This window comes from Chelonus insularis, unplaced genomic scaffold (genome assembly GCF_013357705.1).
Source record: "Chelonus insularis isolate UGA/USDA-ARS -01 unplaced genomic scaffold, ASM1335770v1 contig_10_pilon, whole genome shotgun sequence".
Taxonomy (NCBI): domain Eukaryota; kingdom Metazoa; phylum Arthropoda; class Insecta; order Hymenoptera; family Braconidae; genus Chelonus; species Chelonus insularis.
In genome coordinates, this window is record NW_023276350.1 from 103,419 (window position 1) to 175,507 (window position 72,089).

Genomic DNA, 72,089 nt, shown 5'->3' on the forward strand with positions numbered 1-72,089 from the left:
CAGCTCCATATTTAGCAGTACGTGTGCTCTTACAACTGGTAGAGGATGAAGGTCATAAATTCCCTCTTGTAATCAATCCACTCACACATGGAAGGTACGTCGATGATATCTTCGGAGGCGCCGACACACTTCCAGAGCTCCGAGAAACAGCAGATCAGGTGTCAAACCTCTGCATGGCGGGCGGGTTCCCGCTTGCAAAATGGACTAGCAATTACCTGAAACTTAACCAATGCGCTCAGGCAGAAGCAAAAGGTAAATTAAAACCTTATGCATTCACGAACTCAATGGACACTCATGCATTTACTGACTCATCTGAAAGCAGCAAGAAGGTCTTAGGACTACATTGGTCACCAACATCTGATCAATTTTTCTTCAAACTCAAGCCATCAATTAAAACTCAAAAACTCACCAAAAGACTCATCCTCTCAGAGATTGCTCAAATCTTTGATCTTCTTGGGTTTATCTTACCACTCACAATTCGTGCCAAAATATTCATGCAGGAACTTTGGCTCGTAAAACTAGGCTGGGATGACCACTTACCACAACAACTGGCTGATAAGTGGTCAGCATTAAAACAAGAACTCACTCAAATCCCCACTATTCAAATATCAAGATGGATAAAATTCACCACGCGCTCACAAATAGAAATCCATGGATTCGCCGACTCATCCCAACAAGCAATGGCGGCAGTTGTGTATATCAAAATCCACTTACCTCAAACAGGCACTCATTCTACTATAATATGTTCAAAAACCAAGGTAGTTCCTGTCAAGCCACTCACTATACCCCGCTTGGAACTCGATGCTGCTGTTCTGCTAGCGAAACTCATAAATTATTGCCAGGAGACACTCAACCTTACTCATGTACCAACATACTTGTGGACTGACTCATCCGTGACGCTTACGTGGCTACACTCATCACCGTCACGCTGGAAGAATTTTGTTAGGAACCGAGTGGCATAAATACATGAACTCGTTCCAAACGGCCGTTGGAGATTTGTTCCTGGCAAAGCAAATCCAGCTGACTGCGCATCAAGGGGATTTGCCGTATTCGATACATGTAACGCCAATGAATAAATAAGTATAATTCTTCCATTGCATTTCAGATGTGCTAGTCACACTTTAAATCTCAACACCACAACAGATGCACTAAGAGGCATTAAATTATGTTCACGATTGGAAAACATGCATGATGAAATGATAAGTCGATGGAATGTTCTCTTAGAATGACAAATTCACTGAAAAAACGTAAAAGTATGTTGAAAATTCTTCGAGAAGCTTTGAAATATCCAGTCATGATACGCTGGAATTTAATGTTTGATTCATTGAAAGAAATTTTCGGCTACGAAAATATTTAATATAGATGTCGATGATAAGTTAAAAGGAATCGACTTTCAATCTATTTAAGAATACTGGATGTGTAACCGGCCTGTCGCAGACGAAATTAACCTGTTTCGAGAAGAAGAAAAATGTCATTTTAGATATTTGCTTCCTACAATAATATCCATAAAAAAAAAATTTATTCGATGGTGTAAATCATTAAAGCAATGCTTGATGGGCTAGACAATCGATTCGAAAAAGTTTTTGATGTCGGAGTCGAAGGACGTATCGGCGCAGTTACAGCAGCTACGCATTCAAACTTCAAATTGAAGTGGATCAGTTGTTTAACGCGAGCCGCTCAAAACGATGGCTATGAAAGAAACGATCGGTCCGATTCTTGGAACCAATAGTGAAGAGGTGGAATATCAATAGTTTCATTTATGTCATATAGTTGGTAACTTTTTTTCTGTGAAAAAAAAAACCTTAATAGAACACAAATATGTTGCGTAGATTTTATTTTCCATTCTTTATAACAAATGGAATTGTTCTAAACGCAATAAGTGTGTTTTTATTCATTTGATATGATTAGTTACTTCATTTCAATAACAGAAAAAATTGTGCTTTACAAGAATTAAAATATACCTTATAGAAACTTTTTTTCATCATTTATAACAAATTTCATTGGTATAAACGGAAAAAGTATGTTTTTATTTATGTCATACGGTTGGTAAAATTTTTTTAGTAAAAGAATGAATTATGCGTTAAAAATACTCATATATATAGCATGGATCTCTATTTTTATTATTTATAACAATTTAAAACTGATCGGCCATGAGTCATTGTTGATCACATATTTAATTGTTATTAACAATATTTATTTGTAAAAAATAGTATTTGATTATTATTAACAATATTTAATTGTTAAAAAAAGTATTTGATCATTATTAACAATATTTGATCGTTAATGTCAATATTCAGTTGATATTGATAATATTCGATGATTATTAGCAATATTCAATTATTATCAACAATATTTAATTATTATTAACAATGTTGAATTGTTATTAAAAATGTTTAATTGTTATAATGAATACTCAATTGTTGTTATCAACATCTAATTGTTATTGTCAAGATTTAATTGCTCTTAACAATATTCGATTGTTATTACCAATGTCCAATTGTTATTAGCAATATTTAATCACTAATGATGACATATATCAATCGACGAATCATTTGATTATTAGAATTATTCATCGCGATCAATAATTAATTTTTCTTAGTATAACATTATAAATTCATCATTAATTAAATAATTTAAAATTTCAGAACTTAAATTATTAATTTTCTGTCAATCAGTAATTTTGAAATTTTATTATCTAGTGTCAATTTTCCTATGATTTCTGAACTTTTATTTTTTGTTGCTTGTCAATTAGCAATTTCGATCATTTAATTTTCGATTTTCCAGTATTTTTCAATATGAAATTTCTGATTTTGTATTGATTTTCAATTGACATTCTTTACTTCTCAACTAAAGGTTTCTGAGTAAGCTATAATTTATTTTGAAGATATTACGAAAAAAAATATTTTTGCCTATCACTAGGTGTTACCCTTCTCAGAGACATGCTCATAGTTACTTATCCCCACTTTGTCACTTACTTAAAATTTTATCTTTTTCATTTTTTGTTGAACTTCAAGTTCATTGTTATAGATAATATGACGTAATTGTTTCTTATTGGCTGAAGTAACATCAATCAGTTTCATTTTGATGGTCCTATGTTCGCTATTATTGTATGATGTCATCAATTTTGATAAGATGTCTATTCACCTATAATTACCTCGCGACGTAAATTGTTTTCAATTGATCTGACTTATGTCAATCGTTTTATTTTATTCTTCTTTCAGACGTTTATGATGTTCTCGTAGTGATCCAATATGTTGTTCCATGTGAACATCAATGATTTTGATTCTTTCTTTAACCATTCTTATTGAACTTGACACAGTTTCAGCAACATTACACAATCTCTTATGAACCATATCAAACTGTAGATCTGCAGTTATTTTGAATCCTTCACCAGGAGGACCACGAATAGTACTTTTCACAATATCTTTCGCTAACTGTCGTCCGAAAACGTCAACACTTATTTTTAAACTTTTCACTTTAAGGGTTCTTTGATGAATGAGTAGCTGTACAGTATATCAGATTAATAAATGATTTCAGCTTCACGTAATTCTTCTTAAACGAAGTCGATCTACAATTTTATTGGGATCATCTCAATAAATATAATTGTAGGATGATTTTATTTATGATTAGTCATGTATAGTGGTAAACTTTCCCCACTTTTTTGTATGAATTAACTCATTATGTCAGTAAATTCTCTCAAATTCCTATCTACTCTGATACTTTTATCGGGAAGATTATGCTTTCAATAGACGTTTGTCATACTGAAAATTCTATCATACGTGTTTTCATCTTCTTTTGTTATTTTTGATCGATTATGTGAATTCATAAATAATAATTCCAATAGACCCGAAGTAGTATTGTATTTTTTATCACCAATATAAATATGAGTATTGTTGAATCTGATTTCAGAATCACCCATTATCAGTCGATTAGCTTTCAACTTTCTTATGCCATACTTTGTATCTCATTCCTTGGACGAGAGCTTAGAATCGAACATCTTTAAATATTTTACTGCAAGGATATCTTTAATCAGAGTACTTTGATCGGTAATTGTTGCTATTGTAAAAGATTTATTATCCGTTGTTATATGATCAGGTGTGAAGCTTTATTGCTTGCTTTCAACTTTTTCTTTAGGCTCATCTTTCTTTATTTTCATATCTTGCAGTTTCTTTTTAATGAGTATTTTATCAGCTTATTGTTTGAGAGGAGTCACCATAGGTTTAAATACTCACTCATGGTTTGTTGAGTTATACTTCTACCAAGTTTGATCAACTTATGCTTTGACGTATTGCATCACTAGCTTTCGCTATTTGATGCAATATTTGTTTTTCTTGTTGCAGCTGCATATTTTTTATGTTGACACTTTGACAATTACTTGAATAATGTACAGTTTAATAGATTCATTGCAAATTATACTCATGAAACAATCGAATCCTCTTCTGTATTATCCATGTTGGATTCTCTGAATAAAAATGAATCTTATTTAGTTAATATTTTGTTTATTTTATATCGTAGCTTTTTAAATATTAAATTTATGGTTAAACTCAACACTTAGTTATAAACATATTTTTAAAGAAAAGAACCAAGGCCCAACCCTGTTTGATGACTTCAGATACTTGGGTCATACAAAAGACCCTTTTTTTAATAAGTTTTTTGGTAATTTATCTTTAGAGTATTGCATGTGTTTTATTTATCATAACCATCTGTAATGTTTAAATAAATAGAGAAGAGGCTTAGATTTCTTCGCCTAAAAAATACTTTAGTTTAAGGTATATAGTCAGTTCTGTATGACTATTTGTAATGTAAGAACGTTTTTTCTAAATGCAATCCGTGATAATAATTAAGAACTAAGTTATAAATTATTAAATAGAAATTCAACTTGTACTTGATTCTTTCACAAATACCCCTCCTAACTTTCAATAGTCTACCATTAAAATCACTCTCTTTATCAATTACCGAAGAAGCCATATTTACCATTATTCCAGAGCATTAAACATGTATCTCGAACATGAAAATAAGTTATGTCAGTTTACATGATGATCGGAAATGTGTTTTAGATTCATATCGTCTTGCTTGAAAATTACAAGAAAGTTTGTGTTGTCCTGTACCAAATGTTTAGGGATTTTTGTATAAGTTTGACAGAGATAGAAACAGTCTACATCTCTATGCCCTATACGGAAATAGGCATGCATATTATCTTGCTTTTCATATGCTACATTATAATTGAATTAGGTTTTGCTGTATCAGGCTTCACTACTTTCCTATGCTTAGTAAAAGCATAGAAATCAATACCTTTGATTGGTTCAATTTTTTTTTTTATATAAATTGATATTTAGGTTTATTGAATGATTTTGACTAAAGATATATATTTTCAAATCTCAGGCTATTTGGATAAATGATTACTGCTAAAAGAGCGTTTATCTTATCACAATTTGATGGACCACAAATAACAGCACGAACGCTATTAGGTAAAAGTTGTCCATGACGTTTGGAAGTTGTTGTTTGTGGTATGTTAATGTTTCATAACAGGTAGCGTCATGTTTTGTTGTTTGAACTTCATCACGATAAGCAATGATATCTTAACTATGAATTCGCACCTTTTATCGATGCCTAATCAGTCTTCCTTGAACAATGATAGTGCAAAGACCTATCAAGAAACGCGGGAGAGGTGTTGTTAACACATTGATAAATAAATTGCCATTTGAACTTTACATACCGGATATCAATATTGTGGTCCAAGAACTAAATCAAAAGAGAGGTAGGCATTTGGGGATCTAGGAATCAACCCCCTAGACGCCGCTTGTAAAGAACACAACATTGCATACCCGCAAAATTAAGAAAATATTGAAGCGAGGAACGCAGCCGATAGAATACTTTAAAATCTTTAAGACGTGTTTTTGCAAGAGACACAGATCTGAGCAAACGACTTGCTGCTCTAGAAATTGCCAATATCATGAAAGTTAAATCGAAACTTGGAATAAGCCTGAGGAGCAAAAAAGGCAAAGGAGTTAAACATTTGCAAAAGTTGTAAATCCAGCAAAGCTCATGTTGAATTTTAGTTCAAATCCTATAAAATCTGTATCAGCTGCTGCGAAAAAAGTGGTTCGTAATGCTGGTAGAAAAAAAAAAAATAAAAGTTCCTCGTATTATACCAATGCCACCAAAAGTAAGAGGTATTTTACCTCCTATCCCTCCTTATGCTAGTTTGGGTGCGGTTGGTGCTATAATCTGTCTCGTAGCAATTTCACAGAATTGTGCAGTAAACTTACGGTTTTCAGACTAAATCAATATCAGTCGTCTCAGTAAGTGTCCCTCGGACAAAAGTGAACGCAAATCGTTAGTCTCAAACGGCAAGTAGTCCAGGAATAGCAGTAGTGTGTCTTTGAGCGCAAAATTGTGCTGGCGTCGACGCCATAGTGCCTTACGGACAGTCACACGTACAGCACACCCCCGAACAACTCCGTTGTATTGTGTGCCTGTAGCTACACGCGGTCTGAGATAGACAACTCATAAATATTTTGTGATTAATTACATAGATATTTATAGCTTGAGTATTTTCGTTAATAAAGACTAAAAAACCGATATTATTTGTGTTTCTGAAAGTGCTTCCCTGAACCTTCTATCATCCAACCTCTTGAATTAATCCTACAGTCCACTTAATTTGATTTTTGTTTATCACGGCCGATCCGAAGTCAGAATAGATGTACTATGGTAGTTTTGGTAATTTTGACCACCATCGAAGCTGATAAAATATTTTCATGTTGATGAAATAATGTATAACCTTGACAAACATTAAGATTGTAGAACAGACAATTGTGGACACTTGTGTTTAAAATTTTTACATCAAAAAGTATAAAAGGAATGTACAACTTCTAATAAGTATCAGTCATGGACGATTTATTCACGTCAACATTGTCTGGGCGTTCGTTCATTCTAAAAGCATTTTATTGTCCACTAATTGAATTATCACCATCTAAAAAATATACGTTAGGGCTTGTAGAATTATAACGTTCAATTCCGTCCCGAATATTGACAATGCTAACACTAAATTTTATTATACAATCAATGGTAAAAATAAAATTATCGGAATATCAACAAGAAGCTTTAAAATTGAAGATATTAAAAGTTATTTAAAGAAAGCTGATGATCGATTATCAATTTCATTCAAGCTAAATAACAATGAGTTGCGCTTTGAAGTATACAGTAAAAATGCTAGAGTAAATTTTGTACCACATCATTTTATCGGTAGTTAGTTCGGTTTTAATCCACGACTTTTTTTTTTAAAGCTAAATCACACATCTGATGAACCAGTATCTATATTAGAAATCAACACATTGAAAAATGAGTGTAGTATCACCCCAAGAGCATATGTATATAATCAACTGGTGCATACAATTCACGAATTTTTTCCATCAGTTTCACCCGGATATAAGATTATTAAAGTGTCATGAAATGTCATTTACATGCCAATCACCGTATAGACAATACATTATTTATTACTGCAAGTCATTGATCAAGACGGTCAATTAGTTAATATATGTGGTGAAACAATAACAATACGTTTACATGTAAAATCAGTATCATGATGAAAATCGTTTATAAACTAATAGTTGGAGGCAGGCTTTATTACGGGAAAATCTACAAAATCCGACGGTACTGCTGTTGCATCAACTTCGATATTTGTGAATATGGCTGTATGCCATATATTTGAAGAAATACGATATGAATCGAATGGTGTTGAGATTGATCGTAATAAAAATATCTGTCTTACAAGTTTTATGAAAGGATATACATCTCTTTATCCAGGTCGAAAAAATTACTTAGATAATGCTTGTTGATAGTTGATGATCAAGATCTATTTGATGCCAATATAAACTTTGATGTTTCTATTCCGCTACATATGTTATTAGGATTTGCTGAAGATTATGGTCGTATAATTGTCCATCATAAACATGAATTAATACTCACGCGGTCAAATTCTAATCTTAATGCAATTAAACAAGCTGCTGCAAATCTACGGGAAAAAGACACTCTCGCAAAAATTGAGTGGGTAATTCCTTCCATCAATGAATGAAAAAGGTGAAAACGCTAAGCTATATTGCAAAAGATCTACCTATTTCTAAGAGTTTTAGATCATGGGAATTATATGACTATCCAATGCTACTACGAACGGCAAGACATGTATGGGTTGTAAAAACAACTCAATTGAAAAACTCCCGCTATGTTATATAAGGATTCTGAACTCCACGCAGGAATAATGCTATGACAGATTTAAGTTGTTTCGATCGTTGCAATTAAAGAAATTTCAACTTTTTCTCAATTCACACTACGTTTAAAACATTAATAACGAAAAAGATTTATGTATCGCGAAGACGAGAGTTGATTATAAGTCAGTGATTGTAATTTAATAATATTATTTCACAAGTGTAAATTTAAATCATCTTTTTTTATTTGAAAGCCACTTTGATCAGGATTTTATGTTAACGAATACTTTTGATGTTCGTTTTAATATTTTACGATTTTTAATCGTTTTTGATGATATGAATCCGTTTATTTTACGAAAAACAATACGATGAGCTCTTCTGAATGATAGTATCAACGTTAAAGATGCGTGAAAACGGCAATCATCAGATTGTAAATTTTTGACGTGACAACTTCATATATATATATATATATATAATTCGATTGAGCCGGCTGCACGCACGAAATAACATAACTCATGCGGCGTTACCTCGCCCTGAGGCGTTCCATGTAAGGCTTGAAGTGCAAGTGAGAGCGCGGAACGAGCGACAAAGAGGCGCAATCGGCCTTCGCGTTCGGCCGCGTTCGACATCCGTCTCTCTTCTACTTGAGTGAGCGATGCGTCTGTGTGGACAGCTGCTATACTATAGCACATTTACATGTTTTGGTCGAGTATCAAGACATCTTTAATGTCGATTGTGCATCAGACGTTAATAACTCAACAACACTAGGAGGCACCACCATCGATTTGACTTTTTTAAGACACATTAAACTCGAAACACTCCCTTTCATTTCCTACTTTTCCTATCATCGTCCTATTCTCAACAGAATAACACGGATTGGAGGAAATTTAATATTACACATGTTAAAAAGTTTTAAAATAATTGCTCAACGCACATTTATACTTGTAAAAACTATTCAATAGTAAAAAAAATTGACATAATTGTATTTTGCGTATAAATAAATCTAACTTGATCAATTTCATTCTGATTTCAAATTACCTCCTTCTCTATATACATACAAATCTATTGAACAAATGAAATTAAAATTTTCTTCTGAAAAATGCTGCCATTCTATCAGAATTTTCTTGAGACGTTGTCACGTCCAACTATCGTCAGTAAACTGACTTTACAGACAACCGATTTCTTTAAGCTAATAATGCCCATTTTTTTGAATCGGAATCATGGATTATCATCCCAGCATCGATAGCAGTTTTACAATTTTCCAACATACATTTGAGCTATTTTTTCTATGTTTGTTCCACCTTAGGTCAATTGATGTGCCGAGCGTTTTAGTTGTCGAGTAGACTGTACTTTTCTGAATTTTTGCTTAACACTATCGATACTTAAATTATTTTTCTTACCACTTCGGCAGTACTCAACTGCTCGCCATTTATAATCATGACTTAAGCTCACTTTATCAGTAGCAAATACCACATCAGGCACTCTTGGTTAAAGGATTGCAGATGTATATTCTTTGTCTTCTATAATTTCTGGTTCCCGATCCTTATATAGTTCTTTAAAATGCAATGAATTCTCAGCCATCATTTCAATATCAGTATACCCATTCATTGAATTCAAAAATATCTGTTCAATGTGATTCTTCAATTGTATTTTAGCATCATTTACAAGTGTCTCCATAATTTTCGTTGGTTGTTAAAAGTTACCGAATAACATTGAGGGGGTTAACTTACATCTTTAACTATTGAGTGTTACATAATTTTAAGAATAAAAGATAATGATATGTCTATTTCGAGCACACGATTTTGTACACATATAAAATAATGACTATTAATCAAAATTAACATGAATGCAAGATGCGAAAATGTTCATTCACCACAGTATTAAAGATGAATGTGGAAAGATGATGTTTCAATTTTGTTTTTAATTGCAAATAAATGGCCTGAGATAATTTCAGCATTAGTTAATGTTTTTTGAGCTACGAATAACGATAGCAGATGAGCTACGCCGTAGGATGTGGTCAGGAGAGTTGCGCACACACTAAAGACACTTTTCTTGAGCTTAATTATCAGTTTTATTATAAAAATAAAGTGTTTATTACTTTGACAGAGCGTATTAACGATGTTAGAGCTTAACTAAACTTTATTTAGACTGAGCAGAATCTATAAAGAGCTTGAAGCAATTAGGTTTTGCGAAATTAAAAAGAGCGATAATCGAGCACGTGTACACGAGCGTCGCTTGAGCGTTAATGGCTGCAAACACGTTGTAGTCGGCACCGGTAGACCTAGCACAATAGTAGGACAATTATCATTGGCTATGTTGGAGGAGACGAGCTGTAATTAGTTGAGCGCTAAAAGAAGAGCTGGGATAGGGGAAGCGGATCGGGTGAGCTCAACTGAGCACGAGCTGGGACGAGAGCGAGTCCAACTGAAAGGTTGCGATTAACCTATCACAACAAATTTTTTAAGTGATCGAAATATGTCACATTCGTTAAAAATGCTAGCATCGAATAGTCCGTATATTACAATCACAGAAATAATTTCCCTTAAAACAAGTTTATCAGTGACTGCCGTAAGAATTACATCTATGTTTGCTCATGTTATGTCCGACTAAATAAATCCTCGTTTACTCTGTCCTGAGAAGGACATTATATTTGAGTACCTCGCCTTATAGGGCATAACTCTAAAAATGGCTCTTCTTCTAGTGACGGTGTTTCTTTGGACGTAATCTTCTTGCGACTTTAGAAAGGCACGAGGATACACGTATCTAGCCCAAGGCCTAGCAACATACCACTACGAGTCTAACATTAATTGACCGAAAGCACCCGGTTCTCCGCATGTCGTTTTTCGACTTTGCAGCCCCAGAAGCAAGCTTGGATTTTGGTCTCCCGTCGTAGCAGTTTTATCCGCTTTGGTCGGCGGCCCCAGTTGTTTATAGTGTGAGGGGAGCAATATTATATTGTCAACAGCTGAAAGAGAATGTTTAGTGTCAGGTGTTTCCTGAAATATATGAAAATTTATTATTGTTATTGTTATTGAAGATTGTTAAGTGTCGTAAAGTGAGGTGAATAATGGAGAATAAAATCCCTATATGTCTGATCCACAGGTCACAGGTGTTCTGCAAAGGTTGGAGGATTCTGTATGTTGGGCATTACTGATTTCGTTCGCGCGACCCTCCTCTTTCCTCTTACTCCCTCGCGAATTCTTTTGATTTTCTTATCTACGACAGAGGAACCGTTGCTACTGCAGTTTGAGCACTGCAGTCTCTTGGTTAAGACGTTGTCGTATGGTATTAATTTTTCATGTGATTGTTATTTCATTATTGATTGAATCAAGTTATATTTCGATAACTATGATTGTATTATTCATCAGATCCGTCGTAAGTGGGTGAAATCCAACAACTCATCGAACTGAAGGTACCGATTCTACAGTGCACATCGATGAGACGAAGATTAGCGGTCATCGAAAGTATAACCGAGAACGGATGCTTGTTGGGCAATGGGTTTTCGGGGGTATCGACACCAGGACGAAGCAATGCTTCATGCTTCCGGTTCCGGACTGGCCTAGTCGTATCCATATAAGAATAATACAACGACATATCCGTCCAGGAACAATAATCATGTCAGACTGCTGGCCCGGCTACAGCCAACTTCGAAGACTAGGATGGCTTCATTTGACAGTAAACCATGAGATAAATGTTGTAGATCCCATTACAGCTGCTAATACTTAGAACATTGAGCGATTGTGGAGAGATTTACATGATAATATCCGGACATATGGTGTCAGACGCCGTAATTACCGGTTATACATAGCAGAATTCTTATTTAAACGTCGATATTCCTGTACGAAACGGATCGAGAGTTTCTTTTAAAGCGGTCGTTCAATTTTCCTCGCTTCAGCTTGATAATTTATCACATACGTAATAATTGCGTATTAAAATGATTTTTTTTTTTGTTGTTTTTTTTTCCAAATTTATTTTCCACTTTTTTACGAGTCCATAAGGTACTACTAACTCTAATATGATCCCACAAAACTCCCGATTGATTTTTGAATATATTGGAAATATTTTTTTTTTCAATCTTAAATAAAAAGGCGCTCAACGTTATATTTTGCCAGAGCGCCCAGAATGCTCGATTTTTAGCGCGCCTTTGCAGCGCTGTACATTTTTACCTGTCCACGATACACAGGTGCTCTCACGGATTTTTTTTTATATCTCTTACCGCTCTCGCTACGTGAGCGATGAACGGTGGGAAAACGAAATTTGCCAAACTTTGACACTCGATAAACAATAGAATTATTGTTTCCGAGTGTTACGTCCTGACTAATAATCCTGGAATTAACCAAATTTCAAGGTTTACGAAGCTTTTACGAAATATAAATTGAGCAGGGTATCTGTTTTTCAAAAAATTCCCGTGTTAACTTGCTTAACGGTTGTGAAGCTGCCTATAATACACCACTCTCACTTTAACGCATTGCAAACTATTTTACATTCTATATGCTATTTATTCTGATCGTTTTATATTTATTGTTTTTGTACTTTGTTGTTGAAGGTTTCATCTATATTTCAAAAAACCATCACTGAATATTTTAAATTGGAAAAAATATATAGTACCATTTGATTTGAATATTTGGCTATCAATTGGTTTCTTGATTTTGCTGATGAGTATTATCGTTTATTCCACGAAGCGATCTAAGACATCGACATCAATCAGCTCCTCAGAAAATATCAGACAAAATGTTATTGAATACTGCAACAATGCATTTCAGATATTTGGTGTTTTTTGTGGACAGTGTAAGTATATCACTTATTCAAACACTTTATTACATGAATACATATCACATATTGAAGCAATTTTATCGTGAAGTCCATAAATGCGATTCAAAATTAGAATTCTTTGACACATGATCCACCACTGGTGTAATTTAATTATGTTTCCGATAAACGATTTTACTAGTTGTTATCACTCTTTATTAGTATAACAACTGTGAAAATATCTCCTTTTCAATATTTTGAGGTAGTTAAAAAAGTAGGAATACCCTACAGCAAATATTATCATTCATTTATCATCATGATTTATTATGATAAGGGCCACAGATGAGTAGTAGTAATATTTACATGGATAAAAAAAATTAATACAAGATAATGTAAACATGAGGTACGTTGTGATAAGTCATTCATAGAGAAATGTGCCCTTAGCAAAGACTTCATCAACGTCGTATCTCGTGAGCACAATCAATAAAATAAGCAATCAGAAGCAGCATACAAAACATTCACGACCTTAATTAAGTCAGAGATTAGGGTCAAAGTCTATCATTAATAGCTGAATCTTTAGTTGAAAGAGTCTGAAAGTAAACACCAAACTTCGGTATTCGAAAACTAATCATTTCGAGCCTATGAGGACAGTCAAGTTGACTCCTGATAATCTTAAGAGCGAATTACACCAGAGAACTGTATCTTTAGCTACTGAGAGAAAGGAAACTCGCCCTTGACCATAGTAGTGAGTAATCAGGCCCTCTCTCAGAATAGTTGCCAAACTGCTTCCAATGTAGATACTTGATGAACTTCTTTTGTATGTTGTCTAAGCTCCGCGATTTTAGTACCTCATATGTAAAATTTTGATTGAACAATTATACTATCTGAAAGGTCAGAAAATGGTCATGAAAGGTCAATCGGTTTGATTAATTGGTCAGTGATAGAAAAAATTTTAGTAAGCATCAAACTTTTTCAATGTCAATTAATAATTTTAGCACCTCATTTCTCACAAATACCAAAAATGACGACTCTAATCGATAGAGAATGATCTACTGATAATCGGTCACCCAAATTAAATTATTGGTCAGATCAATTTTATTTTATAAAAATTAATTAGTAAAGTATAGTAAATAATTTGAAAAATATTATTTAAAAAAAATCATTTTTACTTAAAATGCATACTACCTATTTTATCGTTTGTTACATATTGAAATATTGGAATGGTAACATACAAGACTTTATTCCAAGTCTTTTCTTAATGAAAACATTTATTTATACATTTTTATTCACTAATTTATCATCCATATAGCATTGCAATATTTTGCATGCCAATAAACACTTATTTTGCTGAAATAAATATATAAAATGATTTTGAATTATTTAGTACATGCCTAGATTTTAATTCTTTCAACGTGATAACCGTGCTTGTTATCATTTTTTTTATCCAAAATTTAGAACAGTTTTACTTTTATGATCATCACAATCGGTATTGATCTATCTGATAGACTATCCTAGAGTTTCCATCGTCTACTGCTTCTACTGCAGAAGGCTCTAAAGTTTCCAGGAGTATGAGCAACTACTTCTCTTAAGCTTTGAATGACAAATTTTTTTCAGTAAACAATAGTGATATGTTATCAATAAAATCATAGCTATAGCTTTAATATTAATTCTCTCCAGGAAAATGTATAATTACCTGAATTGATTATTGTTCACTGTAAAATTTATACTTTTCTTCAGGTCAGACAGTTTACAGCATAACAACTCTGATTTCAAATCTTTTCTTAATTCTAACTCCACAAACGAATAGTGATTATAAACTCTACTGACGTTTCGAATTTGATAACATTTAGAGCATGGAGATAAAAAATTAGTCGATGTTTGCTGTGAGTAGCTTCCCAGTGCTCCATAGCCCTCCTCACACAGTTTTTTTGGAGATATTATCCATATTGTTGTTACTTCAGTGGTGTATTGGCCACAACTCTCACAATTATATATGTCGAATCCACTGGGACATTCTGTAAAACATTTCGACCAAACTTCCACTAATGTAGAACACATATTCGATCTTTGTGGAAAAAGTCGACATGCTTCTTTCGATGAATTTAATTTAATGTTTTCTGGAATGATAGGCACTAATAACCTTGCTCTTTCTTTATAGATTGAGTCCATTTTAAAGGTTATAATGTAATTGATCATAAATTTCATTGTTTTCGACACACTCAATTTAGCGAAGGAATGAAAGGATGGGTCATCTACAGCTGCCGTAGCAATTATTTGAATAATTAAATCGAAAGGACAACTATTTTCTACGCAATAATTCGTATTGTTGATTAACACGGCTCTTAATGAGTTCCTATTCGTTAAAATCTTCATATTTTTCGTAGTCATATTTTGCATCTGCGTTATCGTTAACAAAAGAAATACTAGGTTAACTTTAAAAATAGAAACCCATTTTTTTTGTTTTATTTTGTTGCCTTCTCTAAAATAATTTTTTCTATAGGCTTTTCTCCGATTATCATAGGTGTTGGTGTCTTCATTCATGGTTTCATTTGGTTCATCCATTGGACAATTTTCCTCTGTTTTACTTTCGTGTGATTCTCTTTTAACTTCTTGCAAATCGTTAAGCAAATGGATATTTAATATGGCTGATCCTCCTTAATGATCTTGAAATCTGTTCTGACTTGGAGGGGCCCAAGTCAGTTAGTCAGGAATAATCAAAATTTCGTAATGCCGGACTTGTCCACCGGCGCTTCAGTCAACTCACTGGACCAATCATCGGGAAGTATTTCCCTCATAGCCCAGAAGACAACTCTACGGCCCTAGTGACGCCAACAAGCACGCGGTCGAGCACTTGTGGCGTCAGTTAACTCCCGGCAAATCACGCAGTCATCTCTGTACAATAGTTCGCAGTCGAATCGCAGATTTTTCAGTCAGCTCACCTTTTGTAGTTACAAGTACGGTCAAATAGACTCAGACAACTCTCACGAAGATACGTGAATCATCAAATTACTCTCATCAGTGCCAGTGGTCCAGTACATTCAGTTTGTAGTGCCTTTGGGCGCGAAGCTGAACTGGCGTCGACGCCATAGTGCCTCACGGACATTCACCTATACATCGCTCCCCCGAACAACTCTGGTGTATACTGTGAATGTTGCTATTCACTGTTTTTTGAGACTATGTTATTTGGTGAAAAAATAACCATTGGACAACTCATAAGTGTACAAACAATTATGGTACAGTCAACTCAACTATATGTAGTGATTATTAAATTCTATTGAGTATGTTAAGTGTTATTGTTGAAAAAAAACTATAAAACCCAAGCAATTCAGTGTTAATTAACTATATTTTAGAACCTTCTAGCATCCAACCTGTTGTTCTTATTCTGCTCTTAATTCATACAGTCCACTAGTTTTCAGTTTGCTCAGTCGGCCGACTCGAAGTCAGAACAAAATCCAATTTTTGAAAATTTGTCCACCCAGATAAGATTTTCATAATTCGATAGAACGGGATTTTCCTTATCATTGAATTAAGCTTCAATATAACTCGTTGTTGCGGGATCTTGTTTGCCGGGTAGACATGCTGCAGATCGCAGCGGAAATTCTAAAGCGATGGTTTTAAAAAAATCATCTATGAAGCTTTTGTTGTAAAACCCATTCACCTCTGTACCTTTTTGATCGATTTCTCCAGCTGCTTCTCGGTTCCTGTTAATCCAATTTTTAATACTCGAGCTGGATTCATCGTTTGAAATTTCTTTGAATTTTTGTTCAGCTTCTTCTGGATTCATTGATAATACTTCATCACTTAAATTATAAGAAAGGTCACTGATGATATTTTCTAAATCCTTTCTAACCTTTATTACACTCTTCCAGCTTCGTAAAGTTGAATCACTGTACTAGTTCAGATACACAACACATAGATTTTTTAGTATCGTTTCCAATTAATTTATTATCTGTGCAGCAATGCTACACAAAACAGATAAAACTTTCTAATTTGATAATTTTAATCGTCTTAATGCACTGCCAGTTAGCTATCATTTTGATGAAGTAAGCAACATCTAATCTTAAGTAGGTTGAGATTGGTGGACACATTTTACTTGATGGATTACTAATTATATTTAAGAAAAGCGTTTCGATATACTTTTTTATATTCTGCTCATTAAAAGCCAATACCAGTGCATTGATCAATGCTCTAAAACAATCACAGGTTACCTTATCCGGTTTTGGAGCACCCATGCGAATCCAATTTTTCAACCATAATTCAATTAATATGGTGATTTGATCATCAGTTAATAATTGATATACTGACAAAGTACATTGACTAAAATTGATAATAATTGCATATAAAAAGATATGACCACTTGTGCAACCATTGTCGTATACAATTTTTGTACATATGCTCCCTGTACCATTGATGGCGATTGATGATTTTTGTTTTTCTATTTCCATCAAATGATGGTACCGCTTGTATGCATGCAATTGTACATAAGAGAAAACATTAAATTTATCTTTTTTTATATCGCGAATGAAATTATTAAATTCGTGGTTATACCTCATATCGTCAATTATTTTTATAATATCAATTTTGTCCTCTTTTTAACACTAAGATCATTGTCTCGAAATTCACTAACACTCTTATGGTAGCAATATTAGTGGAATTTTTGGAAGTCCTGGTGACAAGATCATGTGTTCTCAGAACTGCTGTAACTATGTTGTCCACATGAGCGTTGAAATTCAGTGTCCTGTCATAAAGTAGTCAGTAAAAATCGGGTTTTTGTTTTTGTAGAAGGGGACAATTAAACATTCTTAGTAGTTGATTCCTAGTTGATTTGTTTTACACTATAACTTAAGTTAGTTTACTTTTCGTTGAAGAGCGGAACAGTCTTCCCCAGAGTTAATCCTGAAAAACAGCTTAGTATCATCAGCATAGAGAAAAGACTGAAAGGAAAGTTCCCTGAAGACGTCGTTGATGAAAATAACAAATGAAAGCGGTCCCAGATTAGACCCCTGTGGAACGTCGGCATTGAGGTACAAGGTGAAGACAAGTATCTTTTGAAGCTTGCATAGTTGAAACAATTTCTTAGATAGAAGGCCAGAACTATTTGTTGTTGTCCAGGAATGCCAAGATTAACCAACCTTTTCAGTGGTATGCTATGATCCACTGTATTAAAGGTCTTAGAAAAGTTAATATAAACCACAACTACCTGGCTTTTTCGTCCTAAAGACTTTTTGAATGTATTGAGTTAGGCAAAAGAAATTAGTCTTCGTATATACCCATGCTGCAGAAGGCTAAGAGAAGGTTGAAAAAAGAAAAAAAGTATCTCATAAAGTATAGTCTCAAATACTTCTAAAAAAATGGATATCGCAGCAATGCGTCTATAATTAGTAACATCAGATCTGTTGCTTTTATTGGAAATAAGACAAATCCGTAAAACCTAATCGTCGTAAAAACGCTATGGAGATATGTGGAGAAATTTGATAACAATTGATTTCTTTATGAAATAATGAGAGGGAGAGAAATAAAGGCAATGAATTCTAGCTCTTCTGTCACGTAAATTCTTCTTTCAATGAAAAAAAGTTCCTGACCATGTAACCCAATTAAATGTTACTGATTTTATTTTTATTACGTATTCACATGTATGTGTTATAAACTATACGATCATGTATTCATGTATAAACTAGCAGTTTTCTACGACTTCGTCCGCGAATAACCCAATTCCGAAAACCAAATGCTGTGTGATCGAGTTAATGCATAATATGAGTAATATGTACATAAATACTTAAAACGAAAGGAATTAATCCGAATTTTATCGTAACACTTAATTGATGCTCCTTTACGAAGAATTCAATTGTCATAAACCAAAGTAGTAGGCTTCGATACACTTTGCATAGTTTGTAACTTAATTCTTGCAGAAAAAAAAATTACGCGTTGGAAGAACTGAAATATAACAAATAGATCTCGTTTTCTATTGTTTATAACAAATTTTATTGCCATAAACAATTTCAATAAATAAAAAGTAGTATATATCCTTCCTTACAATGTCATCTACATGTTTGCAAAATTTGGTTGCAATAAGATCAGCTGTTTCGGAGATTACCCCAAATAGACAGGCACCAGAAATTTATGCAGTTGTACAGATATTGCGGCGAACCAGGTATCTTTAAATATCGGTAATAATTCGAGTCAAGCTCATATTCGAACGACTCTAGAAGATTTAAATTCGATTTCGTCGAAGAAACAAGAAAAATAATTGATATAATCTCCCTACACCAAGTTTTCTTTATTATTATTATTGTGGAATTTATGAACTCACTGTAGTATTAGTGAATCATTTTTAACAAATTTCGAGAATGTTGTTAAGCACTTAATAATTACGGTTGGAAACATTTACTAATTTCGGCTCAGATATAAGTGTGTTGGAATGATTACTACAAGGAATAGGTCGTACAATAATATGCAATTTATTTGAACACTAGTTTACAAATTAGAATAATCACTTACTTGATGTTTATGTGTCCATGTTTCGTTGGGTTGAATAAGTGTGCGTTAGTATAAACACCACCAACACAATGCTCTTAGATTCAATGAAAAATAGTTCACGAAGATAATACACTGAGTGAGTTATACACGAATGTTGTAGGACACTTGCACTGATGCTTCAATTGTATTAATTTCTGCATCAATTGCTAAGTGTACAAGTGATCGCGAGTAACCTGCAAGATCACCTGTTGACGCTTCTAAATGTCTCTGAGTGGTTTTTATTCAGTGTAGTACTTATTTTCTTGAATTGATAAGTTTTTTAATGTTGAGTGTCACAAAAACGAATGTATGTTCGAACGTATTCACTTGAGTATAGGGAATAGCGTCATGCCACTAATTTAAAATTTCATGAAGTGCAGATGGCTCTCGACTAAATATCAAACTATCGAAGTCTTTTACCTTGATATGTGAGACGAAATTCGATAATGCTCCAATTATGCCAGAGATTAAATGATCTTTTTTTTTTTTTCCTACGCAATTGGCAGAATGCTTAAATCGTTCCGTTTAAGGAAGATTTGTTTGAAATTGACTGAAAATACGTGCCATCTAAATGAGGCCGTCGATTGGATTCTGCATGTATTTCACTTTCGACGTCCTCTGAATGTAATTTCGCTTGAGACGATCCAGATTTTGATACCGGGACTTCATGTTGCGAGAAGTGAGATTCTGATCCTCGATAAAGTTCGCATTGAACCAAACATACGTCTGTTCCTTGAGAATCTCCTCTCAGTGACTCTGGTAAAAGAGGTCTTTTTGATGAATTATCTCCAAGCTCAGATGACATTTTTGAATAAGAACGTCTGGAAATAAACATACAGAGTTCATGCAATAACTAATCTTCACGAAAGTTCTGTAATAAATACTATTACAGTACTATTAAAGAGTTTGTAATTCTAGAATGTATGACGAGTTACAAAAAATAAATAATAGAATAAATAATTGAGCTCTCTTCAGGGACTGTTTTATGTGTACAGAACCACTTTAATATGAATTTACTTATGACAACTCGAACGCATGCGACTTAATCCTATACCTTAACTCGCTCGGGTATACTGATAGAAGATATTAACATAGATTTATTAGCTGTTAAAAAATATTTTTTGTACTGTAACAAAACTATGTTTTATAGTTAAGATAGAATCTCATCAAAAACAGCCCCCTCTTTCTGGGCTGTACAATAATGTGCGTTATGCATAAATGACACTGATAGAACACAAAAAAAACTAAAATAATTGAACGCCACGTACCTACATCTAAAAATTAACAATATTTGCATTGAATTATTTTTTTCAGTTTTTTTTTAAAGTTTAGTACGCCTTATGACACAATCAACATAATGACCTAAAACTTGGCGTGACTGGTAACAGTTCAAGAGCAGTGTGAATTTCCTATGCATTAATTTTAGAAAAGCAGAAAAAATGTTTCGATGGCGGTTTCTTGTAGAGATGAACGAGATTAGCATCTGTGCTACATGTCATTGTTTGAAAATGATTTCCACCATTGTTTATCAACAATTGAAATTTGGCAAAGTGCATTTCATGACCTTTTACTACTTACGCAGCGAGAACCGTTCGTTTTTTCGAAACGAATGTAGCTAACATTTTTGTAGAAAATCGAATTTTTTACAAAAAAGTCTGCGAGAGCATAGACTTACTTGTTACAGGTAAAAGGGTGCAGCGCTCTGTACGCGCGCACCAAAACCAACCTTTTTGAGCGTTCCGACGAAATTTGCCGTTGAGTGCCTTTTTAATGAATTAATTGAAAAATAATATTTGTTTTCTTTTCAATAATTTCAAAAAATTATGATATACATGTATATATGGGAATTATGTATATATATATATATATACAACAGCCATACATACTGCTACAAAAACCATAACCTTACGTATTATCACGACAGGCATACACACACCCTCAGCTATACATACAACAGCTGTCTATACAACAATTACAACAACAATCACTATCACAACAACAAAAACAAAAGAAGAAAGGACATGGAGCTTATCCTTAAAAAGTAAAGAAAATTATTTAAGAATTTTAAATTATTTAATTCACTTCATTTTGTTCTTGAAATTATCGTTATAGAAAGAATAGGACATGGTGGAGGCCGGTCGAGGCCTCAGTAGAGGGCGGCAAGAGGCCAAAGTAGACGTAGCAAGAATGTGAGAAGAACAACTTACCTATATTGCCGCCTCAATTTGGATGAATAAATTAAAAATGTAAATGCATTACGAAAATATAAATAAAGAATGTCTGGTAAACTTCCAATAAGCCAATCCCTACGATCCTCCAGAATCAATGATTAATGTAGTTGTGAACAATTTTTCTCGACAAATTTATGTCAAATTTTGCATAATTATTGTCTGAACCATTAGCTGTAAATAGATAAATTTTTGAAATTATTTACAACACGAGAATACCAAAAAAAATTGATCCAAAATGAATAGTTCTAACATGTACAATCTATTAGAAACCACTTTTATGTTTCAATCCACTTTAATTAAATTTAAATGGCCTAAGAAAATCTTTCAAAAACTAACACAATACGTAAATATGTATAATAATAAGTAATGACAAAATTTGAACTAAATTTCAATATCATTTAAATGATATTCTTGCTTGTACGTGAAAAATATTGACATTTCTTGGTTATGGCGAAGAAGACTGTGAATAATATAGCAACACAGCTAAGGCAAAAAATGTTAGGGAAATTTAAGATAGTCCATTAAAAGTTTCATATTATATTTGAAAATTATAGTGTGCATCATATACATATAATGCGTAAAGCGCAACGTTGCTACGATCTTCCGCAAAACGGTTTAGATGTGTAGGTATCGATTATTGATTGAATAAATAATATGTATGTGAAAGAAGAAGAACTGTACATGGAAAAAAGTCGTCAAACAATTTTTGTACATAATTTGTTATTATCTTTCTACAAAAACTTTCGGTGTTATAATATTTCACAACAACTACCTTACGAGTAATATGACAATATAAGACTGACATCGTGGCCTGAGTGGTAACGTACCATCCTAGCGCACTATGGGTAGCGAGTTTGATTTCCGACCGAGACAAGACCCATTTGTAATATACTCTTTTCTCTGACCACAATGAGCGAGAGGCCTCTCAGAGGACAGTCAAAGGCGTAAACTATGGTGCTGATGACTGAATAGTACAAAAAGTGCTATTACCACTACGATGCCCTTGGGGAACCAGGCGCACAGTTTTCTTGTGGAACTGGGACAACCTCTTAAGTTGACACCAGGGCTACAGATCTCTCCTACCTAAGGCTGAGAGAACCGAGGGGCCGTGGGGCTTAGCAGAATCTTCGGAGGCGAAAGATAACGGTCTTTCGTACAACCACAGGGAAATCGACAGGGACTGTTCCGGGGCGCAGAAGAAAACCAAGGCAACTTGGGAACCTAGATAACCTGCAGACCTAAGACATAAAATGACCGCCTTTTCTGTGCAAACGGACCTTGAACAATGGCCCCGTGGCTCAGTACAGTAATGTTTGATCGTTTATAACAAAATTTAATTGTTAATATCAATATTTGGTTGTTTTGAACAATATTTGATCGTTAATGTCAATATTTAATCGTTTATAACTATATTTAATTGTTAGTAACGATTGAATATTGTTAATAACAATGTTTGATTGTTAATAACAACGTTAGATTATTATTAAGAATATTTGATCATCAATGACAACATATATCAATCGAAGAATCATTTTAATAGTAAAATTATTGATTTCGATCAATAATATTCAATCAGTTTCTTAAAACTTAGAAGCTTGGTTTCTAACATTCTCCTTACTTTCAATTTATTATCAATTTCTTACTTACTAATAGTCTTTAAATTTTCTAAAATCAGCTCCACTTTATCATTCAAATTAATTTTACCTGTCTGCATTATATCTGAATCTTTTACTACCTCCACTTTCACCAGAGACAACAAAACTAGTATAATCTCTATTCATTTCTACAATCTCATCATGATAGATATCGAATACACCAACAGGATTAATAGCTCTATGCTTTCTCTTCATACAGGTCCCATGAAACAGCTAATGGCAAGCTCTACATTCACTAAATGCTGCATTTAATTTATGTTTACACCCACCACACTTGATATTATCCATGGTTCAGAATACAAATTCAACTACATGCAGATAGTAATCCAATTTTTAACATCAGTATTATAAAGATATTGAAAATCTCCACTTCCAGCACACGAAAAATAGAGGTTACTTTAATGAAAGTAAATCAATAACTCAGTTATGTTACAGAAATATGTAAAATTAGAAAAATAATAAACTCTCAATAGCTGAGAACACAGATATGGCAATCCATTGACTTTCTCCAATGGAAAATTGACTTTACAAAAAAAAAAGCTGTCAATATCCAAGCACGTGTTTTGCAATACTTAACCTAACATATGAATTTCATTGATATTACACTGAACTAATTTATATAAAGTCATAATTTTTTGTAGGAAAAAGTACACAGGTACTCAATTATCCCATAAATAATGCAACGGCCTAACTAAAAGTTAACAATAACGTTGGAAAAATACCTATTTAACTTATTGCACTAATTTATTATTATTATTTATTAGCAAAACAAAAGCTATACAAAGAATATACATATAAGTAGGAATCGCAATCCATAAACAAAAGAAATGAAAAGTATACATTTATCGAAAGTATTCTCATAAAAGAAATAACCGGAAAAACAAAAATAAAATAACTTAACTCTTTCCTCAACTTATTATACTATAAAAAACCATTATAATCAATGCACCTTTTTCCTCTTTTAGTTCTTATTTTATTTACCGCCCAATTATCAGCTTTTCTAAAATCATACTTATGGCTCTTATAGGACACAATATCACAAATATAATTTGAAAGTATCTCATTGAGCATTTTATCTATAATAATACAAACATTACACTTTATCCTCGGCTAATCGATAAGAAACTCAAAGTCTCGAACATATCTGTAATCGTCGTATATCTGTTAACATTTAATATTACTTGCATAGCACGATTTTGCAATACTTGTAATTTGTTGATATACTTCTTATCGAGGTTTAGAAAATTGTAGTGCAATATTCTAGGTGCGGAGATATAATACTTTTGTATAATGTTACTTTAGCAAAATGACTTAATGTGAATTTTAACCTACTCATACAATTAATTTTTCTATCTATTTTACTTATAATCCATTTAGCATGCTCATTAAATTTCAGTCTATTATTAATAATTCGATGGAATATTTGGTTTTACAAACTTCTCCGACTTGATAATTATCAAACCTTATTTGACATTTTTCACCAGAACTTATTCTTCTACTATTGCAGATTAATATAAGTATAGTATTCTTAATATTAATTCCCAATGAGTTAGGTTTTATCCAGTCTCTTAACATATCTAGACTTTTATTTACATTCACTTCTATATTTTTTACATATCTACTGCTCTTTAAATTATTAAATCATCAGCAAACAATCTGCATTCACAACCTGTTGCTTTCAATTCATCTATCACATCATTTATATACAATGTAAATAACAGTGGTCCTAAGTTGGACCCTTGGGGTACACCATGTAGTACATTCTGCTTAGCAGATAAAACATTATCAATTTTTGTTTGTTGTGTTTTATTCTCAAGATATACACTAAACCATTTCAATACATTGCCTCTTATCCCATATCTATACATTTTATTTCATGAAAATGTTATACTGATTGCCTGAATGACTCTTTTAAAATCAATAAAGACAATTCCAACCACATCACCATCATCAAGCACCCTTATTCACCTACTTAAAACTTCATTAAGTAAAGTTTCACAGGAGTGCTTGCTTCTAAAACCAGACTGTTCACTCCTAGGAATGTCGTTTTTATTGATAAATTTTAATAATTGGTCTTTAACTACTTGCTCTACTATCTTTTCAATAATTGGCAATGTATTAATTGGTCTGAATTCATCAATTTTATTTGGGTTAACTATTTTTGGTATTGAATGAATAATATAATTTTTCCAACAATTAGGTACTGTAGCATACTTTAAACTTACATTCTCAAATAGTTCAATGATGTTGGGATTTAATTCCCATAGTTTTTTACATGCTACGCCAGAGAAGGAAATATCACAATTTTTACTATTTTTTAATGATTTGACAATATTATTCAAATATTCCTGTTCAACCATTTTAAAATCAGCAAAAATCCCAACACATACATAATTAATATCCCTTATAATCTTATTGCTTTCATCACCTAGAACAATCTTATTAATACTATCTATAAAAAATTTATTAAATCTATTTCCAAGTTCTAACTTATTTAAATTAGAAGATAACATATTATCAAACGGACGACTACTATTGCTTTTACCTAAGATTTCTTTCAAGAATCTCCACATTCTAACTGGTTCGAATTTATTATCATCAATTTGCGATTCAAAATATAATTTTTTACTAAATCTTGCACATAATACAATATTATTACGCATACGTTTGAACAAGTTCCACACAACATCACACTTAGATACTTTAGCCTGCACAAACAAATCATTTTTGTGTTTTATTTTCTCTTTCTGTCTTTATTAATCCAGGGCTTATTCAAGTGAATAACTGGAATACTCCTTTCAATCATTGGGCAACTGATCTCATAATTATAAATAATTGCACTAATTGCACTTTCAATCAAACCATCGAAATCATCATTATTGCACTCAGTGATTTCTAAATTTTACTTATCAAACAGAACGTCAGTATTTCCTTGCAATAAAGTATTATTACAATTATTAATACTTCTAGTGTACGTAATTTTATTCTTTCCTGAGGTCTGTTCATTACACATTTTATTATTATTAATAAATTTAATAGCCACTACAGAATGATCAGTAATAGAACAATCATCAAGAACAAAATTCCTAAGATCCTTTTTACCACCAAACACCAGATCGATCAATGTTTCAGATCTATCAGTCACACGAGTAGGTTGATAAACTAGCTGTTTCAAACCAAAAAGACTCATTTCTTTATCCAGCTTTCGTTTATATTGATTATCATTCAAAAAATTGATATTGAAATCATCCACTAGTGCTACTTTACCTAAAATCAATTAGGAATTTACACTCTTGTATGAGTCTGTAAATGAATAGATCATCACTAGTGCTTGGCGAATGATAAAAAATACTTACGACAGTTTTTTCACAATTTAAATCTATAAAAACTGAACACATCTATACATATCTTTTATTTAAACCATTATTATAAAAGTTCTTAACAGTTTTGAATTTCAAATCATTTGGAATGTAAGTTAATACACTACCAGTTCTGAGACTATGAGACACAACTTCAATACATTTATATCCAGGATTATCAACCTCAACATCAGAACGACGACTAGAAACCAAGATTCGAGTAACAAATGTAAAATTTTCCGCCTTATAGCGCGATTACGACAACACGGAGTTGTAAATTCAAAAATGATTATCAGTGACATTAACAATCGTTAATTACTGTACCTGTTAGAAAGATCTAATACCACTGATCCTACGGAAAGTCAGCTCCTAAGCCCTGTGCCTAAAGCTGCATATTTAAAATATGACAGGAGGGACTGAGTCCAACTGGCGAATTAAGGTCGGACTCGTAGCGATAAATTCAGGCTTTGGGCTAGTAACGTGTATTTCCGTGTCATCTTCAAATTCATAAGAATACACTCACTCTTGACTTAGTAGAATGGAGAAACCTTGGAGGACCCTACTCCTGTTCTGATCACAAAGTAGGGATGAATTCGGGTCCGCTGGAGCCTACTCACGAGGGGTGGGGGGTGGCCTTGTAGCACAGCCTGGGAATAAAAATTGCATGGTGGGGTTTTATTAATTGCTTTTTTTTTATTATTTTAATCGTGTTTATACAATTACTATAATTGTGTTATTATTGCTATTTTTAAAATTACGAATTTTAAAAATTTTTTACGCAACATCCTCGCTTCCCCCGTCCTACTAGGGCACAACTCTAGGAAATTATAACTTTACTCTCTTCGCGATGGCGTTTCCCGAGACGCGTATACCTGCACCTTGGAACAGGCACAGCGATACACGTAACAAGCCTGAGGCCTTACGACATACTACTACGAGTCCGACCTCAATTAGCCAGTTGTACCTAGTCCTACATGTCATATTTTGACTTTGCAGGCCCAGGTACAGGGCTTGGAATTTGGCCTCCCGTAGCACCAACTTTATCCGCTTTGGTCAGCGGTCGCTAACTCGTCTCGCTCTCGGCGTGTTCGACGTGCCTACATTTAGACTACCATATAGGGCAGTAAGAAAATGGGGCACGACGAACTGTGATCTATAATCTGCCCCCGTTGTTACGCGACATATCTTAAAGACAGAAACATCTATGTAACCCCGGGGGCCCTCATCGACGCGACATATAGCGTTTTCGAAGATAACAAGTCTCGCTGAGAGTAAGCTGCGAGGTCCTTATGCCATGACGCTCGAGAACGAATAGTGGGTCGCCGCGTGGTGGGCTGTTAGTTGGTGATCCGTTTTTCTAGATACGTATAGCTGCTCCCGTACTTCTGAGCTGCGCACAAACGCGTTAGCAAATTTATGCATTTCATGCGCACCCGTGTATCAACAAGTGCCCGTTTAGATGCGAGAGTGAAAGGAATGAACCATATGAGCGAGACAGACATATACACGTGCTCATGTCAAATAATGAAAATAGCCTTTGTATTTATTCATTACGTTTTTATGTATTAACGCGGTGTTCTATACATATTCTTAAAATATTAAATACAGCCTTTTATATTTTATATTATTTTTACGAATAAAAATTACAGTTAATTATTTGTACGATAATAACCGTGAATACAATATGTAGAAACTAATAATGAGAAATGTATAGTATTCTTGTTTATATGTAATATTTATTAAAGCATGTGCTTTTTACTACATAGACATGTTTAGTGTAATTTTAATTCTTTACCTACGAAAACATTTTATTTGCATTAAAATTCTTTTTTTTTCATAAAGGGTTTATAATGTTCACAATTAAGTCATTCACGGAATATTTTGTACTAAAGCCAAATAAAAACTCACTAGGTGGATGATTAACAGTCATAGCATGCAAAAATATAATACAATATTGGCCGTGATAATTGGTGGCAATCTATAGCTGTCAAAGTAGCAGCCAACTCCAGTTCTATTGACATACATAGCAACCCAGTGTTATTCTTGTTGTTTGTGGCCATCTGTATTAATAACAGAAGTCGTCGGTTTCGTCCACACCTTCGGAATCTTGTCGGCTAAATATACACCTATAGTATGCGCCGGGATATACTGTAGGGCCTCTATAATCTGCAGCTTATTCATAACATGCTTTACAATTATCAAAGCATCTTAAGGACTTATGTCAGACATTTGATCACTAGTTGATGAATCATTTTCTGAAATAGGTGTTGTTGATAAATGATTTTTAACCAGGTGCAATAATACCAAGCCATGGACATTAAACAGTGTTCCGTGAAGCTGTACCTCAAAGAGGCGTAACATGAACAAACCAACTCAACGACGACAAAGCAGTTACTAGTGGTTTTATAGAGCGTAGATTATTGTATACAGCCTCAATTGATGACGTATCGTCGCACTAGAGAATGCCGTACTGAGCTGTCATCAAATTATTCGTGTGCTGTTTTGCAGCTGATAACAATGAATATGAAAATTCTGGAGAAACTATCCAGTGGCCAATAACTTTTGTCTCTAAAGCAATTAAAGCAATTTCTTTAGATAGAAAATCAGCACCAAAATATAAAATCTTTGAATATCAATCACAAACTTCATTTTGGACAAGAACTGTTTATGTCTGGCACGTGTCACAGCAACAGCGCTTAGTTCGATACTAAGCTCTTTACTGAGCTACGTAATGTATTTAATCATAAAAATCCACAATCATTTAGCGTGATGAATCAATTTCAAGTACATTTTTATACTTTGCATAAATGATATAGTTTATAGTTGAAGCCATGGCGTCATCGAAACGCACCTCTAGACGCAAACTGCCGTGTCAAATCGAATTCTAGCATGTATTGCAGAAAGATTGGGTGGCAAATCAAAAGCAAATAAAGAATAAGTGTCTGGATAGTCAGTACGACTAATACCATTTCCTTCATTTAGAAAATGTATTTCTGTTCCTAAGAATAACATGTGATAGCAGTCGATATTTACAGAGTTTTTAGTTAAATTTGGTTGTAGAGGTTTCAATGGAATATGACAGTCATCAACATGCAACGAAAAATAATTTATTTTGTAATGATGAAAATTGAATGAGCTCAATTTTTTGTTACTGTTTGTTAAGAATTAATTAATTCTCAGTTTGAATTTGCCAGCTGACAGGTACTTCGGCGGCCATCTTGGGACTGGGTCGATAACCAATCGACCAAATAATCAATAATTCTTAATTTAGTCAATCATTTGACTAATTTTCAATGTCCCTTTCGACTAATAAAGTTCCTGTCGCCATTCTTTCACTGTTCTTGTTCACGTGTACACGCCAATCATATTCTTATTTAACAAATCTAAAAGTTTTGAGTCAATCATCAGTACTAGTGCTATTGTAAATCATCAGAAACATTCAAGCTTCATTCTAAAATCAGAATCAACTAATATTCCAAGACATTTCATTGTAAATTCAAAAACAAAACCAATTATTATACGATGTGGCAATTGCTAAAAAATAGCGTTATCAATGGTTTTACCATAAACTCCGCCATATATAGAAACAGCTTTAACCTCTACCCGTGTTAACGGATATTGGGCTTCAATTGGGCGTGTTTTAGGCCTACAAAATAGTTTTGGGCCTGATTATGGCGCGTTTTAGGCCTGCAAAATAGTTTTGGGCTTGATTTGGGCGCGTTGAGAGCCTGAAAAATCATTTGGGCTCGAGTTGGATCTCCTTTAGGCGCGCCCAAAAACTGATCATTTTTACTCGGGTGGTTCTTGGTGCTCAATGGTTTTCTACTGTTGATTTAAAGAGTGGATATTGGCAAATTGAAGTTGCTCCGGAGGATAGATCTAAAATGGCTTTTTGTATTTGGAATGAGGTTTGGCAATTTAAGGTTCTTCTTTTTAGCTTGTGTAATGCTCGTTCCATCTTCTTTAAACTTATGAACACAGTTTTAGAAGGTCTCCTCGGTAAAATTTGTTTAGTTTATTTGGATGATATTATTATCTTCAGTAAAAGTCTAAATAAAAATTTTATCTATCTTCAAAATGTTTTTGGAAGACTTTTACAACCATCTCTAAAAATGAATCCTAAGAAATTTATATTTTTCCAAAAAGAAGTTATTTTCTTCGGACATGTAGTTTCTGGTAAAGGACTGAAAAGTTCTCCAAATAAAATTTCTGCCATTATTAATTGGCCTGTTTCTAAAAATAAATCTGAACTTAGAAGTTTTCTAGGTCATTGTTCTTATTATAGGAAATTTGTCAATAATTTGTCAAAGATAACCCTAACATTAAACATTGTTAAAGCTTTGCTAATCAATCTTTTTCTTTCAATATTCTTATAGACGCTTCATTTTGTGTAAAGCTTTCATTTCCTAATTATTGTTAAAAAAATAATAATAACAACTAAGTCAAACAGTTCACACTTAAACTTTTTCTGCGACAATACACTAGTTAGCATAATCATAACATTATGAAATAATATGCAAATTCTCGACATACTCATTTATTAATTGATCTAATTCATCTTCTCGAAAAACATGATAATATTGATAGTATTTTACTGCTCCATTCTCCCGGTTAAATGGTAATGATTCTTCTTCAGAAACTGATCGTTCTCTCAATTCATATAATCTTTTTAATTTCATTTTATTACCATAAATTACTAATATTTAGTGTACTAATTATTGAATTTAATATCATTATTTTCGAAATACGTGATATCGAATCTAAACGAAAACAGCTCACAACATTATAAACTATAGGTTTACAAAATTGTATGATTGCAGATGGTTAATCACATGAAATATTCAAATATACAAAATAGGGAAATCTTGGGCCAGATAGTCCACTTAAGAATTTTCGAAATACGTAGTCTTTTATATTACAATATCTATATCGAGCGGAAATAATACAATTAATCATTTCAAATAAAAATACAATTCACGTTATTGAATTGTATTTCAATGTTAAGGACTTTAATGAAGGTTGAAATGTGACGAAAGTTAAATTATTAGTAGTTGTTTTGGTTTTAAAATTATAAAGATCAATTGCAATTTGTGATTTTTAAACATTAGAATAAAACCTTAGTTGATTTGTTAGTATTCACCTTAGTATTCAAAGGGTCAAGGTTGAAAGGTAGGTGCAATATTTTTTTTTATAACGTTATTTTTTTTTCTTTGGTTTCATTTTTTTTCATATATATTTTTTTTTTTAGTTTAATTTTTGATTATTGTCAGCTTAAAGCGACAGATTATTGTCAGCTTTAAACGACAGATTGTTGTCAGTTTTCTGTTTGAGTTCTTTCGTTCGTTTTATTATGCGTACAAAAAAAGCATTTCGAACATCTATCAATGATAGGCGTAAAAAAGCCTATAATGATAAAAAGGGCTGTAAATCCCAGGAAGGTATTGAACAATTACGTTCAAATGATGAATACAAAAAACAAGAGAACGTAAAAAACCAGGAACGTATTGAACAATTGTGTTCAAATGATGAATACAAAAAACAAGAGAACGTATAGAACCAGGAACGTATCAGCGAGTATCGAACTAATCTGAATTTCAAGAATGAAGAAAATTTTCAAACTCGATTACGCATACATAAAATAAGGAGAAATATATTTTTCAGAGAAATTCAAAATAAGAATAATTTACATCAAACTCTTGCGGAAAAATTTACAATATATTGAATAGGAAATTATTAGCAATAGAAAAATATTAAATGTGTAGCCTCATACACTAGATTTTGATTGTTATCAGGACATCCAACGTATAATCAATTGAAAAAGTTATACCGTCACTATAGTTATATGAAAAAGAAACTAAATATTTATATTAATCGAAATACGAACAAATTAGTTTTGTATGAAGATGTATTGAAAGAATTAAATATGACTGAAGATGAATATATTTTGGCAATATGTAGTACTTTAAAGCAAAGACGAATTTTTTTGAAACAAACGAGTGCAGAAGTACGCATAAATGTGTACAATAAACATACTTTGCAATTGTTCGAGTCAAATATTGATTCGCAATTTATACTTGATGAGTATGCTCTTATAAGCTATGTTACAAATTATATTAGTAAAATTGAAGGCGGGTTATCTAAATTATTAAGAGATGCTGCGCAAGATTGTGATGTCGGAAACAAATCTATAAAAGAAAAACTTCGCACTCTTGCAAATGTATTTTTAAATAGTAATTTAATGTCTGCTCAAGAAGCTGTTTATCATGTTTTATCGATGCAATTATCGAAAAAAAGTCGAAAATCTGTATTCATGAATACGAGCCCAATGTCGGAACGTGTTTTGATGTTAAAATCAGAAAAAGCATTAAAATTGTTACAAGCAGATTCTACTGAAATTTTTATGCCTGATATCTTTGAAAAATATAGTAAGAGGGAATTAAATCCTAATAAAATTTGTTTAGCTGATTTTGCAGCTAATTATGATATGAATAAAAAAAAACATTGAACAATAATGATGATAAAATTATGGATATCGATGATTGTAATAAAAATAATATAAAACGTCAAAAATCAGCAATCATTAAATATCGAAGATATAAGCTGGAACAAGATCCAGCAAATTATTATAGAGAACAAATATTACTATTTATGCTGTGGAGAGATGAAAAATCAGACATTGAAAATGATAATTATGAATTAATTTATAATGAAAATAAGGAAATTATAATAAGGAATCAAGCAATGTTTTCAATAATTAGTGACAACGAAATTGATTGTGTATTAGAACAGGTGCAAAAAGATAATAGTTGTCGGGATGATATTAAGGAGAATGATGGGTATGAATCATTTAATGATCAACATATCGATCTTTTTCAACAAGGTGGTAATGAAAAAGTAAATAGAAAAAAAATTGATTCATCAGTACATAAAGTGAGATATACGATTTCACCTAGAGTATCAGAAGAATATTTGCAAGATATGATGAAAACATTAAATACGAAGCAAAGACATATTGTTATGCGTATCTTTAATTGTTTTAAAACTGGTAAAACTCCATTTAGAATATTTCTTAGTGGATCAGCTGGTGTTGGTAAAAGTACCGTCATTAATACTTTATATCAATTGATAACGAACTATTTTGATAAATTACCAGGTGGAGATAATGATCAAATAAGAGTATTATTATGTGCTCCATCCAGTAAAGCTGCATTCTTAATCAATGGTGTAACATTGCATTCTGCATTTTCATTACCATGCAATCAATATGGTAAGAATTTTCCAAAGTTACCCGATAATACGGCAAACAATATACGATATCACTTAGATAAAGTAAAGTTATTGATTATAGATGAAATTTCAATGGTCGGATCTACTATATTTAGTTATATTGATACAAGATTGAGACAGATAAAAGGAGTTAATGAATCATTTGGTGGTGTATCAGTACTTACAGTTGGAGACTTGAATCAATTACCTCCTGTTCGTGATAAACCTGTTTATCATGTTTCTGGACACAATGAAATGGTATCATTTTTCGATGTAAACCCTTTGTGGAATCATTTTGATTTTTATGAATTGACGGAAATAATGCGACAGAACGATGATTTATCATTTATAAATGCTTTAAATAATTTAGCGTTGGGAATGATGACTGATATAGACATCAAATTAATTAAATCTCGAGAAATTACAAATAAAAGTAATATTCCAAAAACTGCTATAAGATTGTATGCTACTAATAAAAATGTACAGGCGCATAATGCAGAAAAAATATCTCAATGTATAAATAAATAATTTATTTCCAAGGCTAAAATTGTATACTTGAAGGATATGATAGAATCAGAAAAAAAAATACAGGTAGAATCGATTAAAAATCGAACTACAATCGAATTACCTGATATTATTGAATTGAAAGTCGACATCAAATATATGGTAATAAGTAATATTGATGTTGAAGTCGGTTCAGTTAATGGTGCTTGTGGTGTTTTAAAATATATCGAATGTAAAGACAAGGATGTGCTTTAACACCAATTGGAAAAATTTCTATTCAAACATGTATCAATGATAAAAATAAATGCGTAACAACTCAGAATCACTTCCTGTGGTGCCTGCAGAAGCAATAACTGTTCATAAGAGTCAAGGTCAAACATATGATACAATATGTCTCGATTTTACTGTTAAAGAAACCCGGAGTTTATCATTGTTGTATGTTGCTTTGAGTCGAGTGACTAAATTAAGTGGGTTATTCATACTCGGTGAATTTAAAGTACCGACGAGAAAATAACAAGCGAATGTAAAAAGTCCAGCATTAATCGAATTAGACCATTTGAGATCTGAAAAGCAGTCCAAATTTTCGTATGATACTTTTGAGAATGTAATAGAAATAGTAGTATATCAAAATCTTGGTACATTAAAAAGAAAACTAACAAATATTATAGCTGATAAATGGTATTTACAAGCAGATGTATTAATTTTCAGTGAAACTTGAACGAATTATAAAGATCAAATAGATATTGAAAACTATAGCGTTATTTTGAGAATTAATCGTAAAAATCAAAATCGTGGCTTGATATGCTATGTGAAAAATAATTTTCGAACGGAAATTTTACAGTGAGAATGGATATGTTCAATTGTTTACTATAAAAATAGAAAATCACTTTGTTATAAGCGGTTATAAATCTCCAGGAGCGACAAAAAGTATGTTTGAAACAACTTTTGATGAAATTATAAGAATGTTGCCTTCTGATGGTTATGTAATATTGATGGGAGATTTTAATTTTAACATAATGAATTATGAAAGATTTAAAGAACATTGTTACTTGATTGATTTTTTTAAAAAAAATATCAACTATCATCAGCATTGTCATCGGATAGAGTTACAACGTCTTTATACACACAAATAGACGTTATTTTTTCGAATTTCCCAATAATGCAATGTGTAGTTTATGAAACATACTTTAGTTATCATAAGCCAAACATGTAATTTTTAGCTGCATAATCAGTGATAATTGTAAAGTAAATAAAAATGAGACAAATAAAGATAATGATGAAAACATTAAAAAATTAGAAAATAACAATAGCAATGTTCATTTAGACAATAACAACAACAATAAAATTGATAATATTGAAAATAATAGCAATAAATCATACAACTTTAACATATCTGTAAAAGAATGTAAAATAGTATCTCTTCCTCAAACATATTTGAATGATAATCACATAAATTTATTTTACGAAATCATGAACAAAGAGTTAGAATTGCAAGGAAAATTTAACCTAGCACAAGATATAGGTTATATAGGCACATTCTCTGATAATATACAACCAATAGCTAGATCGTACACAAATATTCAAATTTTATATGGTGGTGAACTTGGTGTAAATAAAATAGGTCATTGGATATGTACAAAATATGATGGTAATGGAAATGTTCACGTATATGATAGTTTGAATAGGAATTGTTTAGACGTACAACAAATTCAATATTTGAATGCCTTATAAAAATTTGAGAAAAATTACATGTGCCATAAAGTCTAGCAGCAAGATAATGGTATAGATTGTGGAGCATTTGCAATATATTTTGCAACATTGCTTTGTTATAATAAATTACCAGAATCACATGAACGATATGATGTATCGATAATGAGAAATCATATAGTTCGCATTCTATCAGAAAAAAAGTTGATACCATTTCCGGATTATGATTATTAAAAAAACTCTTGTTACATCAAATTATGAAATGAGTGAAACGTTAGAAATAAATAAATCTATATTTATGAAATCGCAGTTCTATCTCTGTCTTATTGTAAAACTTAATAACGGCTGGACCGACTTTACATTCTGTTACCCAATAAATCACAAGAGACATATATTAACGTGCTAGAACTATTAAAGAGTCGTGTTTCTAATCTGCAGCCACGAAGAATAATGATTGACTTTGAGTCTGCATCTATGAATGCCATTAAATCATTTTTCGATTATGTTGAAGTAGCAAGCTGTCTGTTCCATTCCGGTCAAAGTGTGTGGCGTCGTGTGCGATCAGTAGGATTGCAAAGTCTGTACAACACAAATGTACGCTTTGCATTGAATGTGCGTATGCTTTTAGCACTGTCGTTTGTACCTGTCGGTGATGTTCGTAGTGCATATGATTGTACTGCACTTTTTTGATAAATCTCCAAAATTTTCAATTTTATAGAATGTTGAGTTTACTTCTCCAGATAGAACATTGATGTAACTCAACTCTTTATACATAAAATGTTTATTTACCATAAATCCCTCCATGTCACTGATGTACAGAATTTTATTTTTCATTTTTTGAAGTCGCTCTTTGCTATATCAGTTTTTACAGGGCAATCAATTTTTTTCTTTTAATTTACAAATGATTTTAAAACTTGTTATTAAAATGTGATTTTTCTATGAGTATCAATATTTTTAATCGAGCTGATAACATTTTTGAAGAATGACTGAGGAACGACACTTTTAACAGTTATTCAAATGGTGTTGAAGGAGTAATTTTTATTTATCATATATCCTATAACATTTTCGAAGTTATTGATTCCTAGTGTCTCTATCGATATCTTCATCGGACCATAATATGTTTCTTAGAAATGACATCACTTTGAACAATTATTCAGATTGAGGTGAAGAGTAGTTTTTATTGGTCATATATCCGCTAACACTATCAAAGCTATTAAATGTTTTATAAGAAGTAACGTCACATAATAGAAACAATGATGGAATTTAGTGACGTTGAAGAGGGTAGTTCATCACATATAAATAAATATAAACCAACTTTTGTGTATATTACTATTTGAGAAATCACAAAGTAAACGTGAATAAAAAGAACCATCAAGATCAACGACAATATTTTCAAAAAGTGTTGTTGTTCCTTGAAAATTAGATCATATTGAAGGAATATTTTCTATAATAAAGAATTGTTTATTAAAATGTAAATTCATTAATCAATAAAAAGTATGTAAATTAATAATCAAGCAAAAATAGGTGATTATTATAAAGTTCCGATAAAAATGATGGAAGGAACTTATGTACTTCTTCCATCATTGAGTGAATCAAGTAAATATAAAGCTATAAACAAATGGTTGGAGATAGGAGATAAAAACATTGCAACATTAAATCAACAATTATAATATAATTTATCAGTTGGTGAAAAGATGAAAATTCAAACAACGATTTTATTTTTAAAACACTTTGTGAAAAATTTATTCATCAACAACATTATGTACGTGACGGTGATCTTCAACGTGATGTTGAAAGACCAAGTCTTTATTTGAATCACGTATTCCAACTGCTTTACTTATAAACTTAAAACATAAGAATTTAAATGAGTTTCTCAATGATGCAAAAGTGATTCTTTGTAAAAAATTTCAGATTATTCTATACAATAATGATAGCGTAAAGGTAAACTTTTCTTTAGCTTATAAATTTGAGAATATTGTAGATGGTGAATCTATTGAAGAAATCGAGAGACATAAAGGGGCGGTTTTAAACATTGAGAATAAAGATCAATGCTGTTTTCTGTGGTCAATTACAGCAGCATTATTTCCAACTAAAAGTCATCCCAACAATACATCATCATATCCAGATTTTAGGACAGTTCTCAAGTGTAAAGATATAAATTGTCCAAGAACTTTACGTGACATTTCAAAATTTGAATTGAATAATAATATTCCGATTGATGTAGATGGATTAAATGATAAAGATAAGATAGCACCGTTATATTTAAGTAAGAATAAGAAACGTATCCTTTTCTTAATAGTGAAGAGTAATGTTGAGATAGATGATGATGATAATTTAAAACCTACCTTTCATTTTTGTTTGATAAAAAATCTTTCACGATTGGTAAGTTTACAAATTTCTAAACGTAAAACAAGAAAATTCTCGAGTGATCAATGTTTATGCCATTTTAAAATTAAAAAATTATTTAATAATCATCGGAAGGACTGTATTAAAATGAATAAAGCAGCAATCACTTGAAGATGAAGAACAAGTTCCATTTGTTGTTTATGCTGATCTTGAATGCATTCTCAAACCAGGTGATGATAAGCAGAAACATATCCCATTTAGTGTTTCATCTTATGTTCATTGTACATTTAATGAATCTCAATCTTGATTTTATTTGAAACGTGATCATGATTGCATTAATTGGTTCATTTTAGAATTAAAGAAATGATCTGAGCATGTTAAAAATACTATTGAACACGTTGTGCCAATGAAACCATTAACTCCTAAGCAATATCAAGCTCATAATGAAGCAGAAAAATGCTCCATTTGTGATCAGGTTTTTTCAAATAATGAAGTCAAAGTCCGAAATCACTGTCTTCATACTGGGAACTATCGTGGTGCAGTTCATAACAGCTGCAATTTAAATTACCAATCATCCCATATAATTCCAATAGTTTTTCACAATTTTTCAGGATATGATTTTCATTTTTTTATTAAAAAATTGGCAACAAAATCATTGGAAGGAAAAGTTGATATATTACCAATTAATAAAGAAAAATATATAGCTTTCACTAAAACAGTAGGCAGAGAAGAATTTTGTGAATACAAATAGAAAAAGACAATGTGAAATTGCAATTAAATTACAATTCATAGATTCCTTTAGATTCATAGCAAGTAATCTTGATAAATTAGCATCGTTTCTAGATAATCATAAGAAAAATATTACTAAAGGATTTTATAATGATCCTGAACAGTTTGAATTAGTGATGCGAAAGGGAGTTTTTCCCTATGAATACATAAATAATTGGGATAAACTTGATGAAGCCCAGCTTCCTGCCAAATCAACTCTTTATTCTAAATTAAACAATATAAATATCTTAGACAAAAGTCATCAGCATGCACTCGCTGTGTGGAATAAGTTTCAGCTCAAAACTCTAGGTGATTATGCAGATTCATATTTACAACAGATGTTTTGCTCTTAGCAGAAATTCTTGAAAATTTTCGTTATAATTGTTTAAATGTGTACAATTAAGATCCTTTACATTAACTTACTGTACCTGGCCTCGCTTCTGATGTAATGCTGAAATATACATAAATCGAACTTGATCCTTTGCGAGATTTTGAAATACTCAATTTCATAGAAAAAGGGATAAGAGAATGTGTGTCACAATGTTGCAATAGATATGCAAAAGCCAATAATCAATTTATAAAAGATGATTTTGATCCAAACAAAGATGAATCTGACTCGATGTATTTCAATATAAACAATCTTGCTCACTGGTTTATTTAGATGGGTAACTTGAAAATTCAATTAAGACAATGTCAATCACTTGATTTTAAATATTCGCAAAGATTCTCCAATCGGTTATATTTTTGAAGTGGACTTGGATTATCCGCAATCATTGAATAACCACCATACAGATTTACCATTATGTCCTAAACATTGGCAACTACCAAATAGCAAATATGAAAAATTTATGACTACATTATTACCAAAAGTATGTTACACATTAGAGAAGTTTACAACAATGTATTGAGCTCGGCTTGAAAATCACTAAAATTCATAAAGATTTACAGTTTAAGCAGTCAGCTTGGTTGAAGAAATACGTAGATTTGAATACAAATATAAGAAAAAAGTCCAAAAATGACTTTGACAAAAACTTTTTTAAACTGATGAATAATGAATGTTTATACATGCTGTTTAGGAAAAAACTATGAAAAATGAACGTAATTATAGAAATATAAAATTAATAACAAAGCGGGAAGGGAGATATAGAGCACAAACTCTGACATCTCAACCTAATTTTCATAGCAGTATTATTTTTGATAATGATATGGTCATAATCGGAATGAATCAACTTGAAATACTGTTCAATAAGCCAATTTATGAAGGGTTTGCAATACTTGATTTATCAAAATATTTTATTTATGATTTCCATTATCATTATATTGTGAAAAATTTCAAACATAATGTTAAATTATTATATACTGACACAGACAGCTCAATTCATCATTTTATGAATGTAAATATACATGATTGCATAAAATGCAACATTCAAAAGTATGACACTTGATTGTCCTGAAAATAATGTTTATGGAATTCCATTAGCTACTAAGAAAGTTTCAGGTTTAATGAAACACGACAATAATGGAAAAATGATGACTGAATTTATTGGGCTTAGAGTGAAAATATATAGTTTTAAAGTTGAAAGAAAGAGGATCAAGAGAAAGACAAAGGTGTGAAAAAAGCAACAATCAAAACGATTACAATTGATGATTATAAAGAATGTTTGTTTCGTCATACCATTTAAAAAAAAAATGAATATCATATTGTCAGAAAGAAACTCGAAGTATGCACTATTTTGAGATCAAAAAAAGCCTTAAGTTGGCAAGACAATAAAAGCCAACTATAAGATGAAACAACTGATACTATGCCATAGGGTTATAAAAAATGCAATACAAATTTATCATTTTTATATTAAAATTTTAGTGGTCTAATTGGTAGTATATTTCTTCTCAAATACATACTTATATTTGCCGATGCGGGCTTTATCACCAACTTTGCAATTATTCTTTTTCTTTATCTACGTGATTTTTAAGCTTCCTGTAAACAGTATCAAATAATTTCTTTTCATTGGCTGAAGCTACATCCATAGGTTTCATCTTGATTGTACAATGTTTATGATTGTTATATGACGATAATAATTTTGATAAAATGTCTATCCATTTGGAATTTTCATGTAAAGTGAAATTTTTCCAAATTTTATTTTTTGAAGTTCGGTTGAATTGCTCACAAATTGATGCTTTGAGATTGCTGAATGTCGAATACATGTCAATTTTGTTTTCTTTGATAAGTCCTTAAAAATCTTTATTATGAAACTTTTTTCTCCGTCCGCATGTAAATTCTTGAGTATTCTTTTTTGTTTTAATGTTCAGAGAAAACACAAATAACTGTCGATAGATATTGATATCCTTTATAGTAGGATTTATATGCAGTCATATCAACAAGATCAGTTTGCCAAGTCTAATCGAGACGACGTTTATCCACATGTCGTTGATAATTTCTTCTCACTGGTCTATAGAGCTCTCCTGCAATTTCTCTTTTTTCCTCGTTCATAAACATTGAGCTTTAGGTTTTCCTTTCAATCTTTTCTGAACGTTCTCCTCCAGCTGTTTAAAAATGTCGGTATGTCTCTTTAAACGTATTCAATTCATTTATTTTATCTAATTCAGCCTTTTAATTTTGTTGTGCTATTAATGACAATTCCAATTGCTGTTATACTTGCTCACTGATATTTTTTATTTTTGCTTGAACATTTTGTATCTCTTGTGTCAAAGATGCTATAGTATTACTGATACTTGATTTGACAACTTTAAATGATACAGCATCATTTATATCTACTGGATCAGCAAGATTGCACAATCTTTTGTTATTCATATCATTCTGTTTATCGATTGTTATTTTAAACCCATTACTAGATGGATCGCAGACAGCATTTTTTCGTGAATCATTATTTAATTGACGTCCAAAAATATTTACATTCATCTCCACTCTTAAAGAGACAATTGATCAACGAGTGATGATATTAAGCATTTGATTAATATATGATTCTAGCGTCACGTAGTTCTTCCATAATTGACATTATTTCATTGTTATGGCTAAAATCATCAGCAGCTCGTATAGTTCTTTCTATAGAATTCTTTTTGATTAGCATTCCTTTTTTCACATCAAATTTTCGCGTTTTCATCGGTGTTTTATCCACTAATCCTTGTAGAAAGTTACGACGGGTTTAAACATTCCATTCATACTTCGTTGAGTTATTTCCCGTCCATGTTTAATAATTTTATGTTTACGTCGTATTGCATCACTCGGTTTTGCAATTTGATGCAGAACATCAGCTTGTTTTTGCATTTTCCTTTACTTCATACTAACACTTTGATGACTGAGACACAAATGTTCTTTTCCTCTTATTATTAGTCAATTTATATATTAATGAAGTAATCAAATCCTTCCCTATAACGTCCACGATTAATTTCCCTATCTTTGTTGATAACTACGAGTCCATACTTATCATTCTCAAATTCAGAATAAAGTTTTCGAAAGACATGTTTACATGATCATCATAAATATGGTTTAAATTCATATTATCGTGTCGAGAGAGCACGAGAAAATTTGTATTATCTCGCACAAGATGTTTGGGAATGCGTGCATAAGTTTGACAGAGATAAAAGCTATCGACATTTTTGTCTACCGCGATTTGAGAGGCCACATATCACCCTTCGAACGCTACTCGGTAATAGATTACCGTGACGCTGAATTTTTACAGTTCGACGTTGTCGAAATTCGACACCGGTAATTGAGTTTTTCAGTGCTCGAACTTCATCTAGATGTCAACTGAAGAGCTTGAGTATAAATACATGTCTTTCATAAAAATAATTTCAGTATGGCTCAGGTTATGACACGATACAAAGATAGCGCCGGCTGAGTTAACGTTATTATAAAGAAATTGCCATATGAGTTACATATTCCTGGATATCAGTATTGTGGACCCGGAACAAAATTTCAAAAACGATTAGAACGTGGTGATCCCGGTGTAAATCCATTGGATGCAGCGTGTAAAGAGTACGACACGTATTCGAAAAATCCAGAAAATGTAGAAGCAAGAAACGCAGCTGATAGAGAGCTTGCTGAAAAAGCTTGGCAGAGAGTTTTCGCTAAAAACGCGAACTTAAAGTAAATGAGCTGCTACATTAGCAGTTACTAGCATCATGAAAGTTAAATGGTTTAAAAAAAGAATCTCTGAGAAAGACCGTAAATTCTGCAAAATTAATGATGAATTCCCGTGCGATTTCCATAAAATCTGCATTGATAGCTGTACAAAAAGAAGTAAAAACGATTGGTGGAAAAGAGAATGTTCGAGTTTCCTGTGTATTTCCTGTACCTAGTAAAATTGGAGGTGTTCTACCATTTATACCGATATTTGCCGGTCTAAGTGCAATTGGAGCTCTAGCCGGTGGCGTTTCAGGTATTGCGAAGACAGTTAATGATGCTAAAGCTGCTCATCATCAATCGGATGAAGCAAAACGTCACATTTAAAACCAGCGAAAAAAAACATATAAAGCTATCACATCGAGCATTAACAAACATCGATATTTTAAAGTATGCAAAAATTATGAGAATTCCATATTTTCGTGAAGTTTTCATGAGAAATAACTAACCGAAAACTGAACCATAGAAAAATGAGTCAGCTATTATTAATCTTGATGATAAATATGGACCTGAAACTCACTGGGTGGCGTATAAAAAATGAGGAAATAACGAATATACTTTGATAGTTCCGGTAATTTAAAACCTCTACCTGAACATTAAAAAATATCTCGATGTTAATAGCATACTCTATAATCATACAAAGCAACAAGATTATCCAACAACAAATTATGGACATTTATGTTTAAAGTTTCTCGTACAAAATGTTGAAGGCATCTGGGGACTTGGTATGGAATTCATTCTCAACGATATATGAGAAGTGAACATGAATAAAAGTACTTCAATCATGGATGATTCGTTCACGATAACGCTGTCTGGACAGTCCTCCATAGTAGAGGTATATTATTTTCCATCTATCAAATTCACAAGGACGAAAAATTTTGTACTGGGTCTTGTTGAATTATTAACATTTAACTCTATTTTGAATCTTGATAATGGTGTAATGTCTGAATGTATTTTAATAATTTCACATAATTATTTAAAATATATTTTAAGAGAAGCTAAAAATGAATAGCAACAAAACTTAAGAATTGAGGTTAACGATTATTACTCAAGTTATTTTTCTTCGAGTTTTCCTAAGATTTCGTTAAAATAGAAAGGGTTCCGTAGAATAGTTAAGGAAATCATCTTTTAGATGTTTTATTGCTTCTGGAAAACCCACGTGGCGAAATGCAATAAAATTTTTAAGATTTTGATCGAGAAGTCCGGAGTCTTGATTTGTTTGAGCGTGAACCAAGTTGTAGTACCAGGATAGCATCTCGACGGCTCTACATTAATCACGTTGCTATCCATCGTTCGTTTAAAGATAATGGATATCACCCTTACCATTCTATGCCTGTACCGGCAAGATTACCTGATCTAACTTCTTTAGATTTTTTTTTGTGAGGTTATTTAAAGGATACAGTATATTCTATTTGCGTGATCGGATTCAAATGGAGGCTGCAGCAATCCCACCGGGAATGATTCAGGGTGCTAGATCTCGAACCGTGACGGTCATGAATGAGTGTCTCGGAGAAAATGGAAGTTACATTGAACAATACCGTTGAGTAATTCGTCTATATTCTTTGATTATTGACCAGCTACTTATTACGTTATCAATTTCAACTACGATGTAACTCCACTTCTGGTTCACAAAGACTTCTGACATTGTTTTCCAATGTTTTATCGCTTTATCATCTTTCCCCTGTTGCTGCAGATACTGAAAATTCAATCTGACGACTTTTTAACTTAAATTCTGGTCTACCACGTCTCTCAGCAAGTTGTTCGAAAGTACAATTTCTCAAACAAGCATATCCAGGTGGTGAAGCGCTATAAAATTTAATCTAAGTACTATCTGTCTCTGAACCTGGTCAAACAAGTCTCTTAGAACCTACTTGGAACATTTTGTTACATAACGAGCTATCTGCAGTTACTGATGACACGCGAAAATCGAATCTATCCACAATTTATCTCTGAATCGATGCCTAAAGATGCTTCAAAAGCCACCTTCAACTATTCATCAACTCTAACTGTGGTCTACCAAGTCTTCTATTCCATAATCAGCAATCTCCAACCACTAAAAATGCTTTAAAATTCGATCTGGCCTCTATCTGGCTCTAGTTCTCGTCTACCTAGACTTTGAACACTGTACCTAAGTATGATTCAAAGTTATCAAGTGTATTTTGGTCCTATAAATGTTTCAAATCACATTACACTCTTTACTCACCGCAAAAAAATCTGTTATTACACGTAGCTGTAGGTTTCAATTTTTTATTATGTAACCAGTCATTTTTTGAACCTTAAAAAAAAATATTAAAGCATAAATTTTACTTTTCAGTGATTTGACATCTGGGCTACGGAGTCTATAAATAAATTTTTTGAATTTTCTGTTTTGTAAAAGCTGCTTCTGACACCTAAAGAGGTTTTAAAGATCAAGTTCAACTACTTATCAACTTTAATCCTAATTTATCAAAACTTCGAGCAGATTTTTCAAGTGTTCTAATACATAATTGGCCGTTTCAAAATACTGAAGACACTCGAAAATTCAATCTATTTACTATTGATCTTTATGTTTAATTTCCTACGACTTTTCGACATGTTACTTTATGTTTGAATATTGTTTCTTCCTATGTAATCAACTATCTATTATAGCTGTAAAAGCATTTAAAAATAAATTCGACTATTGGTTTCAAAATTCTGGTTTACCAAGTCTGCGAATTCATTCCTTATATATTTTACCACCTAAAAAACTATTTCATATAGCTAAAGATGATCTAAAGACATGAATTACAGTACGCTTTCAACTCCAATTCTGATCTATTAATTGTAAGTTTTACAAGAAGTTTTGTAGGAGTTTTATTTCATAATCTGTTTTATCCTGCCGCTGGAAATACTCTCGAAATCTAATTTTTAAAATAGACATTTCAAATAAGTTCCATTAATTTTTAGATATCACTATAGCGATTGGCAACAGCTGGTTATCAGATAAAATAATTAAAAAAATTTGCTTGAAGTAATATACAGTTATACTTATTTCAATAAAATCTTATTAAATCAATTTTGTACACTTATGTTAAATAATCTATATTTTATTTGACAGTCAAATATTATTCAATAGTCAATATTTATTTATCAATTATCACGTAAGTGGTTTGTCTTCTATTGTTTTCGTATCTCGTTCAAAAATACTGTAACGCATCTATTGAAGGTATTAACTGAAAGACGTGGCTCTGCGTTTTCATCAATAAATTCTGGGAAAAAAAATTATATGAACTGCTTAATAATTGCAGCCTTCACAACAACGACTTTTAGGATTATTTCGAATTATTAATAGTTATGACTCACGCCGAATAAATTGAAGAATTCGAGGTGGAATAGGGATCGAGTTTTAATTTCCAGTTTTTGTCATTGTTCTCAATTGATCATAGCCAAGAATTAATTCCATCAAACGTCTTACCATTACTTTTGGTCTGTGAGAATAACGATCAATAATGTTATCGACATCCATTTGCGAAACGAAAACTCCACTCGATCCGATTTCTATTTGAGTGTTAACAATATTTGGTGTTAAGGACTGCCTTTGTCCCGGATGCAACGAAGAATTTGGCAGTGATGAAATGATGGATATTGAAGGAGCTCTCGAATTTTGTTGCGGTGTATGTGAAGAAGGTAAAGCTGCGCCGAGATGCTGTTGAGATGTTGATGGCAACGATGTAACTGCAGACGAATAATGTTGAGGTGTTGATGTAGAAAATAAAACAATCGCAGATGTTGGAGGAATTGAAATAGGTGACTAGAGTGTTGAATCCATTTGAGTTGAGACTGTACTTGTAGATGGATTTGAAGCGCGATCAGCATAATTTCGTCCCATTATTACACCATAAGTGTTAATGATCAAATCATTGATCAATTTCTCAGTTCCTAAAATATTCATATTTATGAATAAAATTAAAATAATCGCGGATAAATAATAATAAGTAAATATGTAGGGTTATCATAGAACTTGATTCGTCTATTAACAATAAATGCGTAAATAAATGATTCTAATGAAAAATACAATGATTTATTTACGCTTGGCTTTTGAAGAAAAACCTCAAAAACATTGAAAACTAACATAAATATGTATTTTTCTGATTGAGTGATAATAATTAAAACACGAATGCATTGAATAAATTTAAAGCTTACGATTTTGTACAATAATATTGGCCTTAAGAGGCTTTTTTCCCCACAATGCCGACCCGTGGGTTTCATCTAACCGCTTCAATATGTCATTACTGTTGATAATGCCCAAACTTTTATTACTACACCACAAAACTAAGAAACACATTTTAAATTAAAGAAAAAGAATTGAATAATAGAAAAAAAGGAGACTGTAAGCGAGCAGCTTAAACATGACAATGAAGATCCAGATGACTCCCAATCATCTGAGCTATTTATTTCACCTTATTTTTAAATTTATCCCTACGATGACTGTCGAAAAAAGTAGTCCAAAAATTGTCAAAAGATGTTATACATAAAAACAGAGATTCGAATGGCATAAAATCATCATAGCTACTGCTCTTACATCATTTTTTTATTTATTCCAACTTTAACTGGCTCAAATAGCAGTAAAAAAAAGTTAAACATGAAAGTAGACGTCCAGTTGGCCTTAAAAAATCTCAGCTGTTGCTCCGAAATCGTTTTATATGTCATTTCAACTTTAAATTGCTTCAATAGCAGTCGATAAAAAATCAAAAAAAGTAACCCTGAAAAAAGAGGTTCAGTTGGCCTCGAATCATCTTAGCTATTGCTCCTACATTATTTTTCAATTTATTATTTTTTTTTTTATTGATTCTTACATTCATTCATTAAATTTCAATCTGCGCATGTCTTTTATTTTAATCTCAGTCAAATTCTCAGTCATCGAGTAAACTTAAACCCCCACTTTTCCCCCCGCAATTCAATCTTACTATGTTCACAAATAACTTATTTTTCTCTAGTTTTTAATATTCACTGCGATTGTCATTTTTTTGGGCGACAGTATTTTTATTCACGTAACTCAACAATTCATGTTTTAATTGTTGTTTTCTTGTGGTTTAAGACTAGCTTTTTGTCGCCAGCGACTTTTCTGTGATTGGTCAATTGCAATTTTTTATAACTCCGTAAATATTCAGCGTATGAAATTTTTGCAAAGGGATCTTCCGTTCCATTTATCCTCCTCAATACGTTCATGTACTCAGTTTCCTACCCAACTGTAACACCTTGTAGCTCAAAATATATTGTAGTTTCATCTCTGTAAATTTAATGAAAAAGAAATCTGTTCGATTTAATCTTTAACCGAAAATACCGAGTTGTTTTGACGGATCTTGTGTGTGTGACTGTCTATAAGGCCGTGAGGCGTCCATGCCGCCATCGTTCGCACCTTTTGCAACGAAGACGCTCATTCGGACTAACTTGAGCTCACTGGATACATCTGCTGAAAGTTAGACTGCTTTATGAGTTCATAATCATCACTACAGATGATTCACTGATGAGTTATTCCATTTCTGAGGAATATTCTGGAAAGTTTTCTAGTTTTTCACTAGCGAGTTCGACTGCGTGAGTTCTCTGCTTGTCCATACGTACCGAATTGACTGTTACAAGGAGTTGTCTGTGGGTTGGCATCGTCCGATGATGCCCAAGAGTCGTCCGAGTTTGAGCTACGTACGAATACTCGCCGTAACAGGCGAATACTGACTAATACAGACCGTTTTTCCCAAAAAACTGTGTTCTCAAAGCTTCTAGGCACTTAGAAAAGGGATGTATACGCCTAGGAATTAATTACAATTGTCTAATTGGCAAAAATGAGTTGACAGGAGAGTCCTTGAGTCATCTAATTATTCGGTGGAAAGAAAAATGTTAGGCCGTCGGTGGAGTACCTCAGACCAAGTCAGAACAACACGTAATGTATGCATAGACTCATGCTCACAGAGCAGCCAGACAAGGATGTTGGGAAGAAGCAACTCGAGATAGCGAAAGATCTAAATTACGAATGAATAAAATATCATCTTATCATTAATCCTGTAATATTAAAAAAAATTCATTGTATGAATAAAATAAAATAAATCATGTCAAAAAAGTGTAGTTCTTTTTTCATAACATATGTTACAAGAAATTTTTTTCATTTTCCACATTTTACAATCCTTCACAAATGGAACAAGGCCATCATTTGGGTCGTCCTTCAGTAAATGATGCTCGTAACATCGTCGATACATTTCAAAGTCTTTATCTGATTTCCATTCATAAGGCAGTTGATCTCTGATTTCAGGAATTGATTTAGAAAACAAACGACCTTCAGAACTTTATGCAGAAATGTGTCGTTTATCCAACAATGCACTTGAAGCATCTTTCATCGAGACTCTCTGGATGGATTGTCTTCCAAAGGACGTACAAATGGTTTTAGCAGTCGCCCAAAACATGGATAATAAAAATTTAACTCAACTTGCTGATAAAATAATAGAGATTACTCCAAGACAAAGTGGAAGTAACGTAGCTGCAGTTTCTAAATCATATCATAAAGACTGTGACGATAAATTTAATAAACAAGAAGAACAAATAGAACTTCTTGCAAACAAGACGGATACCATGCTTGGTCATGTTCAACCATATAGATTACGAAGCAGATCGCGTCACAGATCTCTCAGGAATTCTTCACAACCTCAAAATAATCAACAAAGAGCACCTAATGCTAATAATTCTTCTGAAATTTGTAGAAATCATATGAAATGGGGAGCTCAAACACTTACATGCCGACAACCATGCTCTTGGCATAGCTTGCAATCAAATCAAATTAACCCTCAGCCCAGCAATGGAGTTAACAACCAGGGAAACTCTCAGGGCCATCAATAGATGCGACGGGTAGAAGTGGTACTCTTTGCAACCGTCGATTATTTATTACAGACATTTCTTCAAACATCCAATTCCTCATGGATACAGGTGCTGAAGTTTCAACGATTCCACCTACTTCTCAAGACAGAACAAGAGCTGTTGGTCAGCAGCTATATGCAGCTAACCAAGCTCCTATACCAAACTTTGGAGAACGTGCTCTCACTCTTAATCTTGGTCTCCGTCGACCTATCAATTGGATCTTCACTATAGCTGACCTACCATACCCTATCATTGGTACTGATCTCATGTATAAATATGGCTACTTAGTTGATCTTCGTAATGCTCGTCTAATTGATCCAGAAACCGGATGTTTTTCTTCAGGCATAATTGTCAATGTTCCTGTACTTTCAATATCAGCTTTCAACGAGAATTCAGTGTTTACTCAAAAACTCAAGAAATTCCCTGAATTATTGGGTAATCCATCGAATCTTTCTGCTGCTAAACGCTCAGTACGCCATCATATTGTAACTGAAGGGCCACCTTGCTCTGTCAAAGTCAGACCACTAAGACCAGAACTACTAGAACAAGCAAAAAAAGAGTTTCAGCTCATGGTGAATTTAGGAGTGGCCAGACCTTCATCCAGCGAATGGACAAGTCCTCTACATATGGCTCCGAAAAATGGTGGAGATTGGCGACCATGCGGTGACTATCGTAAACTTAACAGTATTACAGTTTTTGATCGTTATCCTCTCGCATTACTACATGATTATGCACCTATTGTTGCTGGAAAAAAGATTTTCTCCAAGTTGGATCTCAAATAAGTCTTCTATCACATACCTGTTGCTGAAGAAGATATTAAAAAGACTGCAGTTATCACACCACTTAGACTTTTTGAATTTGTTTGTATGCCCTTTGGTTAAAAAATGTAGCACAGACATTTCAAAGGTTTATTAATCAAGTTTTACAAGGTCTCGATTTCGTATTTGCATTTGTTGACGACATTCTCGTAGCTTCACATTCTATAGACGAACATCTACAACACTTACGTACTGTCTTTCAACGCCTAAAAGATTACGGTCTATGTATTAATGCAGATAAATGTATTTTGGGAGCTGAAACCGTCGATTTCCTTTGACATAGAATTAGTGCTGAAGGCGTATCTCCTCTGCCAGACCGAGTACTAGCTCTTTTAGATTACAAAAGACCTGAAACTCTTGTAGATCTAAGACGCTTTCTTGGTGTAACTAACTTTTATCGTTGTCACATTAAAAATGCCGTTGCTGCTTAAGCACCGCTTCATGCTTTATTAAAAGAGTCAAAGAAAAACGACAAACGAGCAGTCCCGTGGACTGATGAGACCATTCAAGCGTTCGAAAAAGTCAAACAGCAAATCGCTAAGATCGCTCTCCTAACACATCCATCACCTTCAGCTGAAATACGTCTTGTCATTGATGCCTCAAGTACTGCTATAGGTGCTGCTTCCTCCAAGAAGCTATCTACATCTCAACAAAAATATAGTACTTACCATAGAGAATTGACAGCAGTCTACGAAGCCATAAAACACTTCCAGCACTGGCTTGAAGGTCATGATTTCTCTGTCTATACTGACCATAAGCCTTTAACATTTGCCTTCAATCAGCGATCTGATAAAATTTCTTCCCCAGTTCAAACTCGACAACTTTCATACATCAGTCAATTTACAACGGATATACGATACGTAAAAGGTACAGACAACTGCGTTGCTGACGCTCTATCTAGAATTGATGCACTCAGACTACCTACTGTCATCAATTTCGACGAGTTGGCACCATTGCAAACCACTGATGAAGAGCTTAAAGAAATCTTACAGGATAATCAAACATCATTGAAGTTATAAAAACTTACATATGGTCCTGAACGAAAAGAAATCTACAGTGATGTATCTGCTGAAGATATTAGACCTTTTGTGCCAAAACAATTACGCCGCCAAGTCTTCGATATTTTTCACATGAGTCATCCTAGTGGTCGGATCACTAACGAAATCATCTCACAACGATACGTTTGGCCGTCTATGAACAGAGATATTACACGCTGGGCGCGGAATTGCGTGCCGTGCCAAAAATCTAAAGTTGGTCGTTATGTTCATACTCAACCTGCCACATTCACCAACCCTGACCATAGATTTGATCACGTACACATTGATTTAGTTGGTCCTCTTCCAGAATCAGAAGGTTTCAAATATTGCATGACGATGGTCGACCGTTGCTTAAGATGGCCAGAAGCCATTTCAACAAAAGATATCACAGCTGAAACAGTGGCTAACACGTTCTACGCTCACTGGATCTCCAGGTTTGGTTACCCTAAGACAATCACCACTGATCAGGGTTCCCAGTTCGAAAGTGCCCTCTACGCAGCTCTACTTCGGATAGTTGGTGGAAAAAGAATGCGAACAACTCCATATCATCCATCTGCAAATGGTCTAATTAAACGCTGGCATAGAACCATGAAAGCCGCAATCATGTGTCACCAAACTATTGAATAGACAAAAATTCTTCCAACTGTTCTACTCGGGCTAAGATCCTGCTATGAAGAAGATTTAAAAGGATCTCCTGCTGAATTTCTCTATGGTCAAGCTCTACGAATACCTGGTGAATTTTTCACACATGGGGACCCTCCTCAAGATCCTTAATTCTTCCTGGAAGACTTCAGGGTACATATGAGACAAATTAAACCTGCTCCAGCTCCTCATCACCACAAGCAGAGAACTTCTTGCTACAAAGATTTGAATACTTGCTCCCATGTATTCCTAAGGCAAGACGGTGTGAGGCAACCACTCGAACATCCTTACGCAGGTCCTTATAGAGTGCTAGAAAGACTAGATAATCGTACTTTCAAACTTGACATCAATGGTATTGAAAAAGTGATCAACATCGAGAGACTCAAACCTGCTCATCTTCCTACAGATGATGTTTTTGGACAAACAAATAATGACACTCAACCTGGACCTAGTCAACCAAGTACTAGTGTATCTGGTCTCCAACTACAACAAACTACATTTTCTTCAAATCTTCGTACTTATCCTGGAAAAAAAACTAAAAAGCTGACAATTGATTTATCAAAAAATGAAACTTTTCTGACGTAGTGCTCCTGCAAAACATCTTCATTCCATTGGGGGAGGGGAGTGGTGTGGGGACTAGCGCACTCACACGAGTGAGCTGGTAACTCGCCTCATCATGTCTCCTACCTTCACGCCGTACGGCCGGCAAAGAAGCCGCTGGAGGACTGTGTGAATCAGCCCTTAGTGAGTTAGAATTTATGAACTACGCAATCAACACCTTTGTATTCAATAATTAATCATTTAAATAAATATATTAGTTTATGTATATATGTGTTGAATACTTATTAGTAGGAGTTAAATAATCCCTACACTGCAGATTAACACAGCGTCATCTAGCGAAGAAATTGAAAACTTTAGCCACGATCGGTACGTTACTGACACCGTCGGTAAAACAGGAGGTAGAGGTTCGCCTAGTCCACCGTGGTTTAATACTTCGATAATTTCGAATTCTTCCTCATGTAAAAAATGTTGAAAATTACAATATTGTACCAAGTTTGGCTTGTTATGATCATAAAATTCTCTTCTAGTGATTACAATTCTTGAACAAAAGAAAAAACTATAACGCGAAAATCCTAATTCTGAAAAATTACGTTATTCTAAGAAACTAATGCGTTGTAATACTTAGAACCAAGGATACCGTATTATTATTGATAATAATAGGAATCGACTACAATGCGATGGGAAAGAACCAATCACTTATTGCAGGATGATGCAATCTTTTACGAATACAAAGTAATAGAGATGCGGTAACTCGAACAGTAAGTTAATTCTAAAAAAGATCATAAAATATGAAATTAGTATTACCTTATAATCGATGAATCAATTTGTATATTATAGAGGACATTTATGAAATTTTAGAGATGCTGGAGAAGTTTTATATGATAAGTTTGAACAAATTTTCCATCAAAAGTCATTGAGAAGGTAATTCAAAATTCATTGCTAGTGAAACAACACCACCAACAACGACATCGTTTGGACTTACTGTAACGAGAATAAATCGGATTAATTTGAGCTTACTGTCCAGGTTTGACTTATGTTTGGCTGACTGATAAGTTTATAATTATCATTATTGATAATTGACTTCTGAGTGATTTAATTTCTAAGGAATAATAAGGAAAATTTTCTGGTTTTCCACTCCATAGTTCGACTGTTACAATAAGTTGTCTATTAGTTGGCATAATCTGAAAATAATCCACGTTAATAACAAAATTTTGTTGCAATCGGATTAGACATTCTGAAAATTAGCAAGAATAGGCAGACTGGCTGCCGAAATATTCAAATCAGTTTTTTTTTAATTTCTATGTCATCCTACTCGTGTAACCATATTTTCCTTATAAGTGGAATTTCATTCAACATCTATTTCCAATTCAAGTGCAATTAAATACGAAACATAAAATAAAAACCATTGTCGAAGATCGAAGTTTCGATTGCACTTCACAGAAGATGGATAATAACTTCTATAAAAAATGTAAGAAGCAAATCACTATTGATGTGCGACCTTCACGAGAATATATTTAAATTTTATTTTTACACATTAAAATTGATCTTCTAACAAAATACACTTGAGTAACTCGACTCAAATTTTTCAGGTACAGTTCCGTTCTAGGGACATTTTAAAAAAATAAATTCTTTGTTCTAAGATACACTGAAAAAGTGAATAAATTCATTTAGGTCGTATGAGGGACGGCACAGATCAAGGGGGGAACTATGTATGACGAATGTAGGCACGATTTGAAGCGAATTATATTGACTGGTAAGATAGCTTAATTCGTAGAGCAGCCAGCGCGTAACTGACAGGTCCAGGTCCGAGTCCTGGTCATGACAAAATCTATTGTAAAATAAATGCAAATAATAATTTTAAAAAATTAAATAAATAAAGAAAATGTTTATTAAAGAATGACAGCTATTGACTAATCGAATAGAAGACGTCCGGTCAACTCAAGTCTCAGTTAAAAACTGAAGATAAATAAACTCTCACCGTTGCTATAAACATTCTAATCGTTAAGCAACGTCAACAACTTATAAAATTTGTAGTTAGTCTAATAGTCATTAGATGGCGACATACAAATTTTTTACACTATTTTTCTCTGAGAATCGTCTGAGCTAGTCATGCATTAGTCTGTATGTGTTTAAGGGGCTAAAGTAGAAGTACACACCTCGAAGGTGACTTTTTCCAATTTTTCTTCCAGATACAGCCTCGATGGTTCAATACAAAAGAATTGTATTGTAACTTAAATCCCAATCATTGCTCGATATAGGATATTGCAGTTTGCTTATCACAGTTAAATATACATTTTGTAAAATATTTTAGTTAACTCTCAAGAAATATCTATGAACTTCTACGATTCTTTTTTTTCTTACAAACAAATTTGAAAATAGATAAGATCATTTTAATTTTCTCTACATGATCTATTTTACCGATTTTTCATTTATTCATGCTTTGTTTATTTATAGCCAGTAACTTTTTAGCACCAGATTCTCTGCGTATAGTAGGATTCACAATTCATGTAACAGCATCGATAATATCAGCAGGATATTCGGCATTCCTTATCAGTTCATTAGCAGTAAACACGATTTATTTACCATTTACAACGATGGAAGGACTTTTGAATGATGGTACATATAAAATGGGTGTCTTGAAAGGGTCATTACATTATGCATTATTTCAGGTACGAATATATAGAATAGGATAGTTAGGATCAAAACTGTAGCATATTCACTTTTATCACGAAGTTGAAAACCATTTTACGAATATACAGTACGAATATACGAATTATACATGGCAGAGATCGCAGAAAGAAACGAATGACAAAAGTAGTTACTTTTAGAACTATACTCCCGTTTTGAGCCTAACCTTTTAAATATTCTGTCATTTTTTCATAAGTTATAGAATGTATCGAACAATGGTTTTCTTCATTACAGAATGGGACTGATAATATTATGAAAGGCCTTTTTCGGGAATCTTTATCAAAAACTAAATATTTTCCTACCAGCTATATAGAAGGACTCAATCGTGTATGTAATGATATTAAATATGCATTCCTAGCAACTGATCGTTCTGTGGCCCAATTTAATCGAGAGGATTGTGTTCTTGTACCGCTTGAAACTGTTGTTACTGGATCATATTCTATAGGATTGCAAAGGAGAAGTCCTTATCGCGAACTCTTCAATTTACAGTAAGTTGTGTATTTATGTTTAGATCATAAAAATTGACTTATCGAAAATTTCTTACAGGATTTTGAAGTTACGGGAGAATGGACTTTCAAAAAAACATTTTCAAGATACACAGAAACACATGGAAAAAGTAATGTATATACTATAGTGTAGAAATAATTGTTATATGGCAAGTTACTGTATGACCGAGATGTTAGTGATAATTCCTATAATAATTCTAAATACACTGATAAACGATACTAAAAGTAAAATCTTACTTTGAGAAAATTCTTGATTAATCTATTGTTATGTAATATCATTATGTTACGCGAACGGGGTTATGGAAATCAGCTAGTAGCTGATAATTAACGCAGCTTTGATAGGCTGTGGCTTTGAGTAGCAACTACTAAAAAATCATGCCGATGATTAAGACCTTTGTATAGACCGTGGATTAAACGTGCAACATGATATGTCGGATGCAACAACATCCGTCGATAATAACATTTATGACTATTTAGATGTACTGTACATTCTCCTCCAGAAGTATGTGCCTCAAAAATCACCTGCTAGTCCTCGACGGAAGATCCACGACGTCGTCATTGTAGAAATCTTTTGCAACTATCGAATATATAAAGTAATGATAGACAGAAAGGAGTTCTTAATCTACGCTGAGCGATGTGACTCGATGCAATATGTATTGTTGAAAAGAATCAATACATACATACATACATGACACAACCTTAACAAGTTATTTGAACGCCTCATCTGCCCTCTCGTTCTAATGCTGCTTTGCGTTGCAAATGACATTAACGGTTACACATTATCTTTCAACGTTTTTATAGATTATCGGTACAAATTTCACTGCGTTCGGCATGAAGTTCAGATACAACAAGTGGGCGTGGAAAGCATAACTATTCGTGATATTTATTCGTTAGCTTTTTACGGCTACGTTCTTCTACTCCTTGAACAATTGAAACCGTCAAAGTAATCTTATCGTTACTACTTACTTAAACCACCGGCACTTTGGGCAATTTTGAAAAGTTGCTTCCACAAATCGTATATTGTTGTGGTGGCTTAAAGCAAGACATATTGTTCCACTTGTCAGCTTTTCATAATTAATAGTAAAGGCTATCATGCGATGTACAACCTTGTGCATAAAGCGCCCTCAAACCATTCTAAATGATTTTGATTCCGGGTGGTAGGAGTATTTTCATTAGACATCCTTTACCTGTAAGTTAGAACTTTTTGAATTTTTTTATCCGCTCTCTGTCTATGATAAAACGCTGGCTCGATGGATAGATAGCCGCAAAGGTGTCTGATGAGGTGCTTGGTGAAACGTTGACCTTAACGTTTAAATCAAGAATTTTTTTTGCTGTAGGTCTGGTTGCAGCACCGCCTCTCTGAATATTTATGATGAACTTGATGCTTGTAAACAGCATTGTTCTCCACGAGGGCCCCGATCGTTAATCCAAAACTTACATAAATTCAATAATTGTAATCGTCGTAAATTTAACATAAAGGAATTCGAAATATTTCGGAGGATGATGATGACCTTAGTCGACGAGGCCGATCAGCATTGGTGTCCCTTCCTTAAACCGGTGTTTTATTATCGCTTTCCTCAAAAGCATCGACTAATGACACGTTTGACGATAATGATGACTCGGGAGTTAGGCGTTAGCCGTCTGAAGGCATATCATCATCAGTTTCCTCTTCAGTATCAAGTCTATAAGAAATACTGATATCACAGCTACACTGCGAATATGAACAAGATGTTGTGGATGGCGTACTGTCACCATTGACTTTCTATGGACCATGAAACTCTGCAATAATTCTATCACCGTAGTCAACGTTGACCCCAAGTCAGCAAGTCTCAGAATATTTAAAAATTGTTAATGCCGGACTTGTCCACCGGTGCGTCAGTCAACTCACTGGACCAATCATCGGGAAGTATTCTCCTCATGGCCCAGAAGGCAACTCTACGGCCCTAGTGACGCCAACAAGCACACGGTCGAGCACTTGTAGCGTCAGTTAGCTACAGGCAAATCACGCGGTCATCTCTGTATAATTGTTCGCAGTCAAATCGCGGTTTTGTGCAGTCAGCTCACCTTTGGTAGAACCAAATACAGTCAAGTAGACTCAGACAACTCTCACGAACAAAAGTGAATCATCATCATTACTCTCATCAGTGCCAGTGGTCCAGTATAGTCAGTTGTAGTGTCTTTGGGCGCGAAGCTGAACTGGCGTCGACGCCATAGTGCCTCACGGACATTCACATATACATCGCACACCCGAACAACTCTGGTGTATACCGTGAATGTTGCTATTCACTGTTTTGAGATGTTTTTTGGTGAAAAAACAACCATCAGACAATTCAAAAGTGTATGAACAAGTAATGTACAGTCAACTCACATAAACTCAGTGATTATTAATTTCTATTGTTTAAGTTAAGTGTTATTGGTTAATAAAAATCTATAAAACCCATACAATTTGGTGTTAATAAACTATTTTAAGGAACCTTCAAGCATCCAACCTTTGTTCTTATTCTGCTCTTATTTATTACAGTCCACTAGTTTTTAGTTTGCTCGTCCGGCCGACTCGAAGTCAGAACACTCGCCCTTATCTAAAATTCGTAGGTATCTCTTCAGGTTTTACGGCTAAAGGTGGCGAGCCGCGTAGTTAAATCCAATTGTCTAACAAAGTTTCATAAAAGACACCAGCAGCAGTTGAAGTTGATGGTTGAGACTGATTAATTTTAACGATGTTAGTAGAAGTAGATGGCTGAGGATTTTCGACTTCAGCTGCATGTTCGTTCTCTTCAATTTCAATCTTTCTAGCTTCAGGGCTAGTATCGGCTTCTCCTTCAGTTTCAGGATCAGAAACTAAGAGAATATATTTGTCTCACCACTCTGTAATACAAATCCTTTAAGAAATGTACAATATTTGACTAGTACATAATAAATTAAGAACATCTTACCATAATAACTGAGAAAAGGCAAAACACAGCTGGAATTTCCTTTAATACTGCTTATTTGAGCCTTAGCGGCTTTATGCATAATCGTAAAATTCGATGTTAACAAACCACGTGTATGTGCACAGGCTCATAAACGGCGTGACACAAGTAATATAATGCGTTCAAATAGTCTCAATGAATACGAGCGTGATGAATTATTCCATTGTTTAAGTGTAGACCCAGTATAAAACCGAGAAATCGCTAGTGATTGATCACAAAGATAACGCACGAGCCGTAACAAAGCAATCATGAAAGGTGTCGCGTTTGACTCAACCATGTTAAATAATAAAAGATACACTTTTACAATTGATTAGCAGTTAAAGAATAAATGCACTTTGAAGCTCCTCAGGGACTACCGATTGGAGAAATATGTTTAAAAATGCAGCAGTAGATGTTTCCATATTGTGCATATTTGTTGCTCTCACGATAAGAAATATCATAATCTCTCCAAAAAACTCTTACGAATGCTGAATTATGTGAATCTTTAGTATATATTTTTATACTAACAAAATCGAGATTAAAAATAATTTTTAAAAATTTTTACGTTTGCAACGATCATATTCAAGGTCATTTTAATCGTTTCCATAAAATACAAAGTCTTCAAAGCTGTTAGCATTGTAGAAATCAGCGATTTTTCAGAGGTTTAAGTCACCTATTTAAAGGTCACTAAAATGAAATCCTGAATTATAACATAGTGGGGAGCCCAATGTTCGAAATCACAATGTCTCTCAAGCGATTCATTTAGTCTCGTGTTGCTGTGAGTAAAACAATCAACCGTTATAACATGGCATCATCAAGACAACAATTTGAATCTTCTTCATCCAACGATCAACAGGCTGAGATAGATACTTCAGAGGCAGCAGCCCAAAAATATACATCCCGAGGAGAAATCATCAAGTTCCTGTTTTGCGTTTGAATCACGTCAGCAATAATTTTAAAGCGGGTGTTTCAATCATCGAAGCTAAATCTTCAGAAGCCCTTTTTAATCCTGAAAATTGGCAAAAGTTAATGGAGAATCTCCTACAGTTAATTCAGTGTTTTGACAACTCTGATTCTGATTGGCGGCTCGCCAATTCTCCATACAAAAAAGTACTTATGAATACGTTGTACACATAAAGAATTCAATTCAAAAACGCCCAGAACAACTCCAAACAAGCATACTTGCTACATAGTGCATGCACTGAATGCATAGCGCTGATGATCACAGCTCTAAAAAAACATACCGGCATTTCAGCATGCTATTAATACTATACAATTGCCTGTCTCCTTAATATATACATTTGAAGCTACTTTTCTTCAACGAGAGAAAATAATGACAAAAATTCTCGAACAACTGGCCACTGTCTACAAAACATCACCGGTTGTATCAGTTATGGACGTCGAAATCATCGCTCGAGAATTGTGCCACATTTCAATGAACACGGTGTGCGTGAAGCCATGCTTCAAGAATTATAACGAAATATTATTATTGTAACATGTTGTAAAACTATTACAAAAAATTTGATGTAAATCTTTATGTAAAAAACCACTATAGTAATTAAATGTACATAAAAATATTTTTAAACCAACTTACACATTTTTAGATTTTAATTTATGCGTTAATTTCAGATTGCATTTCTTTTGATATATAATATAAAAATAAATTTGGATAACGCTACTTTTGAATTTTCGTGAAGTAACAGACTGGTAATTATTTTCTTTTCAAGCACGCCGCTTATTAGAGCATGCGTACAGGGTCGTACTTGGTATGCTTTGGCTAAAGGGGCTTGGCGAAGCATCTAACGATTGACTGTGGTGGTACGAGCCGCTATATTACCATGCGCGAGAGAAAAATGGAGGGGCCAGTGCGTGATGGGACTGAGTCCGATTCACGGTGGTTGAACGCTGTTTCGAGCGTTTAGTCTAGCCAAGCCAGGGTCTATTGCTGTTGCTCGCTGCGTGGAAAAATAAGATTAAAGTAAGCTGCGAACGAACGCGTTGCCGTATTTACGGCCACTACGCATAGATGTGTATGCTCCAACTTCCTCTTAGTTTCAGGCGTGGCGCTTGAGCTGTAAATTATGCAAGTGAGAGCACAACAACACAGCAAAACGTGAAGGCATAGAAAAAAGATAGGCACATACGCGATGCTACGAGCCACGTGTATTACAGAACAATGTTTGACGCCGTTGCCTAGCAGCAGGGCGTGATGGCTGCCGCATATACACGTGCTTATAGCGAATAATTTTGACAAACATCTTGGTTGTGCGCTTCGCACGTTCGTTGCTATCAGTTAGGTGAACATTCTAAAATTATAATTCAAACAATTATCTATTCTTTCACCTACAACAAAATATTCCTATAGTATCATATAACAGCATTTTAATATTGTTCTTGTTTTATCAAACGAATCAGCTTATTGGGAAAGATGACCAGTATGACATCTTCCATGTAGCTCATTAACTTTAAGATATAAGCTTTGTAAACGTAATTAAATGTTAGAAGGCATATGATTTTGTTATATTTCAATTTCATTTAATTTTACTGTCTTAAAATATTTGAAATATGAATAATACGAGGTATTTCAAAAATTAAAAACGACAATAGTTGAATAAGGTTCATTAAATTATTTTTATTAATAATATAACATAAAGTATATGTGATATACATAAAATAATTAAATATAAGAATATAATTAAAAATGTAGGCGAACCACGGCGCCTTAGAAGTCCTCGTTGCCGTTGATTCTGAAAAATCATTTGACTGTTGTGAAATTGTTTAAAAATTTTTCAGATACTACATGCTTACAATTAGTCAACAGGGTCTATGAAGAGGTCATAACGCCTGACCACAACATTTTTGGGGCTCCTACAGCCGTATAGGTAATAGTCAAAGAAGTACGTGTTGATTACTTCTTTGTCAGACCTAATTTCTGAATTTCCTTTCTGCGGCTCCCAACTAGAAGCATTATTGAAAGCGTTGGGCCTCTTCACAGGATCCAGATAAAGACTTTGCATGACAGGCTCGTGACCATCTTGGTTGTAGTTTACACGATTCCACATCAACGCCTGGTAACGCCTCACGAGGTCTAGTTCATTGAGCTCATGTTTTAGCATCGACGTATTCTGTCGTGATAATAAAAAAACAGCCTATTTTTGTTAGATTGTCACACCCCAAGTCCGGATAAATGAACACCTCACACTCCATACTCATTTTTTACGGTTTTGTCAGCCAAGAAATGATTAACTTTTTGCTGATATTTCAGTACAGTTTGTTCATCACATCAAATATCGAGCATTAGCCACATACACTGTACGATGTATTTCATGAATTTAAGAGAACTTTATATTATAAACTGAAACATTTTTGAATAGCAGCTTTATTATATTAAAGTTTTATTATACAAGTGCTGGAAAGGTATCTGCGGTTGATCAACAATGTAAGCCGGCCTGCAGTAGGGCAGCATTTGACTCAAAACGACAAATAAAAATCGTCGACATGTGGTGGCGAAACAGGAGAATCAATATGTAAAGCGCCTGATCATAATATTGATCAATCTGTTATTGATAGTGTGCCGAAGAAATTCCAGTCAACAGCAAAACTTCTCTATAGGCGCTTAGAAAACATGCCCGATAATATTATTTCGTGGGATAACACAGGGCTTGTTAGTATTGAGGAGCGGGTTGCACTAGGATCTGATATCATAGATCTTTAGAATGATGCTATGAGAGCTAGAAACAAAAAATATGCGATAGATGAAAACCAGTTTGTACATACTATTCATGACGGCTACGTGCCACGGGAGTTTATAGGTACTAAAAAGTTATTTGATCCTGAAAAAGTAGAAACGTCCACGCCGACAGGTGTATCACAAAGATGACGGCTCATCATACCGGATATAATAGCTGAAAGATCTTCATCGATGAAATCACAAAGCGAGTCAGAGCCACCTGATGCTGTTGATGTTTTGAGTGTTCGTAGAAATAAATCTCAAATAGGCTTAGGAGTTTCAAAGCAAAAGTTTGAAGATAAATGATTGAAATTTTCGTTTCAGTGGTGGCCGCTCTTAAAAAGATATATTACAGTCTTCAACATCCGGCAGGTTTTGCTGGTGCGAACCAATTCCTGAAGTATCAGTGCTCTGCAGTGGTCTGGGTGCGATCCGAAAGGTCCACACGACCAATTTCCCAGTGGAAAAAATAAAGAAACAATTTGAATAGAACCCATTTCCATTTTTAATAACAAATGGAATTGTTATAAACGAAATGAGTCTGTTTTTATTCATTTGATATGGTTAGTTACTTTATTTCAGTAAAAGAAAAAATTGTGCGTTAGAAGAATTCGAATGTACCTCACAGATCCTTTTTTTTAATTATTTACAACGAATTTCATTGTTATACACGAAAAAAGTATGTTTTCATTTATGGCATACGGTTGGTAACATTTTTTTAGTAAACGAAAAAATTATGCTTAAAAAGTACTCATATATGCAGAAAGGGTCCCTATTTTTATTGTTTATAACAATTTAAAACTTATTATTTAAATATTACTATGATCAATAATCGCTTATTAGTAACAATGTTCAATTGTTATGAACACAATTCCATATTATTGACTATTATAGCGTCTTTAATGCTGTGTTCTCAATCCTGACACGAGTTTGAAATTCTTTCATTGCCAATATTGTTTTTTAAATTTTTTTTTTTTCGATGAAATATTGTCATCATATATCCATACAAGTATTCCAATCATTTAATATTCATATTTCTGCAATGATCTTGAAATTTTGTCTAAAAAATGGTATAATTTATAAATTGCAAAATTCAAGTAATTTCCTTTTTTTCCAGTTTTTTGATTCTGCCGAAAAAATGGCCTTACCGATTTTTCTGAAAACTTTTTCAGTTCTAAGTTACGTAATTACGCGTCGAATGCAATTGGTCCCACATCGATATCATTTTTTGTTCTCGAGATAATCGAGGCGAAAAATAATTCCGAACGTACGTATGCACATACGCACAAACGCACATACGTACATACACACACACAGACGTCCACGTAAAAACTGTCGATTCATTCTAAAATAGGCTTTCGAATTTATTTATTATCAACTTTTTTTTAGCAAAAGGAAAAATTACGCGTTGGAAGAATTCAAATATATTGCATAGATCTCTATTTTCATTGTTTATAACAAACGTAATTGCTTTAAACAAAAAGAATACGTTTCCATTCATGTCGTACGGTTCGTAATTTTTTTTTAACAAGAGAAAAAATTACGCGTTAGAAGAATTCAAATATATTGCATAGATCTCTATTTTCATTGTTTATAACAGACGTAATTGCTTTACACAAAAAGAATACGTTTCCATTCATGTCGTACGGTTAGTAACTTTTTTTTAGCAAAAGAAAAAATTACGCGTTAGAAGAATTCAAATATATTGCATAGATCTCTATTTTCATTGTTTACAACAATTAAAAAATTATTTATTTAAATATTATTATGATCGATAATCATTTGTTATTAAAAATGTTCAATCGTTATGAACACAATTTCTTATTATTAACAATAATCATTGACTATTTTATTATCCTCAACGCTATTTTCTCCATCCCAACACAAGTTTAAAATTTTTTTATTGCTGATTTCGTTTTTAAAAATTTTTTTTTTCTATGAAATACTGTCATCATATTTCTGTACAATTGTTCTAAACATTTGATATTCATATTTTTCAAAAGATCTCGAAATTCCGTCTAAAAAATGGTATAATTTATAAATTGCAGAATTTAGGTAGTTCACTATTTTTTAAGTTTTTTGATTCTGCATAAAAAATGGCTGGACCGATTTTGCTGAAAATCTAATCAGTTCTAAGTTACGTAATTATGCGTCGAATGCAATTGGTCCCACGTCGATATCATTTTTTGTTCTCGAGATAATCGAGGCGAAAAATAATTCCGAACGCACGTACGAACATACGCACATACGTACATACACACACAGACGTCCACGTAAAAACTATCGTATTCAACTCTGGGGACCTTAAAACGTGGAGATATGTCAAAATTAGCGATTCGCAAAATCGGACCTATTACTACAACTTCCCACTGAGAAGTTAATTATACAAGAAACATATACAGGGATAATGTAAAAAATTCACATATTTTCAATTCACGCACATATAATGTTCCACATATTGACGATGTATGGAAAGCAGATTTAGTTGATCTACGTAATATTGCTACTTATAATAATAACATTGAATATTTATTAATTGTTATTGATGTTTTATGTAAATTTGTATGGGTTGAGCAATTACTTAACAAAACAAGATTTACTGTTGCTCAAGCAATGAGGCGTATTTTTAGACGTAGTAATCAAAGATTACGCATATTACAGACAGATGGCGGTAGAGAATTGTTGGGCTCTAATTTTCAAAAAATTTTAAATAAAAAAAAACATTTTCAGAATTGTAAGAAATCCGGACGTCAAAGCAGCTGTTGTTGAACGATTTAATCTTACTCTGAAAGAGCGAATGTGGCCTTATTTTACATACACACGTACAAAACGATACATCGACGTCCTACAAAAAATTATCACCGCGTATAATAATACTGAACATAGTGCTACAAATTTACGCATAGTGAAATTGATTCCAACGATGAGTTAACAGCTTTTCTGAACATGAAGCATAGACATGAGTTCAATAAGTGCTGTGAAAAAGCATCCAAAAAGCCTTAATATAGTGTTGGTGATCTCGTTCGTGTCAGTAAAGCAAAAACAGCTGTCATGAAAGGATATGCAAGCGGTTGGAGCAGAGAAATTTTTAAAATTATTCGCATATCAACGTTCTGTCAACCACCTGTTCACATACTTCAAGATCTTAATCATCAAGATATCGATGGCATTTTCTATGCAGAAGACCTATCAAAAGTTGGTCGAAAATTGCAACATCAAAAATGGCTTTACAAAAGACGAGTTCCACATAATATTACCCAGTAATAGTAGCATGCTTTACTTTCCTAAAAACACTACAACGCACTTCATTACGCAGTTATCCCAGCCTCTTAAATTAGCCGGCAAGTGAGGCGTGTCCCTAGAAGAAATAAGTATTCCAATGAATTTTCTGAATTTACCCGTGAAACATGCTACAGTCTTATTCACGCTCATACATAATGTCGATCTTTTAGATTTTTTCAAAATAAACGTTACTGATGTTTATAATTTGGAAAATGCTGAAAATCATGCAACCCGCTTGCCCCCGGGTGTGTATCAAAGACTCGATCATCTGATCGTTGAGTTGAATAAGCTTATAATTATCGGTGAGCATATGAAATGGGCGATGAACCCTGGCGGCTACATAGAATCTACAATGGTTTACGAGGACAGCTGTAACGGCGCTCACCTAGTTCAATTATCGCCATATCTCCAACAGATTATATGATTTTCAGCTGAAGATAAATCTGCGTTATTGAGCAGATTTATACACGAGGTTTCATGCAAAAACGCCTATTAGAAACGGTTGTGTGTAAAAAAATTATAAATATCGACGACATGTTTGATGAACCATCATTAGCTGTCAACCGTAGAGATCATTTGTTCATATCACTCTGCTCTGACATACGTATCTACAGGCCACTGTTCAATGTCAGCTACTTATTATCACGCTGCAAATTATAGGAGCTTTTCAGTAGACTGCCACCAATTATTCCAGAACACCTTAGAAGACTTCGAGAGAATTGTCGATACTTCCGCCACTCTGTCAAACATGTACAACAGAAAGATTTTCAAGTGTGCGGCCAATATTGTATCATGTTTTTGCATGCTATGTCTATAAATTATCCATTTAGTGACTTTATATCTTGCTATAGAATAAAATATTCTGAAAACGATGAAATTGTAGATAAATTTTATAAGACCTTTATGTAAAAAAGGCTTAAAATACAATAAAAATACATTTATGAGGGGAGGGCTGAAATTCAATTAAATAGGTTTGAATGAGAATAAAATTGTATTTTAATAGAAATAATGACTAAATAAAGCCATATTCAACTATTTTCGTTGTCAATTCTTTAAATACCTTATGTCATTTATAATTAAAATAATTATGACGGTTCATTTACGTTTGATCGGAAAAATTATTTGTTGTAAGCACGTGTAGATGCAACTTCTTCCAGTGATGATATCTGCGCAATATCCATAAAAACATTACATAGTAATAAATTGATCTAAAAAAGTATTTTATGGTATTTTCGTAGTTTAAATGAGCCAATTTCAAATACGTATTATTTTGTGATGGTATTAAAAAAATACTAATTAATTCATAAGCATTAATAACAAACGGAAAAATAATTTGAAATTTATCATGAGATTCAATTTCGGTTCCTTCACAACAATTCAATTGTTATAGAAAAAAACCGTTAGTAATCATGATACATAGTCAAGGGGGGAACCACATATGACGAATACAGGCACGCGTAACTGAAAAATCAAGGTTCAAATCCTGATCTTGACAGAATATATTGTAAAACAAAAAAAAAATAACGACTTTAGAAAATTAATAAATAAACAAAAAAGTTCATTAAAGATTGACAGCAATTAATAAGAAAGAAAGAATCCGTGCGGTCAACTCAAGTCTCAGTCAAAAACTGGAAATAAACAATTTCTCCCCTCGTTGCTATAAACAATCTAATCCCCAAGAAATCGTCTTTAACTAACAAACTGTCATTAGTCTCATGGTCATTAGATGGCGACATACAAATATTTTACAATATCTTTCTGTCCTCAGCTAGTTGTAGATTAGTGTATATGTATTTAATTGGATAAAGTGGAGGTGCACACCTAGAAAGATACTGCTTCCAAAAGAAATTCCCGTTAGCCAAACTTAAATACCTTGCATAAAACCCGTTCCCAATTCTTTATAATAGATTGAATTGTTATAAAGGAAAAAAGTGAGTTTGTACTCATGTCATACGGTTGGTACCTTTTTTTCAGTGAAAGAAAGAATTACACGTTGAAAGAATTCGAATATATTGCATAGATATCTTTTTTTTATTATTTATAACAATTTAAAATTTGTTATTTAAATATTATCATGATCAATAATCGTTTGTTATTAATAATATTCAAATGATATGAACACAATTTCATATCATTAACTATTATATTGTCGTCTATGGTATTTTTACTATCCCAACACAAGTTTGAAGTTTTTTCATCACTGATTCTGTTTTTAAAAAATTTTTTTTGTATGAAATATCTCCATCATATCTCTATACAATTATTTCAAACATTTACTATCGATATTTTCCATGAAATTTCGGAATTTTGTCTAAAAAACGATATTATTCATAAATTCCAAAATTCAGACAGTTTGCCGTTTTTTCCAGTTTTTTAATTTTGCAAATAAAATGACTAGACCAATTTCGCTGAAAACCTTGTCAGTTCTAAGTTGCGTCATTACGCATCGAATACAGTTGGTTTCACGGCGATATCATCTTTTGTTCTCGAAATAATCGAGGCGATAAATAATTTCAAACGTACATGCGCCCAAACCCATATACGCACACACACACATACGTACATACATACACAGACGTCCACAGAAAAACTGTCGTCATCGATTCTAGAGACCTTAAAACGTGGAGATATGTCAAAATTCGGGATTCTCAAAATCGGATCCATTAATATAACTTCCCATTCGAAAGTTAACAATGAAATAGCTCGAAATTTAGGCCAGCCGTTTGTTAACAAAGGGTCAACTTGAATGAAACTTACTTAGGATAGCAATGCTTGTGCCAGAATAGAGCTATTGAGAAGTCAGGTAACAGAAATGTATTAATCTTTACATATGAAGAAACCTCGTAAAGTGGTCATCGTCGATTTAGCTAAGATTTCTACATAATAATCTACGTCAAAAATGCTGAATCACGTTTTTTTTGCGGAAAAACGTTTTGAAAGGATGAAAATCAGACCAATTTCAATCGAAAGAACATAAAAAATTACGAAATACGTGTCTTTGCAATTTTTGAAATAACATTAAAATCTATGCCAAAAAAATATATTCCCTCTTGTCCCAGATTTGTATCAAAATGAAGAAGATGAATTATTAATTCATTGTACGTATTAAATATATAATAATCATTGTAAAAATGTTCAAGACACATTAATTTTTTGCACCATGCACAACGGACCATTGCAATATTTTTACATCCTGAAACTTTACGATGAGACTTACAGTTATCTCCAAATGCAAAATCGACTGGACTTTCAAATTCATCTGGTTTAATAGATGTATAACTACTTTTAAACCATGAATAACAAAAAAGATTCATGTATGGCGGAGGCAAGATTTGATTATAAGTCAGTGATTGTAATTTAATAATTTTATTTCTCAAGTGTAAATTTAAATCATCTTCTCGTAATAGGACACTGTCCGGAAAATGTCTTACCAAGTTTTTCCACATTCTAAACCCAAAAACATCTAATAGTTGAATTTGCTTAGTAGCCCCTTAGGAATAATCATTATCTCAATTTCCGTATCCGGTGGTTTGGCAGACGTGACAGCTTTAGAACAATGTTCAGTTCACGAATCAATCAAAAGTAAACTTTTTTTTTCAACATTCGGAAAAAAGACATTCTTCAACCAGATTTAGAAGTGTTTTAAAAATAATTAGTATATAAATTCCAGAATGTATCATATAAAATAATATTTGAATTAAATTTTTTTCCTGAAGTAAGTTTTCCAGATTTCGATATTTTTACGTGTACATTATTTGGTCTTAAAAGTGATGCCTCTACCCGTACACCAAGTTTTCCAGTTGGTTCTTTCAACACTAGAAAAAGGAGAGTGAGGAGTTTTCTATCAGCTGATATCGTTGGTTGTATTGTATAATTATAAAACGTCGAAGAAATTGATTGAACTGTGCACTCTACTTTTCTTTTTCTTTCCGAAGTTAAAGTCCTCTCTAAATGTACGTCTACTTGAAAGCCACTTTGATCAGGATTATACATGTTAACGAACATTTTCGATGTTTATTTTAATATTTTACGATTTTCAGTCGCTTTTGATGATATAAATTTTGCGAGAAACAATACGATGAGCTCTTTTGAAAATAGTATATACGTTGAAGATGTTTGAAAACGGAAATCATCAGATCGTAAATTTTTTTTAGTTAATAATGCCCATTTTTTTAAAATCGGAATAATGGACTATCCTCCCAGCATCGATAGCAGTTTTACAATTTTTCAACATACATTTGAAAATTTGAGCTTTTTTTCCTTCGTATGTTCCACCTCAGTTCAATTGATGTGCCCAGCGTTTTAATTATCGAGTAAACTGTACTTTTCTAAATTTTTGCCTAACACTATCGATACTTAAATTCTTTTTCTCACCACTTCGCCAATGCTCAACTGCTCACAATTTATAATCATGACTTATGCTCTCCTTATCAGTAGTACATGCTCTATCAGACACTTTTGGTTAATGGATTGCAGATGCATTTTTTCGTCTTCTGTAATTTCTGGTTTCCAATCCTTATATGGTTTTTCAAAATGCAATACGTTCTCCTCCATTATTTCGATTTCAGTTTACCGGTTCATTGCATTGAATACTATTAGTTCAAAGTAATTTTTTAATTGTATTTTAACATCATTTACAGGTGACTTCATAATTTTTGTAGTTTAGAATGTTGTTAAAAGTAACCGGATAACATTTAAGTGGTTAACTTTCATTTTTAACTATTGAGTGTTACACAATTTCAAGAATAAAAGATAATAATATTTCTCTTTCGAGCACACGATTTTATACACATAAAATGGTTGCAAGATGCAAAAATATCCAATCACTACAGTATTAAAGATGCGGAAAAATGATGTTTCAATTTTTTTAAATGATTAAGATATGTCATATTCGTTCAAAATGCAAGCATTGAATAATCCGTATATTACAATTACAGAAATAATTTTCCTCAAAAATAGTTTATTAGTGGCTGTGATAAGAATTATATCTGTTTGATTACATGACGATAACGAAAAAAAAAATATTTTGACTAATTATAAACTACTCAGTCTCTAATTACGACGTATTTTATTCGGTGATTATTGTGACGATAAATAATTTTTGACAATTAATCAATAACAATTGAAAATTTTCAAATTGCGATTTTGTTCACTATCGTTAAGATTATTTTAAAAATTGCTAAGACACGTATCTCGTAAATTTTTATACTCTTTCAATTGGAATTGGTTTCATTATGAAATAATTAGTAGTTATTGCGTTATAGATTGTTTTTTACGGATTTTTTCGAAAACAAAGAATAGTTTTTTCGGCATCGATTTTAATGTTATTTTAAGAATTGCAAAGACACGCATCTCGTAATTTTTTATGCTCTTTCGATTGAAATTGGTCTCATTAAAAAATAATTAGCAGTTTTTAAGTTATAGATTTTTTGTTATTTTTAATAAAAAAAATGTTTATCTGCAAGTTCTATAAATATGTAAATAAAGGTATTTTTAAACATTTTTTATGTTGATTTTAACGTATAAGGTCGTTTTGGAAAATTTCGATTAGAAATATGTGAAAATTAAAA

General features: G+C 32.9%; 1 protein-coding gene across 1 annotated transcript; it reads right to left on the reverse strand.

Annotated features, from left to right (window-relative positions):
- Window positions 1-16,479: 16,479 nt before the first annotated feature.
- Window positions 16,480-23,550, reverse strand: LOC118065973 (uncharacterized). The gene is made up of 4 exons (XM_035081662.1): window positions 23,405-23,550; window positions 20,034-20,290; window positions 16,971-17,541; window positions 16,480-16,753 (listed from the first exon to the last, which is right to left on the reverse strand). The coding sequence occupies exons 1-4, from the start codon at window positions 23,548-23,550 to the stop codon at window positions 16,480-16,482; spliced, it is 1,248 nt and encodes a 415-aa protein (XP_034937553.1).
- Window positions 23,551-72,089: the final 48,539 nt, after the last annotated feature.

Bases quoted from the DNA above. Each gene is read 5' to 3' on its own strand.
- LOC118065973 (XM_035081662.1), bottom strand. From the start codon at position 23,550: ATGAAGAGAAAGCATAGAGCTATTAATCCTGTTGGTGTATTCGATATC. The intron at 20,291-23,404 runs GTAAAATTAATT...GTTTATTTCCAG, and splicing joins TTCAGATATAATGCAGACAG to ACGTTCTTATTCAAAAATGT. The intron at 17,542-20,033 runs GCACGTATTTTC...AGTGTTAAAAAG, and splicing joins TCGACGGCCTCATTTAGATG to AGGACAAAATTGATATTATA.